Raw genomic sequence first — 72,089 nt, 5'->3', positions numbered from 1 at the left:
ATTTTCAATGAGTTCAGTCGTAGCAACTTTATTTTCAATGATATCCAGCCTACGCATCACATGTTCCAAAGTTAAGGTAGTTCCATTAACCATGAGTGGGGGTGAGCCAACTAAATTTATTAAATCACCGTAAGAATCAACGGTATGGCTACCCAAGAAATTTGCGCCTACGATGGTGTCAAGAACATACCTATTCCAAGGGGAAATACCCACATAAAAGCTGCGAAGTAGGACGGTAGTAGATTGCTTACGAGTAGATCTATTATGAGCATTGCAAATCCTATACCAAGCATCCTTTAAGTTTTCTCCATTAATTTGTTTGAAATTAAGAACTTCGCTCTCGGGGGTATCGTTCGAAGCGATAGGTCTAGCCATAAGGATAGGTAGACTATCCCACACAAGCAAACAAAAAGCAAGTGAAAGAAAAGGGCGAACGAAAAAGGCAAATATTTTTGTAAATTTTTGTTTTTCAGAAGTGGGGGAGAGGAAAACAAGAGGCAAAGAAGTAAATGCAAGAGATGAGTTTGTGACAGTTACTTGGATAAGCTTCACTTAGAATAATCACCGGTGCCAGAAATTGACACGTTGAAGGAAGACTATTCTTGACTTGATACTCCACGGCAACGGCGCTAGAAATTCTTCTTGCTACCTCTTGAGCTTGTGTTGGTTTTTCCCTTGAAGAGGAAAGGGTGATGCATCACAGTAGCAGTAAGTATTTCCCTCAGTTTGAGAACCAAGGTATCAATCCAGTAGGATTATGAAGGCAAGTCACCAATGTACCTACGCAAAAACAAACAAACTTGCACCCAATGCTATAAAGGGGTTGTCAATCCCTTCACGACTAATTGCAAGGTGAGATCTGAAGGTGGAAAGTGCAACAAAGTAAAAGTGTAGAGCTGAAAATATGATGTGAAGAAGACCCTAATACGTCCATTTTGCATCATGCTTTCATGTTGATATTTATCGCTTTATGGACTGTTATTATACTTTGTGGTACTATACTTATGCCTTTTCTCTCTTATTTTGCAAGGTTTATTTGAAGAGGGAGAATACCGGTAGCTGGAATTCTGGACTGGAAAAGGAGCAAGTCTGAGTCCTCTATTCTGCGCAACTCCAAATTCCCTGAAAATCAACATGGAATTTTTTGGGAATATATAAAAAATATTAGGCGAAAGAAGTGCCAGAGGGGAGCTGCCAGGGGCCCACAAGCCTGGTGGCCGCGGCCTGCCCCCCTGGCCGCGGCTACAGGGCTTGTGGGCAACCTGGTGGCCCACTAGCCCCCCTCTTCTTCTATATGAAGGCGCTGCCGCCACGAGGCGGAACTTGAGCAGAACCAATCTAGAGCTCCTCCAGGACGATCCTGTGGGGGAAACTTCCCTCCCGGAAAGGGAAATCGTCGCCATCGTCATCACCAACACTCCTCTCATCAGAGAGGACTCGTCTCCATCAACATCTTCATCAGCACAATCTCATCTCCAAACCCTAGTTCATCACTTGTAATCAATCTCCGTCTCGCGACTCCGGTTGGTACTTGTAAGGTTGCTAGTAGAGTTGATTACTCTTTGTAGTTGATGCTAGTTGGATTACTTGGTGGAAGAGTTTATGTTCAGGTCATTGATGCTACTCATTACACCACTGATCATGATTATGATTATGCTTTGTGAGTAGTTACTTTTGTTCCTGAGGACATGGGATAAGTCATGCTAATAATAGTCATGTGAATCTGGTATTCGTTTGGTATTTTGATATGTTGTATGTTGTTTTTCCTCTAGTGGTGTTATGTGAACGTAGACTACATAACACTTCACCATTATTTGGGCCTAGAGGAAGGCATTGGGAAGTAGTAAGTAGATGATGGGTTGCTCGAGTGACAGAAGCATAAACCCTAGTTTATGCGTTGCTTCGTAAGGGGCTGATTTGGATCCACTAGTTTAATGCTATGGTTAGACGATGTCTTAATTCTTTTTTCATAGTTGCGGATGCTTGCGAGAGGGGTTAATCATAAGTGGGATGCTTGTCCAAGTAATGGCAGTACCCAAGCGCCGGTCCACCCACATATCAAACTATCAAAGTAACAAACGTGAATCATATGAACATGATAAAACTAGCATGACAGAAATTCCCGTGTGTCCTCGGGAGCGTTTTTCCTCCTATAAGACTTTGTTCAGGCTTGTCCCTTGCTACAAAAAGGGATTGGGCCAATTTGCTGCACCTTTGCTACTACTTGTTACTTTTTACTTTTCACCTGCTACGTTTCACCTCACTACACCATCACTTGTTACCGCTACTTACAGTGGTTGCAGTTATTACCTTGCTGAAAACCGTTTATCAGAGCCATCTGCTCCTCGTTGGGTTCGACACTCTTACTTATCGAAAGGACTATGATTGATCCCCTATACTTGTGGGTCATCAGGACTCTTTTCTGGCGCCATTGCCGGGGAGGAGGCCGCCTTTGGTAAGTGGAATTTGCTAAGGAAACATTTATATATTGTGCTGAAATTTATTGTCACTTGTCACTATGGAAATTGTTCCTTTGAGGAATGTGTTCGGGGTATCTTCACCACGAACGGAAGCACGAGGAGTTGCTCCTCAACCTAAGGTACCTACTGAAAATATCTTTTATGAAATTCCTTCGGGTATGCTTGAGAAACTGCTGGCTAATCCTTTTACAGGAGATGGATCATCACATCCAGACTTGCATCTAATCTATGTAGATGAAGTTTGTGGTTTATTTAAGCTTGTAGGTTTGCCCGAGGATGAGGTAAAGAAGAAAGTCTTTCCTTTATCTTTGAAGGATAAGGTGTTGAAATGGTATACTCTATGTGATGATACTGGATCATGGGACTACAATCGGTTGAGATTGGAATTTCATCAAAAGTTTTATCCTATGCATTTAGTACATCATGATCGGAATTATATTTATAACTTTTGGCCTCGTGACAGGGAAAGCATACCTCAAGCTTGGGGGAGGCTTAAATCAATGTTATATTCATGCCCCAATCATGAGCTCTCGAGAGAAATTATCACTCAAAACTTTTATGCTCGGCTTTCACATGAAGATCGTACCATGCTTGACACTTCTTCTACCGGTTCTTTTATGAAGAAGGATATTGACCACAAGTGGAATTTATTGGAAAGAATCAAACGTAACTCTGAAGATTGGGAGCTTGAAGAAGGTAAGGAGTCAGGTATGAATTTCCAGTTTGATTGCGTTAAATCTTTTGTTGAAACAAACACTTCTAGAGATTTTAGCGCTAAGTATGGACTTGACTCTGAGATAGTAGCTTCTCTATGTGAATCTTTTGCTGCTCATATTGATCTTCCCAAAGAGAAGTGGTTTAAGTATCATCCTCCTGTAGAAGTCAACATAGTTAAACCCAATCTAGTTGAAGAGAAAGTCATTGCCTATAATGATCCTATTGTTCCTTGTGCCTACACTGAGAAACCACCTTACCCTGCTAGGAAAAAGGATTATTCTAAAGCTCCAACTGTGATATGTAGGGGTTACATTAGACCACTTGCACCCCGTGAGGAAATTAGAGTTGAACCTAGTGTTGCTATTATCAAAGATCTCTTAACTGAAGACATAGACGGGCATGTTATCAAATTTTGTGAGGACTCCGCTAGAATTGCTAAACCTCACGCGAAAGACAAATACGGACCTCTAGTGGGCCTGCCCGTTGTTTCTGTCAAGATAGGAGATCACTGTTATCATGGTTTATGTGATATGGGTGCTAGTGTTAGTGCAATACCCCGGTCCCTATATGATGAAATCAAAGATGAGATTGCACCTGCTGAGTTAGAACCCATTGATGTCACTATTACGCTAGCTAATAGAGACATTATCTGCCCTGTGCGAATTGTGAGAGATGTAGAAGTCTTGTGTGGTAAGATGAAGTATCCCACTGATTTCCTCGTCCTTGCTACTGCACAAGATAGCTTTTGTCCCATCATATTTGGTAGACCCTTTCTCAACACTGTCAATGCTCATATTGATTGCATTAAACAGACTGTCGTTGTTAGTTTTGAGGGTGTGTCTCATGAATTTAACTTCTCCAAGTTTGGAAGACAACCCCATGAAAAAGAGTCATCTGGTAGGGATGAAATCATTGCTCTTGCCTCTGTTGCCGTGCCTCCTACGGATCCTTTAGAGCAATATCTGCTTGAGCATAAAAATGATATGCATATGGATGAAAGAGATGAGATAGATAAATTTGTTTTAGAACAACATCCTATTCTTAAGAATAATCTGCATGTTGAACTGCTTGGGGATCCTCCCCCACCAAAGGGTGATCCTGTGTTCGAGCTAAAACAGTTACCAGATACACTTAAGTATGCCTATCTTGATGAGAAGGAGATGTATCCTGTTATTATTAGTGCTCACCTCTCGAATCACGAAGAGAAGAAGTTATTAAAATTTTGAGGAAGCACCGTGCTGGTATTGGATATACTCTTGATGATCTTAAGGGTATTAGTCCGACTCTATGTCAGCACAAGATTAAAACCGATCCTGATTCTAAGCCAGTTGCTGATCATCAACGGAGATTAAATCCTAGGATGAAAGAGGTCATGAGAAAAGAAATATTAAAGCTTCTGGAAGCAGGAATCATTTATCCTGTTGCTCATAGCGATTGGGTAAGTCCACTGCATTGCGTACCCAAGAAGGGAGGTATCACCGTCGTTTCTAATGATAAGAATGAACTAATCCCACAGAGGATTATTACTGGCTATAGGATGGTGATAGACTTCCGGAAACTGAACCAGGCAACCAGGAAAGACCATTATCCTTTGTCGTTTATCGACCAAATGCTAGAAAGGCTATCTAAACACACACACTTCTGCTTTCTAGACGGTTATTCAGGTTTCTTGCAAATACCTGTTGCACAATGTGATCAGGAGAAAACCACTTTCACTTGCCCTTTCGGCACCTTTGCTTATAGACGTATGCCTTTTGGCTTATGCAATGCACCTGCCACCTTTCAAAGATGTATGATGGCTATATTCTCTGACTTTTGTGAAAAGATTGTTGAGGTTTTCATGGATGATATCTTCGTTTACGGTTCTTCCTTTGACGATTTCCTCAACAACCTTGATCGAGTCTTACATAGATGCAAAGATACCAACCTCGTCTTGAACTGGGAGAAGTGCCACTTCATGGTTAATGAAGGCATCGTCTTAGGACACAAAATCTCTGAGAAAGGCATTGAAGTTGATAAGGCTAAGGTTGATGCAATTGAGAAAATGCCTTGCCCCACTGATATCAGAGGTATATGAAGTTTCCTAGGTCATGTTGGTTTCTATAGAAGGTTCATTAAAGACTTGTCTAAGATTTCTAGGCCTCTTACCAACCTCTTCCAAAAGGATGTTCCTTTTGTTTTTGATGAGGATTGTGAGGAAGCTTTCGAAATACTTAAGAGGGCCTTGATAACTGCACCTATTGTTCAACCACCTGATTGGAACTTGCCCTTTCAAATCATGTGCGACGCTAGTGATTATGCTGTTGGTGTTGTTCTAGGACAAAGAGTTGACAAGAAGTTGAATGTTATTCACTACGCTAGTAAAACTCTAGACAGTGCCCAAAGAAACTATGCCACTACGGAGAAGGAATTTTTAGCAGTCGTGTTTGCATGTGAAAAGTTCAGATCTTATATAGTTGACTCCAAAGTCATTATTCACTCTGATCATGCTGCTATTAAGTACCTTATGGAGAAGAAGGACGCTAAGCCTAGGCTAATCAGATGGGTTCTCCTGCTACAGGAATTTGATTTGCACGTTGTTGACCGAAAGGGTGCTGATAACCATGTCGCAGATAACTTGTCTAGGCTAGAGAATGTCCTTGATGACCCACGACCTATTGATGACAGCTTTCCCGATGAACAATTGAATGTCATCCGCACTTCACATAGTGCACCGTGGTATGCCGATTAAGCAAACTATATCGTAGCCAAATACATACCACCCAGTTTCACCTACCAGCAAAAGAAGAAATTCTTCTTTGATTTGAGACACTACTTTTGGTATGATCCTCACCTTTATAAGGAAGGAGTAGATGGTGTTATTAGACGTTGTGTGCCCGAACATGAACAAGGACAGATCCTGCAGAAGTGTCATTCTCAAGCCTATGGAGGACACCATGCTGGAGATAGAACTGCTCATAAGTTATTGCAATCAGCTTTCTATTGGCCCACTCTCTTCAAGGATGCCCGTAAGTTTGTCTTGTCTTGTGACGAATCTCAAAGAATAGGGAACATCAGTAAACGTCAGGAAATGCCTATGAACTATTAACTTGTCATTGAACCATTTGATGTCTGGGGCTTTGATTATATGGGACCCTTCCCGAGTTCCAATAGGTATACTCACATCTTAGTTGCTGTTGATTACGTCACTAAGTGGGTAGAAGCTATCCCCACTAGAAATGTTGATCACCACACCTCTATTAAGATGCTTAAAGAAGTCATTTTCCCAAGATTTGGAGTCCCTAGATATCTGATGACTGATGGCGGTTCACACTTCATTCATGGTGTTTTCCGCAAGATGCTCGCTAAGTATGATGTCAACCATAGAGTTGCATCTCCTTATCATCCTCAGTCTAGTGGTCAAGTGGAGTTGAGTAATATGGAGATCAAATTGATCTTACAAAAGACTGTCAATAGATCTCGAAAGAATTGGTCTAGCAAACTTGACGATGCACTATGGGCTTATAGGACTGCTTATAAGAATCCCATGGGCATGTCGCCGTATAAAATGGTTTACGGTAAGGCCTGTCATTTACCTCTTGAGCTAGAACACAAAGCTTATTGGGCAATCAAAGAGCTCAACTTCGATTTCAAACTTGCCGGTGAGAAGCCGTTGTTTGATATCAGCTCATTAGATGAATGGAGGACCCAAGCATATGAGAATGCCAAGTTTTTCAAGGAAAAGGTTAAGAGATGGCACGATAAAAGAATACAAAAACATGATTTCAATGTAGGTGATTATGTCCTGCTATACAATTCTCGCTTAAGATTCTTCGCAGGCAAGCTTCTCTCTAAATGGGAAGGTCCCTACGTTGTCGAGGAAGTATATCGTTCCGGTGCCATCAAAATCAATAACACTGAAGGTAATTTTCCTAGAGTGGTAAATAGGCAAAGAATCAAGCATTATATCTCTGGTACTCCCATAAATGTTGAGACCAATATCATCAATATCATAACTCCAGAGGAGTACATAAGGGATGTTTATCAGCCTGTTTCAGACTCTCAAAACGAAGAGGTATGTGTTTCGGTAAGTAACTGGACTCCAAAACTTTTCCAGTAGGAAATTTTCTCCGTTTTGGAATTTATGGAAAAATAGAAAAATAAAAAGCAGTCCCGAGAGCACACGAGGCGGCCACAAGCTTGGTAGCCGCGGCCTCCCCCTGGCCGCGGCTACAGGGCTTGTGGGCACCTCGTGTGCCTCCCGGACTCCGTTTTCTTGCGGAGCACTCCTTCTGGTCCAGAAAAAATCATTATATATACGCCCCAGGGTTTTGATCTCCGTATCGCGCAGTTTTCCTCTGTTTTTGTTTCGAGTATGTTGTCTGCCGCAGATTTAGGGCAAAGATGTCTCAGGAATCTGTTGGGGAGAATAATCTCCCTCAAGTTCATGAAGAAGTGGATACTGGTCGGAAAAGAGTAGAAGTCACGGAAGCCAGGGACAAAGCTAAGGAGAAAACCCAAGCTAGGGAGGAAGTTCAACCTATGTTCAACATTGAAGACGTTGAAGGAGTGGATTTTTGCCAACCCTTCCTCCACGTGTTGTCTCCTTCCTTGATTGAACTCTTGAGTTTTTGTGAAACAACTCATGCTCACAATATTTCCCTTTCTCGTGAAGTTGTTTTGCTGGAGAATCATGTCGCGGATCTCCAAGGTATAAATCAAAGATTGATAGCTCTCTTGGAATCAAAGGCAAAGACTCCACCACCATCACCACCAAAGGAAGACAACTAAGCATTGGTATGGGCAACTCCCTTGGCTTGTGCCAAGCTTGGGGGAGTTGCCCTGGTATCATATCACTTTTATATCTTTTGCTTTTACCTTTGTTTAGTTCTTTCCTTTTCAGTTTTTATTTCTCCTCTTAGTGGAATAAGTCTTTAGATTTGAGTCTTTTGCCTTGTGTCTCCCCCGATGTATTTGAGCTTGTGAGCTATATAATAAAGACTATCTTAGTCAAGGGCTTTGTTTTGTGTCGTGATCAAAAGTATGAAAAGAACGATAGCATGAAATATCATGAGATGATCTTATGGAAAGTGATAGCTTCACATATAACAAGTATGATGATTGAAACTTGTTGACAATAGACCAACATAGACCCCAGTCATTGTTGAAATTAATAAGAAGTAATAAGGAAAGAGAGATTCACATATAAATATATCATCTTAGACACTTTCTATAATTGTGAGCACTCACCAAACTATTACATGCTTAGAAGTAGATGTTGGACAAGGAAGACAACATAATGAATTGTGTTTGCTTGGTTCCAAACAATGTTATATGTCTAGAGATCCCTTAGCATGTGACGATTTCTTCCACCTCATATTAGCCAAAACTTCTGTACTAAGTAGAAATACTACTTGTGCATCCATAAACCTTCAACCCAGTTTTTCCATGAGAGTCCACCATACCTACCTATGGATTGCGTAAGATCCTTCAAGTAAGTTGTCATCGGTGCAAGCAATAAGAAGTTGCTACCTAAAGTATGTATGATTTATTAGTGTGTGGAAAATAAGCTTTGTACGAACCTGTGATGAGGAAGACATAAAAGGGACAGACTGCATAATAAAGTTCTTTATCACAGGGGGCAATATAAAGTGACGTTCCTTTATACTAAGAGGGCGTATATCCAAACCTTAAAAGTGCATGACAACCTCTGCTTCCCTCTACGAAGGGCATATCTTGTACCTTTACCTTTTGTCCTTGTGGAAGTCATGGTGATCAACACCAATTCCCTATTCCGTCTTCATCTTGGTGAACGTCATATGCTAGGGAAAGATCTATATTCATATATCAACATGGATATGAGTACTTATGCTTTATTATTGTTGACTTTACCCTTGAGGTAAATGGTTGGGAGGCAAAATTATAAGCCCCTATCTTTCTCTGTGTCCAACTGAAACTTTGATGCCATGAGTACCACGTGAGTTGTAACAATTGTGGAAAACAAAAGAGATGATTGAGTACGTGGATTTGCTTTACAAGCTCTTATTTGACTCTTTCTGATGCTATGATAAATTGCAATTGCTTCAATGACTATGGACTGTTGTTGGCTACTTCTCGGTAAGGTTTTTGATTCATACTTTGCTTTGTGAAGGAATTTTTACTTTCCCATAAGAATCTTTATGATGTATTGTTGTTCTATGTGTGATCATGATGCCCTCATGTTCGTATTATGTTTTATCGAAACCTTCATCCCTAAACATGTGGACATGTTTATGGATCTTGGTTTCCGCTTGAGGACAAGCGATGTTTAAGCTTGGGGGAGTTGATACGTCCATTTTGCATCATGCTTTCATGTTGATATTTATCGCTTTATGGACTGTTATTATACTTTGTGGTACTATACTTATGCATTTTCTCTCTTATTTTGCAAGGTTTATTTGAAGAGGGAGAATACCGGCAACTGGAATTCTCGACTGGAAAAGGAGCAAGTATGAGTCCTCTATTCTTCACAACTCCAAATGCCCTGAAAATCAACGTGGAATTTTTTGGGAATATATAAAAAATATTGGGCGAAAGAAGTGCCAGAGGGGAGCTGCCAGGGGCCCACAAGCCTGGTGGCCGCGGCCTGCCCCCATGGCCGCGGCTACAGGGCTTGTAGGCACCCTGGTGGCCCACTGGCCCCCCCTCTTCTGCTATATGAAGGGTTTCTTCCGGGGAAAAATCAGGGCAGAGCTTTTTCGAGGAGGCGCCGCTGCCACGAGGCGGAACTTGAGAAGAACCAATCTAGAGCTCCGGCAGGACGATCCTGCCGGGGAAACTTCCCTCACGGAGGGGGAAATCATCACCATCGTCATCACCAACACTCCTCTCAACGGAGGGGACTCGTCTCCATCAACATCTTCATCAGCACCATCTCATCTCCAAACCCTAGTTCATCACTTGTAACCAATCTCCGTCTCGCGACTTCGATTGGTACTTGTAAGGTTGCTAGTAGTGTTGATTACTCTTTGTAGTTGATGCTAGTTGGATTACTTGGTGGAAGAGTTGATGTTCAGATCCTTGATGCTACTCATTACACCTCTGATCATGATTATGATTATGCTTTGTGAGTAGTTACTTTTGTTCCTGAGGACATGGGATAAGTCATGCTAATAATAGTCATGTGAATCTGGTATTCGTTCGGTATTTTGATATGTTGTATGTTGTTTTTCCTCTAGTGGTGTTATGTGAACGTCGACTACATAACACTTCACCATTATTTGGGCCTAGAGGAAGGCATTGGGAAGTAGTAAGTAGATAATGGGTTGCTAGAGTGAGAGAAGCTTAAACCCTAGTTTATGCGTTGCTTCATAAGGGGCTGATTTGGATCCACTAGTTTAATGCTATGGTCAGACGTTGTCTTAATTCTTCTTTCGTAGTTGCGGATTCTTGCGAGAGGGGTTAATCATAAGTGGGATGCTTGTCCAAGTAAGGGCAGTACCCAAGCGCCGGTCCACCCACATATCAAACTATCAAAGTAACGAACGTGAATCATATAAACATGATAAAACTAGCATGATAGAAATTCCCGTGTGTCCTCGGGAGCGTTTTTCCTCCTATAAGACTTTTTTCAGGCTTGTCCCTTGCTAAAAAAGGGATTGGGCCAATTTGCTGCACCGTTGCTACTACTTGTTTCTTGTTACTTTTCACCTGCTACGTTTCACCTCACTACACCATCACTTGTTACCGCTACTTTCAGTGCTTGCAGTTATTACCTTGCTGAAAACCGTTTATCAGAGCCTTCTGCTCCTCGTTGGGTTCGACACTCTTACATATCAAAAGGACTACGATTGATCCCCTATACTTGTGGGTCATCAGACCCGGGGTCCATAGTGTTCACTAGAGGCTTCTCTCATGATAGCAAATAGTATGGTGTGTGAACGAATTACTGTCGAGCAATTGATAGAACCGCGCAAAGTCATGATGATATCTAAGGCAATGATCATACATATAGGCATCACCTCCGAGAGAAGTAGATCGATACTTTCTGCATCTACTACTATTACTCCACACATCGACCGCTATCCAGCATGCATCTAGTGTACTGAGTTCATAACAAACAGAGTAACGCCTTAAGCAAGATGACATGATGTAGAGGGATAAATTCATGCAATAGATATAAACCCCATCTTTTTACCCTTGATGGAAACAACACGATGCGTGCCTCGCTACCCCTTCTATCACTGGGTGAGGACACCGCACGGTATGAACCCAAAACCAAGCACTTCTCCCATTGCAAGAATTATAGATCAAGTTGGCCAAACGAAACCCACAACTCGAAGAGAATTACAAGGATACGAAATCATGCATATAAGAGATCAGAGGAAACTCAAATAATAATCATAGATAATCTGATCATAAATCCACAATTCATCGGATCTCGACAAACACACCGCAAAAGAGCATTACATCGGATAGATCTCCATGAAGATCATGGAGAACTTTGTATTGAAGATCCAAGAGAGAGAAGAAGCCATCTAGCTACTAGTTATGGACCCGAAGGTCTGTGGTGAACTACTCACGCATCATCGTAGAGGCAATGGTGTTGATGAATAAGCCCTCAGTGTCTGAATCCCCCTTCGGCAAGGCACCAGAACGGTCCCCAGATGGGATCTTGCGGAGACAGAAGCTTGCGGCGGCGGAAAAGTATTTTCGTGGCTCTCTCCCGTGGTTTCAGATTTTTAGGGAATTTATAGGCGGAAGAGGTAGGGGAAAGGAGCCACGGGGGGCCCACAAGCCTGGTAGGCGCCCCCCCAGGCCACGGCTAGGGGGCTTGTGGCCTCCCCCGGGAGCCTTTGCCTTGGTTCTCAAGTTCCCTGCCTATCTTCTGTTCCGGAAAAAATCATTCCGAAGATTTTATTCCATTTGGACTCTGTTTGATATTCTTCTCTGAAAAGGGTAAAAAAACGGAAAAAACAGGAACTGGCACTTGGCACTGAGTTAATAGGTTAGTCCCAAAAAAGATATAAAATGCATACAAGACATCCAAAGTTGACAAGATAATAGCATGGAACCATTAAAAATTATAGATACGTTGGAGACGTATCAGAGACCCACAGGCTATCACGGTATGCCTAATGGGTGGGCGTGCCATATTGGCTTGTGGCCCACAAGTGCTTCCCCCTCATGTGTTTTCAGCACCAAAAATTCTTAAATATTCAACAAAAATTGATGTTAAAAATTTATGGCAATCTAAGCCTTTTTATTTTTCGGGTCATTTTTATTGCCCGGGAAACTCACAAAATAGGATAATCATGTTAAAATAAAGTGAGTTGTGCTTACTACATTCATCAACCACATGTCTTTCAAAAAGGATCCATTAATAAGGTTGATCAAGTCTTATTAATAACCATTTTCGATTGACATGAAACCAGAAATTTTTTGTAAAAAGACTAAGTTTCCTCAATGGGTATATACATATGCTCGACAATAAGAGTATAATATATCTCCTTGGTAGTAGAAAGAGGAATTTTAAAACCTCCAATGGTAATTGTGGCAGCTGGCTCAGTGACATTAATATTATTAACCAAAGTTTGCTTCTTCGGAAAATGCACGGTATGTTGTTTTCCATTGAAACTAAAGTGTCTTTGCTTTTGTTGTAATCAATAATAGCCCTTGGAGTGTTCAAAAATGGGTCTACTAAGGATGATCAACATGTTGTTGTCCTCACGCATATCAAGAATAACAAAGTGCATTCAGATAGTAAAGTTGGCAACCACAACTGGCACATCCTCACAAATTCCAATAGGTAAAGCAGTGGACTTATTAGCCATTTGCCATGATATCTCAGTAGGTGTAAGCTTAATAAAACCAAGTCATTTATATAGAGAGAAAGGTGTAAAACTAACACCTTTTTCCTAAGTCACACAAATCAGTTTTAACATAATTTCTTTTAATGGAACATGTATTGTGGATATACCCGGATCTTCCAACTTTTTAGGCACTCCACCATCATAAGAATAATTAGAAAGCATAGTAGCAATTTCAGTTTCAGGTATCTTTCTTTTGTTGGTAATAATATCCTTCATATACTTTGCATATGGAGGCATTTTCAAAATATCAGTCAAACGAGTGCGCAAAAATATAGGTCTAATCATTTCAGCAAAGCTTTCAAAATCTTCCTCGTCCTTACTTTTAGAAGGCTTACGATGGAATGGCAATTGTTTTTGGACCTGTGACTCCCTTTCCTTACCATGTTTTCTAGCAACAAAGTCTTTCTTCTCGTACCGTTTATTTTTTGATGTGGGTTATATCAAGATCCTCAGCAGGTTGTATTTCCACATCATTTTTTTTCTTTATTAGTATCTGAAAGTGTGTTATATCGACAAGAGAGGGGTGAATAGGCGGTTTTTTGGAATTTCATCACTGACGAAATTCCTTCTGAGGAAATAGCGCAGGATCAGAAGTGCAAAGACTACTACAGCAGATTACTAGGTGAAGATTATGAGAATTTGTTTGCACAGTATGCAGGTACAAAGATCGCAGGTGAAGATTAACTCAAGTGAAGAATTTGAGGTTGAGGGAATTCAGAGAAATCTTCAGACAAATGTTTCAAACAGCACCGGTGAAAAATTCAACATGTAATTTTGAGGAGATGAAAGAGTTGAAGAAATAGAACCCGTATCACGATGAAGACAGTTGTTGATGACCCAGTTCCAATTGTTGTGACAGTTGTACGTCTGGTTTGGAGCGGCTTGGTATTGAAGCCAAAAGACACACAGTCCCGGGACACACAATCCCTACCATATTCTCCTTGAGCTAAGGACACACGGTCCTCGCTCAACACTCAAACCCTCATAAACTCGGTCACCCGACGATCCACAATTAACTGCTGGATGCTCTATACCATGACGCCTAACCGTGTGGAGGATGCACAATCCTCAAACGTAAAAGGCTTCAGTTCCACACAGGAACAAATTCTTCAGTGATGCTCAATCACTTGTTTTTTGGTTTGGGGTTTGGTGTATGGGGTATTTCCTCACTTGATGATTTTCTCTCGAAGGCTCTGAGTAATTTGGGTTGCTCTAAATGGCAAGTGTAAGTTTCTCTCGGAGCAGCCAACCAGCTAGTGGTTGTGGGGGTGGCTATTTATAGCCTGGGAGCATCCCGGCATGATTTTACATAAATGCCCTTAAATAATGTGAACATTGTGTGGATAAGATCAGTGATGTGGTGCGTGTTGCAGCAACGGTCGAAATTTTCAACTGTGAAAGTCCTCATGTCTCTCATATTCCTCACTTTGAGGCTTTGGTAGGTTTAGGCTTGGATTGAGCATCATGAGGAAATTCATTCTGTAGTATTACTTCGACCCCCTTTAACAGTACAGTGTTCCTATGACTCAAGAGTAAAGAAAATGAAACAGAAATAGTAAATCTTCACGCTTCAAAGTCTTCAGGCAGTTTTTCTTGAGGACACACCGAATTCCTCATCTTCAATATCTTCATGAGAAATATCAATTCATCGCAATTTCTTCGCGATCAAAGTCTTCAAGGTAAGACCAAATTCTTCAGCCCAAGACATTCATTTTTAGGGGTCGATATTCGTCGTATAACTCAAACTCCTCAGCGACTTATAGAGCATGTGTACACTTACAAACACATTAGTCTCTTAACCTATAAGTCTTCAAACCACCAAAATCACTAAGGGCACTAGATGCACTTACAATCTCCCCCGTTTTGGTGGTTGATGACAATTAGGTTAAGTTTTCAACGGGGATAAAAATAGGAAATGTAAGTACTGAGTTTGAGGAATTTGAAATCAAGATACCGAGAGACTCCCCCTAAAGATGTGCATATTTTGATGAATTTGCTTTGCACAACAGATGCACATTGATGATTTATATCATGGATATCTCCCCCTGTATCTTGTAAATCATGCATACATTTGACATATAATATGAGGAATTTGTAAATGCATGATGAAAAATGGTGTCTGACGAATTTCAGCATGCCTGCATTAATAGACTTTGAGGAATAAGCATGCGAAGAAAAACGTTCAAAAGAGTCAGAGCACCATCGGGCTTAAGTTGCAACTCATTACATCAAACACTTCAGAAGAGCCAAGAGTTTGTAACTTAATAAAGTTTATAAGCCCCAAAATAGGTCCCGCTTGAAGACTAACTCTCAGATTTCTCCCCCTTTGTCATCAAGTGACAAAAAGAGACAAAACTCAGGACTAACGCCCTTGAAGAAATTCACTTCTTGGTTGATGAAGAGGCATAAGGATTCTTGGAGACAGGCTTCTTCCTTGGACCAGTCACAGTGTCTTCTGGTTCTTCATCTGATTCAGTAGTGCGAAATGAAGAAAATGAACTGTCCTCCAAGTCAGGAACTGGAATCGGCTTGAATTTCTTCTTTGGAGGCCACGACCATTCAAAGTCTTGAGTAAACTCGAATTCCTCAAGTTCCTCTTGAGTCTTCAGATGAGCCAAGGTGGCCCAAGTGCGATCAAACACCTCATGAAAATAATAGTGATTTTTCTTCACTGCAGTCTAAGTTTCGTTGAGGGTTTTCACAATGGCACCAAACTGGCATTTCACCACTTGTGATTGCGATCGACCTTTTGATGAAGACTGAGGAGTAGCTCTCTGTTATTCATCACTCTAGGGGCAGTTGGGCTTGGAGGATCTTGACTAGCACTGTCATCATATGAAGAATAGGAAACTGCCTTGCAAAATTGGCCATCAAGGGGCCGATTTCCTTCATCAGTTACATACTTACCTTTGCCTTCAACAGGTTCAAATGATTTCTTGATGACTTTGATAGGCGGTAGATATCCGAGGTGATTCTGAAAGTCAACATGATAGTTGATGCCTGGCCTGTTTATGATGAATCTCATGATCCAAGGCGCATAAATTTTCAACTCAAATGGTGACAAAGCATTGTCAGCCAAAGTCCTCAAGAAGAAATCATGAAGATTCATAAGTATTCCATGAATGATATTGAACAGGATATTCTTCATGATGCCTACAACATCTTATTCATTATCATGCCCTTTGATAGGAGCAATGGCATAAGACAGGATTTTGTACACTGTTCTGGTTTCATACTTCAAGTCTTGTACCAGAAATCGAGTCCTTGGGAGTTGGTCCTTGGCCAAAGGCTTCATGAGGACTTCCATCAACTTGTCGGACAGTTCTCGTTCATCATACATCAGAACTGCATCCTCTGAGGGAATTGAAATTGGGAGAGCTCGAAGCAATTTAATTGCAGGAGCTTTGTAGTGCGTGTGTTGAGTCATCCAATCCAATACCCAAGTGTTGACATCCTTTGGGTCGCCTGAGATATGCAGTGTGGCGTAAAATTGAAGAATGATGTATGTGTTCCAATCTCCGATGTCAGTACAGAAAGGCAGTAACCCAACTTCGTGAAGAACGTTGAGGACTGGAGCAAAGCAAGGTATTTCCTCCATATCACAGTGAGGAATATGGGTATGTTGAAATATCTTGTTTCTCCCACAGAGCACAGAAGCATAGTAGTTGAGTTGATTTCTTGTCCAGAACTTCCTGTGTCTAATGCAAAGCTTGTCATATGGATTTTCCCGAGTGAAGTACATGCGTTCTTCATAGAATGCCTCTTTTTGAAACTCTGGCCTTTTGGAGAAAGGTTGATTTTGATGAGATTGAAGATTGTGTTGTTGTTCTTGAGGAGTAGCCACCACCATTGTTGTTTCTGTGTTCACCACAACAATAGAGGTTTCAGTGTTGGGTGCAGGAGCATTTTCTTCAATTTGAGCATTTTCCTCAGTTTGAGGATTCTCTTCAGCTTGAGGAATTTGCTTGTTGGAGGAGGCAATTGCGGTATTTGATGTTGCATTGTCTTCAGCTGATGTAGCTGATTCTTGAGCAGATTCCTCACGAATGCTTCTTCCATCAGAAACGGTGAGAATCTCGGTTGCAGCAGGAGTTGGAGGGATTTTAGTTGACCTTGGTGAGCGTGGATGAGTTTCTTCCCAGAAATCATCATGGATTACACGTGTGTTGCATCCAATGTCATCATCACCCACTTGTTGTTCAGTGGTCTTTGGAGGAGTGGTGGATTGAGGAATATCATCTATTTGTATGTCCTCATCCATTACTTCATCCTCTTCAGGGTCATTCATTTCTTCATCTTCTTTAGGAATGACATAGTCAACTCCAAAGGGAACGATCATGTATGATGGTGCTACATTCAGAGGAGTAGCATCCACCAGGGCTGATGAACATTGTGACTGAGTGATCTTTAGACGTTTGGCCTCTCAGGATTCTGAGGCCATTGAAGCTTTTCTCTTTTTGGCTTCTTTCTCATCCGCTTTGGTTTTCTTCATGTTTGATGCAGACAGAGTCACTTTCTTCACCTTTGAGGGTTGCGGTGAAGGGACAATTTCATCAGACACTGGTTTAGTGTCAGGCCTCGTAGTTTATTGAGCTGGAATATTTTGAGGAATTTCCTCTGTAGCTGGTTCATCAATTTCATCTTCCTCAGGTAGATGAACAGTATAGCTTGGCTGAGGTGGTGTTTGCTTCTTTGGAGGGGCAGTTCTCTTCTTGTATTCATCAACAACAGTTGTTGCAGCCTTGATGAACTTCACTTTGACGCCTTGACGATCAGAGTGAAGACTTGTATACCTGTCTGTAAGGGTTTTGAGTTCAGCCTGAGTTGATACAAGTGCTTCAGGCGTCAGGTTGAGGAGATTCTGCTTGAGGAATTTCTCCTCTTTGATTTCGGCAGCCCTTGCTTGCTTGGCTTGCTGCTCTTTCCACTTTGCTTCATTGATAAAAGTAGCGACCATATGGCTGACACCATGGGGAAGCTTTAAGTCATCAACCGGTGTGTTTGGATCTTCATACCAGAGGTCGATGAAATCCATCAATACCTTTGGATCCATAGCTAGAGGAATGGAACTGCTGGAGGCTTGTGCAGCACGTTCTTGTTTGTTTATGATGATTGCTTGGAGTGTTTCATCATCAAATTCTTCACTTCCTTCTGATGCAGAAGGAACGTTGATGACTTTGCTAGGACTTGGCATGATGCCTCTACCAGCAATCATTTTAGTCTTCAACGGAGTGGGTGAAGACTTTGTAGCAGAGCCAGTGGCAGATGGCACTTAGGAACTTGATTGTGCAGGTTGAAACTTACTGAGTTGCTTCTGTTATGGGGGTGAAGACTGTGGTGCTGTTGAAGATTTAGCAGCAGGTGCAGCATTCTAAGGTAATTGCTCTTTTGGCGCTGTAGTTGAAGCTTTGGGTTTCTTCAGCAAAGTCTTCTTCTGAGGAATTGTTGTACCAGAGGCCTCAACAGCTAAAGCAGTGGCAGCAGCAGCAGAATCCTCATTGAATTTCTTCACAACTGCTTCTGCCTTCTTCTGTAACTTAGACAAATATTGGTCTTTCTCATCTGGATAATCCTCAATAGTTTCTACACTTGAGGAATGAGCGACTTTTTGACCACCCTATGGAGGCCTTTTGCAAGGTGGTTTGAGGGGGAATTTCTTCACATAATTTGGAGTCACATATCTGTACTCCTTCCACTCCTTAGCCCACCTGTGCTCAATCTATTGAAGCCTTATCTTGCGCTTCGCCATGGTCTCTTTACCATGTATTTCCTCATCACGAGTATAATAATCAGCATATATGTCTTCAGGTATTTCAAATGGTGTATTATGTTCCAGCTTCTTTCCTCCTTTCTGCTTCCGATCATCCTCCATTTTCTTCAACTAAGGCTTTTGCTGAGGAATCTGAACTCTTGATGATTTCGAAGACACAGGTAAAGTTTCTTCGAGGAATGATGCAAATGAGTTAAGTTGATGAGAACCTAGAGATTCATCAGCTGACATTTTTGTACGTGTGAACAGAATATAGGTGCGAAAAATTTGGGGAGGTCATATGGGTTCTCAAATTTGAAGAAATTGAAAAAAAATAAAAGTTGAGGAATTTGACCAATGAGTTGAGGAATTTGACTAAGCATTCTGATCTTGGGTTCCGGAGTTGTGCAGATTCAAGAATTTACACAATTGAGGAATCTCATGAAGAATTTTAGTAGCTTAGTGAAATTCATCACGTGTTTGAGGAATGAGTGTGCATGGCTGACAGACTTCCTGAGGAAAAACAGATTTCGCGAGTCTAAAGTGAATTAAAAGAAAGGCAGTAAAATAGGATTTTATTTACCGTGTGCGAAGAACATGAAGAATAGGAGCAGTAAAAGAGAGAAGTTCCTCGGTTCAGATCTTCAGCGCCCTAACTTGGCAACTCAAATCAGCTACGACGGCGGCGGAAGATGATTTTCCGCAGTCGGCATGAGTCCTGCGACGGCGAGGGCGAAGCAGCGAAGCTTTTCCTCACCGGCGACGAGGATGCTAGCGGTGGCGCTAGGGTTGAGCTCGAGCGGAGAAGACGAGAGGACGAAGTGTTTTGACTGAGGAGGTAAGGGCCTATTTATAGCTCAAGTGAAAAACTATTCGGCCGAAACTTTCGGACCAAACTGCCCTTGCCCCTTCGTCTCCGCATGACACGTGGTGCCCACGACTGAAGCGGTGGAGTTCCTGGTTATCCGATCGTGAGAAGTGGGTCCGGTAACTGTGTAACGTTATAAAAACATTTTTTGAATTTTTGAGGATTTTGTTGCAAATTCCTCACCTCACAAGGACTCACTGAGGATTTTGAACAAGTTTCAAATAGAACGCATATGAAGAATTGAGAATAGACTAGGTTGAGCTTAGCATAGAGGGGAGTCGGGTCCGATCACATTCACTAGATGAAATATCAAATTGAAGACTGAGCTATAAGTGAATGTTGTTGAGGACTTTGAAAGCTCATTCTATATATCAAATGAAAATCATCAAACATTTTGAAGATTTTGAAGATTTTGAAAATTTGAGAATTTTGTGACAAAGTGTCAGATTGATGAATTTCAAATTTGAAGAAAAACCAGCTTGAATAATTTCAAAGTTAGGTGGTGGTGTGACCCATCGTATAAGAATGATGACTTCAGGCGCCGCGTACAATTGTCGTAGGGCCCTGAAAACCAAATTCTTCATTAATTTCTTCACACTAAGAGTGATGTTCTTCATTGATTAAAGAAAATCGATTCTTCGTGTGTTGCACATCTAAGTCATCAATTTTGCATAAGTGTTAGGATGTGTGCATGTTTTCACAAAACATTTGAAGACTCTAGGATATTTAGCTCACACCGCAAACTTGCAAAACCTTTTATCATCCAAGGGCTTAGTGACAATATCTGCTAGTTGATCGTCAGTCTTCACATGGTCGATGATGATATTGCCCTTAAGGACATGGTCTCGAAGAAAATGATGACGAATCTGGATGTGCTTAGTCTTCGAGTGGTGTATTGGGTTGTAGGCGATCTTGATTGCACTCTCATTGTCGCAGTAGAGGGGCACATTCTTCACGTTGATGTCGTATTCTCTGAGAGTTTGCTTCATCCACAGCAATTGAGCACAACAGGATCCAGCAGCAATGTACTCAGCTTCGGCAGTGGAGAGAGAAACACAGTTCTGCTTCTTTGAGGACCAGCAAACTAATGATCTTCCGAGGAAATGGCATGTGCCTGATGTTGACTTGCGATCCACACATTCACCAGCATAGTCAGAATCAGAATATCCAACGAGGTGAAGATTTGAGCCCTTGGGGTACCACAATTCTAGTGTTGGTGTGTGAGCTAAGTATCGAAGAATATGTTTCATAGCCTTATGGTGTGATTCCTTCAGTTTTGCTTGAAAATGAGCACACATGCAAACACTAAGCATTATATCTGGCCTAGATGCACATAGATACAATAAAGAGCCAATCATCGAGCGATATACTTGTTGATCGAAATCTTTACCATTTTCGTCAGTGCAGAGGTGGACGTTGCTAGGCATAGGAATCTTGACGCCTTTGCATTCATGCATGTTGAATTTCCTCAGAACATCCTTGAGGTACTTCTCCTGTGATATGAAGATGCCATTGCGTTGTTGACGAATTTGAAGGCCTAAGAAGAATTTCAGCTGTCCCATCATAGACATCTGATATTCTTGACTCGTCATGTAAGCAAATTCATCACTGTAATGTTTGTCAGTACAACCAAAGATAATGTCGTCGACATATATTTGGCACACAAATAGTTCATTGTCATAATATTTTGAGAAAGAGTTGGATCGAGTGAACCAGGTTTGAAGCCTTTCTTCATGAGAAATTCCTTCAATGTGTCATACCACGCCCGAGGGGCTTGCTTGAGTCCATAGAGTGCCTTTTTGAGTCTGAAGACTTTGTCAGGATGCTTTGGATCTTCAAAACCTGGGGGCTGAGCAATTTATACTTATTCCTCAAGCTTACCATTGAGGAATGCACTTTTCACATCCATTTTATATAGAGTAATATTATGATGATAATCATAAGCAAGTAGTATTCGAATAGCTTCAAGTCTAGTAACAGGTGCAAAAGTTTCATCAAAATCAATTCCTTCAACCTGTGTGTAGCCTTGGGCTACAAGTCGTGCCTTATTCCTCACCACTTGACCATCCTTATCTTGCTTGTTTCGGAAAATCCACTTGGTGCCGATAATATTGTGCTTGCGAGGATCTGGTCGTTTGACGAGTTCCCACACGTCATTTAGCTTGAATTGACGAAGTTCATCTTGCATGGCTTGAATCCACTCAGGTTCCATGAAGTCTTTAGCAACTTTTGAGGGTTATGTGATAGACACAAAAGAGGAATGCCCACAAAATTTAACTAAATGTGAAGCTTTTGAGCGAGTGAGAGGACCTGGCGCATTTATGTCATCGAGGATTTTGTCAAGTTCCACTTCATTTGCAATTCTTGGATGGGCTGGTTGAAGATTTTGTCTGGGCTAAGGAATTTGATCTGGAGCAATTTCCTTAGGTGCACCTTCTTGAATTTCATCAGTGTTGGGGATGATTTCTTCAACAATTTCCTCAGTAGGAACGACGTCTTTAGTAGCTTTGAACTTGATACACTACTGGAGATAATTTGTCTGGCACAGGAGGCATTGCTCTCTTTGCGAGCCATTAATTTCATCGAACCGCACATCTACAGTTTCAACAACCTTGTTGTGGTAGGTGTTGAAGAATTTGTAGGTGTGCGAGTCCTTTCCATAACCAAGCATAAAACCCTCATGTGCTTTAGGTGCAAATTTTGAGCTATGGTCAGGATCTCTAATCCAGCATTTTTGCACCGAAGACTTTGAAATAACTTACATTGGGTTTCTTGTCAGTGAGGAGTTCATATGAGGTTTTCTTGAGGAGTTTGTGAAGATATACCTTGTTGATGATGTGGCAAGAAGTGTTGATTGCTTCAGGCCAGAAACGACAAGGAGTCTGATATTCTTCAAGCATGGTACGTGCCATTTCAACCAGAGACATGTTCTTACGTTCAACGACGCCATTCTGTTGAGGAGTATAAGGAGCAGATAATTCGTGAGTAATACCAAGTTCATCAAGATAATAACCAAGACCAATGTTTTTGAATTTTGTCCCATTGTCACTTCTGATGTGTTTGATCTTGACGTCGAAGTTCGTCGAGGCCATTGAGGAAAATTGTTTGAAGACTTCCTACACTTCAGTTTTATACAAAATGATATGTACCCAAGTATATCGAGAATAGGCATCAACGATGACAAAGCCATATAAAGATGTTGCATTGGTTAGAGTAGCATAATGAGTAGGTCCAAATAGACCCATGTGAAGCAATTCAAATGGACGAGTAGTAGTCATGATAGTCTTCGAGGGGTTTTTGGATCTGGTCATTTTTCCAGACTCACAAGCACCGCAGAGGTGGTCCTTGAGGAATTTGACTGATTTGATGCCAATGACATGCTTCTTCTTCGCCAGCGTGTGCAAATTCCTCATGCCTGCATGACCAAGTCTTCGATGCCATAGCCAGCCTTCTGAGGTTTTTGCTAGTAAGCATGTGGCTGGCTGAGGACCTGTGGAAAAATCAATAATGTACAAATCTCCTATCCTAAAGCCTTCGAATACTTTGGATCTCTCAGATTCCATGATGACTACGCATCTGTATTTTCCAAAGATAACAACCATATCAAGATCACAAAGCATTGATACTGACATGAGGTTAAACCCAAGGGATTCGACAAACATGACTTTGTCCATGTGCCTGTCCTTGGAAATAGCCACTTTGCCAAGTTCCAATACCTTGTTTTTACCTTTGTCAGCATAAATGGTTTGCTTCAGTGGTGATGGAGTCAGTGGCATATTCATCAGCAAGCTTTTATCACCAGTCATGTGGTTTGTGCAACCACTATCAAGAACCCACTCAATATTCTTTGGGTTTGTCATCCTGCAGATGAATTAGTACAACTTACCATCTCATATGCTTCAGACTTGAAGAATGTGATTTCAGTTTCATCAGATAGGAGTTTCATCATAAACAATAAACTTGAGGACATGTGAAATGTTATCATTTCATCAATTTTAGCTTGCGTCCAATCAAGCATTTTCCTCAGGTCTCCAGCAAATTTTTAGATGATCAATTTCATCTGGAGACCTGACCTGCAGAAGTGATTAGTTTAATTTCTACACCACCCACATCTGAAGGGGTGGAAAAGAGTTCATCATCCTGCGAGCACCATATGAGAAAGGGAGCATTGAAGCTAATGCACTTCATTTCACAGTAGGGGAATTAGAGTACTCAAATGAATAGGCAGATAAGTTCTTTGAGGATTTATGAACATAATGATTTGAGGAATAATGCTCATATTCATATCCCTTGTAATTTCCCCGAGCTTGAGAAGCATTAGCATGAGTACGAGTATAGTGTTGACCATTTGAGGATTTTGATCCTCTTGAAGACTTTGGTCCACCTGAGGAATTTGATCTCGGGTTCGGGTTCTTCACAGATGGTGTCATGAGGACATTCACCTGAAAGTCTTCCAAGCAACTTTTGGGGACCCAGATTTTCCTCAGGGGTGGTCCATTCCTGCACCTAGTTCCAACATATCGAGCAAATATTTCACCCGATTGATTTTTGAACAATTTATAGTTGGAGTCAAATGACTCATCTGAGGAATAGGATAATTCACATGCAAAGCCTGTTAGAGAGGATGGATCGACGGGAGGACCTTTAGCAGCAACCCATGAGGTTTTGGGATACTGCTCAGGTTTCCAGTATGATACATCAGCATTCAATTTCCTCTTGAAGGCAATTCCTTCTTTCCTCGGGTTCCTGTTCAAAATATGCTTTTTGAGCACATCGCAAAGGGTTTGATGCCCTTTGATACTTTTTTATATGCGTGTCACATACAATTCCTTCAGCCCTGCATTTTCGTCAGTAGCATTTGTGGTTTCCTCAAGTGAAGAATTTGATATCACAGGAGCAGTTGAAGAATTTGTAGCGATAGAAGCATTCGATAATTCTGGTGAAGAATTAGAAATTTCACGTTCAATGCATTTGAGACATGGTGGAGTAAATTCAACCTGAGCAGCACTGATATGTTGAGCAAGCAATGAATCATTTTCCATTCGAAGATCATCATGAGACATCTTTTCAACTTCTCAAGATCAAGTTTCCTTTGAATATATTCATAGGAAAGTTTCTCATGATCAGCCAAGAGTGTACCATAACAATCTTGAAGACTATCAAATCTAGACTAAAGACTTTTCACATCTTTAGTGAGGAGATGAGTACGATTCATTTCACCATTCAATAGATCATCGCTTCTGTCTAGCAGCTTTTGAAGCTTTTCAATGGCACTTTGTTGTTTAGTTGCAATGTTGGCAAGTTTACTTTAACTGGGTTTTTTATAATCATCAGGTTCATAGTCACTTGAGTCAGAGGAGGAAGTATCATTCAGTACATTTGAACCTATTGCCATGAAGCAATAGGTTGGAGCGAAGTCATCAGCGTATTCATGAGTGTATATAGCGTTGTCATTTTCTTCAAGGTTGAAGATTGACTTTGTTGACGAATGTGGTAGCCAGTGCAAGACTTGCCACACCAGACTCTGAATCTTCTTCAGAACCTTCATGTTCATCACATTCCTCAGATTCTTCCTCTTGATCCATTTCCTTGCCAATGAGTACCCCGAGCCTTTTAGAAACTGGTATTCTTGTGCGATGATGACTTTGAGGATGAGGATTTTGAAGATTTCTTCTTTTTCTTCGAGTCATCAGAACTTTCATCCTTGTATTTCTTCTTCTTTGATTCTTTCACCCAGCGAGGACAGTCAGCTATGTAGTGACCAGATTTCTTACATTTGTGACAGGTTCTTTTCTTGTATTCCTCAAATGAAGATTCTGATTTCCCCACATCTCTTCTTGAAGATTTACCAAACTGACCTCGCTTTGTAAACTTTTGGAATTTCCTCACGAGCATTGCAAGCTCCTGTCCAAGTTCTTCAGGATCACCAATGCTGCAATCTGAGTCTTCTTCTTCAGATGAGGAAATTGCTTTAGCCTTCAGCGCACGAGGTCTTGAGTAGCTTGGTCCATACAGATCTCTCTTTTCTTCCTGTTGGAATTCATGAGTATTGAGTCTTTCAAGTATATCAGCAGGATCAAGCATCTTATAGTCTCCTCTTTCTTGAATCATCAGAACCAGTGTATCAACAGATTGGTTAAGAGATCTTAGCAGTTTCTTGACAACTTCATGGTCAGTGATGTCTCGAGCTCCCAGTGCTTGCAGTTCATTTGAGATGTCAGTGAGGCGATCAAAGGTATCTTGGCAGCTTTCATTGTCAAGCCTCTTGAAGCGATTGAAGAGATTGCGAAGAACATCAACACGAGAGTCACGCTGAGTTGAGATTCCTTCATTGACTTTGGACAACCTATCACAGATAAGCTTAGTTGTGCCAAAGCACTCACTGTGCCATACTGACCTTTACTCAGATGGCCATAGATGATATTCTTTGCTTGAGAATCAAGTTGCTTGTATTTCTTCACATTAGCGGCAGAGATAGTAGCAGTGATGGAGGGAACACCATGTTCCACAATGTACGAGAGATCATTGTCAATAGCCTAAAAATGCATCTGCATCTTAGTCTTCCAGTAGGGAAAGTCCTTTCCTTCGAAGGTAGGACATCCTGTAGTAACCTTGATCATACCTGCAGTCGACATAACTAAAAATCCAGGTGGTTAAATCAAAATCACACAGAACAAAGGAGTACCTTGCTCTGATACCAATTGAAAGTGCGTTATATCGACTAGAGGGGGGTGAATAGGCGGTTTTTTGGAATTTCATCGCTGAGGAAATTCCTTGTGAGGAAATTCCTCAATTATGAATTAAGTGCAGCGGAAATAGCGCGGGATCAAAAGTGCAAAGACTATTGCAGCAGATTACTAGGTGAAGATTATGAGAATCGGTTTGCACAACACGCATGTACAAAGAACACACGTGAAGATTAACTCAAGTGAAGAATTTGAGGTTGAGGGAATTTAGAGAAAGTCTTAAGACAAATTCTTCAAACAACACCGATGAAAGTCTTCAACATGTAATTTTGAGGAAATGAAAGAGTTGAAGAAATAGAACCCATATCACGATGAAGACAAATGTTGATGACCCAGTTCCAACTGATGTGACAGTTGTACATCTGGTTTGGAGCAGCTTGGTATTGAAACCAAAAGACACGCAGTCCCGGGACACACAGTCCCTACCGTATTCTCCTTGAGCTAAGGACACACAATCCTCGCCCAACACTTGTGGTAAGTCTTCAGGGCAGACTTCCAAACCCTCACAAACTCGGTCACCCGGCGATCCACAATTGACTGCTGGATGCTCTAGACCATGATGCCTAACCGTCTCGAGGATGCACAGTCCTCAAAGGTAAAAGACTTTAGTTCCACACAGGAACAAATTCTTCAGTGATGCTCAATCACTTGGTTTTTGGTTTGGGGTTTGGTGTTTGGGGTATTTCCTCACTTGATGATTTTCTCTCAAAGGCTCTGAGGAATTTGGGTTGCTCTAAATGACAAGTGTCAGTTTCTCTCGGAGCAGCCAACCACCTAGTGGTTGTGGGGGCGGATATTTATAGCTTGGGAGCATCCCAACATGATTTGACATAAATGACCTTAAATAATGTGACCGTTGGGTGGATAAGATTAGTGATGTGCCACGTGGCGTGGCAACGGTCGGAACTTTCAACTGTGAAAGTCCTCATGTCTCTCATATTCCTCACTTTGAGGCTTTGGTAGGTTTAGGCTTGGGTTGAGCATCATGAGGAAATTCATTCCATAGTATTACTTCGACCCCCTTTAATAGTACGGTGTTCCTATGACTCAAGAGTAAAGAAAATAAAACAAAAAGAGTAAATCTTCACGCTTCAAAGTCTTCAGGCACTTTTTCTTTAGGACACACCGAATTCCTCATCTTCAATATCTTCATGAGGAATATCAATTTCATCGCAATTTCTTCGCGATCAAAGTCTTCAAGGTAAGACCAAATTATTTAGCCGAAGACATTCATTTTTAGGGGTCGATATTCATCGTATTACTCAAACTCCTCAGCGACTTATAGAGCATGTGTACACTTACACACACATTAGTCTCTTAACCTATAAGTCTTCAAACCACCAAAATCACTAAGGGCACTAGATGCACTTACAGTATCTGGTTGATCATCTACATGCACATCATCATTATCATTATTGTTTTTGTTGTCACTAGGTGAATGTTCACTACCAAATTATGTCTCAACATTAGAAATAGAAACATCATTATGATTCTCAACAGGCTTTTCTATAATAGGTTCACTAGAAGCATGCAAAGTCCTATCATTTTCCTTTTCTTGTTCTTCTTAGATGGACTAGGTGCATGATACGTCTCTGTCGTATATATAATTTTTAATTGTTTCATGCCAATATTCTACAACTTTCATATACTTTTGGCAACGTTTTATATTATTTTTGGGACAAACTTACTTATCTAATGCCCAGTGCTAATTCTTGTTTTTTGTGTGTTTTTGTTTCAAAAAATTCCATGTCAAATGAAGTCCAAACACAATAAAAATTTACGGATATTTTTTGTAATATATGTGAATTTTTGGAAGAAGAGTCATTGCAACACGGTGCCTGAGGGAGGCATGAGCCAACCGGGCGCGATGAGGGTGTGGTCGCGCCATGTTAGCTCATGCCTCCCCCTTAAATCGGCTGGGGGCCTACTTTTGCCGCAAGAAATATAATTTTTGGATTAAAAATCCCCTCAAAAGTTCAGCCCCATCGTAGTTACGGATCTCCTGGTATTTAAGAAACGGTGAAGGGCCAGAAAACAGAGGCAAAACAAGAGAGAAACAAAGAGAGAACCAATCTCGGAGGGGTTGCTGCCCTCCTGGAGCCATGGAGGCCATGAACCAGAAGAGAAACTATCCTCCCTTCTATGAGGGACACCAAGGACGAAGAAGGAGGGGTTCTCTCTCTCCTCTCCCGGTGGCATTGGAGCGTTGCCGGGGCAACCATCATGATGGTGATCTACGCCAACAACTTCGCCATCGTCACCACATACTCTCTCCTCCTCTATGCAATGGTGTAAAACCTATTTTCCTCGCTGTAATCTCTACTTAAACATGGTCCTTAATGCTATATATCATTATCCAATGATGTGTGGCTATCCTATGATGTTTGACTAGATCTCTTTTATCCTACGGGTTAATTATGTATGATGTTGTTGATATGAGTTGTATGTTGATATGGTGTTGTCCTAAGGTGCCCTCCGTGTCACACACTGATACTTGTGATCCGTGTTGGGTTCTAGGTAAAGAGGAATGGGGTATCGCAGCACAATGTGGATACATATTTCCCTCGGTTATTAAGCCAAGGTTTATTGAACCAATAGGAATATCAACCACAACCGTCTTCAGCGGCTACACATAAAAGAGCATACAACTTGCACCCAACACAGGCAAGATGGTTGCCAATCCTCTTGTCTTGTTATTTGCAAGCAAGTGGGGGTGTGGATAATTGTAGATATCAAGTTAAAATTAAAACAAGTAAATGTCAGCAAGGTATTGAAGCTTTTATCAATATGTTGTGAATAGACCTGGGGGCCATAGCTTTCCCTAAAGGCATCTCTCATGAAAAATAGCATACGGTGGGTAAACAAATTGCTTTTGGCAATTGACAGAAAAGTGGATAGTTATGCGACATTCACGGTAATGATCATGTGTATACAGGCATCATGTCCATAAACAAATAGGCCAACTCCTGCCTGCACCTATTACTATTACTCCACTCATTGACCGCTATCCATCATGCATCTAGAGTATTAAGTAAAATAGAGTAATGCATGGAGAACAATGACATGATGTAGAAAAAGTAAACTCAAGCAATATGAATAAACCCCACCGTTTTATCCTTAGTAGCAGAAACACAAAGATGCAACTTGTCCCCTTCTATCACTGGGATATAGAAATTCGTGAGGTTGAACCTACCACAATGCACCTCTCTCACCGAAGAAATATCGATCTAGTTGGCGAAACTATTTCAATAGATCGGAGAGAATTACGAAGCTATCAAAATCATGCACATAAGAATCATCTAAGTATTCAGAGGAGACTTAAATATTTATCATGAATAATCTGAACATAAACCCACAATTCATCGGATCCCAACAAATGCACCGCATAAAAGGAATTACATCATATGGATCAAAGCGAAGATGTGATGATCATTGTATTGAAGATCAAAGCGAGAGAAAGAGAGATTGCCATCTAGGTACTGACTATGGACCCGTAGGTCTATGGTGAACTACTCACACATCATTGTGAGGGCAGCAAGGTTGATGAATAGGCCCTTTGTAAACAATCCCCCCTCCGGTAGGGTGTCAGAATAGAGCTTCAGATGACCTCCCGTCGAAACAGAGACTTGCGGCGGCGTAAAAAGTGTTTCGAGACTCCCTTTGATGCTTTTAGGGTAGATGAGAATTTATAAGCCAAAGAACAGAGTCAGGAGGGCCACAAGGGAGGCACAAGCCATCAATATGCCTCCTAGGCCATGCCCTATTGGCTTGTGGTCCCCTCGTGAGGCCTCCAGCCTTCTTTCGATGCTCGTTGGTCTTCTTTGGTCCACAAAAAATCACCAAAAAGTTTTAGGGCAATTGAACTTTGTTTGGTATGGAAAACCTTGGATACATATCAATAAGTTAGTGCTCAAAAATAATATAAATTGGTAAAAAAATTACCAAAAAGTATTCTAGAATGATAATATATCCGCATGGAGCAATCGAAAAATATAAATAAGTTGGAGACATATCAAGCATCCCCAAGCTTAATCCCTGCTCGTCCTCGAGTAGGTAAATGATAAAAACAGAATTTTTGATGTGACATGCTATCCACGATGTAACCCTATGCATGTATGCTCATTCAGAAATGATGAATTAATAAATATTAACGCAACAATACTTATTGGTATAAGCAGCAAATCATTAATCTTTCAATGTATACGATCCTCAAAGATTGTTTTACCCCCATTTGTCTTTACTATATTAGCAAGGCATGACTCTATGTTCACCACATTAATACAAATGTCAAGCACCACGGTGTCCAAGTCACACAATTGGGTCGTACTTTTTCAATATGCATCAACTTTTTATTCTTCACACAATACATGAGCATGAACCATTGGACATAGCATAAAGGTGGAATAGAATATGGTGGTAGGTTTCAAAGGGGCATAAGTGGAGAAGATAGTCCCACATCAACTAGGCGTGCCAACGAGCTATGCAGATGCCGGTAGATATATATCGATACAAGGAGTAGGGATTGTCATGCAAATGATGCACAAGAGCTATAAGTGTATGAAAGCTCTACTTAAGCTAAGTGTTGGTGTGTATCCAACTTTCTTGCTCATGAAGACCTTACATGGGGAACGTGGTCACCTACACATCCGAGGAGTCTCCCTGGCTGAGCTTTTGCGCGCGCTGCTCCATGATGTGGCGGCCGCCGCTGGGCATGGCCATGGCGTCGATGATAACTAGGGGCAGGTTGCAGGAGCTGGTGGACTGGGTGGAGGTGAACAAAATGACGTACAAGGATGGCGGGAAGTGGGCGGATGCGGTGAACCTCGGCCTGGGCAGCACGGCGATGGTGATCTCCGGGGTGCTCCCGTTCGCCATGGTTGGGAACCTTTTTTTTGCAAAATAACATGTTGTTGGGTTCTACCGTAGGTGCATCGCATGAAAATTAAAATTTTCCTACGCACAAAACATCCAAGAACATGCTACGGAGATGGATCACAAATCGTTACCACTAGACGCACAGTGTCGAGTAGCAGAAGTAGAGTTGGGGCAGCACATCCGCGTGGTCCGTCTCCTCCTCATCCGATCTCCCTTGAACATTTGGTCGACGGATCCTCTCCCTTGAATAGTCGGTCGCTGGATCACACGCACAGGTTCGCCAGAGCAGCACAATTGCACCACCTCTAATGGTATCCGTGCGTGCAGGAGGAACACCATGTGCAGACTGCTAGGACTGGATCACACAGTCGGCGGCGGCGAGTGGAGGTGGCTAGTTGCAACACATGCAAAGCCATAATGACGGTGGTGAAGCGATCAACTTAATAAGTGTGCTACACCTCCACTATTTATAGGCATCCGGCGCGGGCTCAGCTCTTGGGCCTTGCACGGATCCTAAAGCCCGTGTGTTCCTTCCCTTAAGCGGCGACCCCTTAGGTTCTTGTTCACTTGGTCGTGAGTCAGATCACATCCGGCTCGGCTAGTTGGTAGCGGCCTCTAGCAAACCGTGCCGACTCCAAGTGTCCTATGAGGCTGGTTAGGCGAACTTGTACTTCATACTTTTGTTCCCTTTACAACACAATATATGTTGTCGTGCACAAGGCGACATGCTCATCCTTGTTGCAGCACGACCACTTTCTCGTTCTGTTGAATCCGACCAACACTTCAGATTATCTTATAATCCTCATCGCATGGCCATGCTTATCCAGGTCAGATCACCCTAGGGACCAAGAGTATATCTCTCCTGATTGGAGGGACAAATCCCACCTTGCACGACCATGTCTTGCAGCATGGGTTTGGACAAGGCCGAAACCTACCTTTGTAACTATCCCATCACGGACTAGCATTTGGTCGACCCAAAACAAGTCTGTCACCATCCTGAATACATGCGCTAGCTTAGGTCTTAGTACATAGAGCGTATGTTGTACTAGAGACTCATAAATGACCTATCAATGCATCTCATAGTTGGGTTTGTCCAACCTAGAACTTATCTCGACTCGGATCCGACTACGTCGAATCCGACCATATCTTTCTGAGTCCATATTATCTGGCTAGAATCCAATGCTACATGGTTAGTGAGACTGAACCATCTGTCGTGTCATATGCTAATTTGAATGGTTGCACATCCACACAACCCTTTCGATTAGGGACCATTTAGGATAGTCATCATACAATGCATAGTCTCACAAACAAGTCACGTAGTTGTTGATACACATCATTGACAATGTCCAAGGACTATCTTTATTCATAAACACATAGAAAATATCATCATACATGATTGCCTCTAGGGCATATCTCCAACAATCTCCCACTTGCACTAGAGTCAATCAAATAGACATCGAATGCACATAGCTCGAACGTGCCCCTCATGCTTGGGTTGTGGAAGCGGCTTAGTCACCAAATCTGCAACATTTCCATCCGTGTGAATCTTACATAAATTAGAATCACCATTCTATACGAGCTTTCGTATCAAGTGATATTTTTGGTCTATGTGCCTGGTCTTGTGGTGTTGTATCGGATCCTTGGCATGTGCGATGGCACTTGAATTATCACAATAAAGGTCCAACAGTTTTGACTAGCCTGGGAACACACCAAGATCTTCAAGGAACTTACGAGTCCAAATACCTTCCTTTGCCTCTTCACAAGCCGCAATGTATTCGTCCTCTATTGTGGAGTCGGCCATCGTATCTTTCTTGGAACTCGTCAAGCTCACTGCTCCTCCATTCATGACATACACGGATCCAATTTGCGATCAACAATCCTCCCTGTCAGTTTGGAAACTAGCATCAGCGTAACCCTTTACGCTGAGCTCCTCCTCACCTCCATAAACTAGGGACATCTCTTTAGTCCTTTTGAGGTACTTCACGATAGTTTTCACCACTGACCAGTGACTCGCCTGGGTCGGCCTGGTACCTGCTTGTCAAGCTTATTGCATAGGCAACATCACGCCGAGCACATAGCATGGCATACATGATGGATCCTATTGTTGAAGCATACAGAATCCTAATCATGTGGTTTTGCTCATCAGAAGTCGAAGGACTCTTAGTCTTGCTTAACCTTATACCATGTGAGATGGGCAAGAACCCTTTCTTGGCCTCACTCATGTTGAACCACTTCAACACTTTGTCTATGTACATGCTCTGGCTTAAGCCGAGCAACCTCCTCGATCTATCTCTATAGATGCCTAAAATGTACGCTGCCTCTCCAAGGTCTTTCATCGAAAACTTGCCATTCAATGATTCCTTGACTGAGTTCAGCATTGAAACATCATTTCCGATCAGCAATATGTCATCCACATTCAAGATCAAAAATACTATCGATCTCCCACTAGATTTCTTGTATAAACAATAGTCCTCTTCGTTCTTAATGAAACCAAGGTCAATGATGACTTTATCAAAATGAATGTTCCAACTCTGAGCTGCTTGCCTCAATCCATAAATGGATCTCTTGAGCTTGCATATTTTACCAGTGTTAGTTGGATCGACAAAACCTTCGTGATGTATCGTGTATACGTCCTCTTTTAAATTTCCATGAAGGAAAGCCGTTTTGACATCCATCTGCCATATCTCATAATCGAAATATGCAGCTATAGCTAGTATGATCCTTACCAACTTTAGCATTGCTAGTGGCGAGTAGGTCTCATCATAGTCAATTACTTGAATTTGTCCATAACCGTTAGTGACAAGCCGAGCTTTATGGATCTAACCATTTCCATCCACATCGGTGTTCTTCTTAAAGATCCATTTGCAACCAATGGTTACTATGCTAGGTGGCGGATCAACCAAGTCCCAGACTTGATTGCCATCCCATGGACTTTAACTTGGATCTCATGGCCTCCAGCCATGCCTCGGAATCTGGGCTCGCCATCGCTTCCGCATACGTGGACGGCTCGTCGCTTTCTAGCAACAACACATCACACACTTTGCACAATCTATCCGACCTTCTGGCTCTAGTGTCGACTCCAGTACTCGTTCCCTGACTGACTCCGATATGATCTCATCATCGGCCGAGTCACTCTTGAATTTCTTCGAGTCGCACCATTCTCCCACTGGCTTCCCTACTGAGAAAATATTTCTGTAGGAAAACCCTATTCCGAGCAACAAACACTTTGTTCTCTTCTCGGTTGTAGAAGTTGTATCCCAAGGTTTCCCTCGGATATCCCACGAATATGCATTTATCCGACTTGGGTGTAAGCTTGTCCTACATGATTCGCTTGACAAATGCTTCATAAACCCAAATATTTCGAAAAGACAAATTAGGACTCTTCCGAGTCCATGTCTCATGTGGTGTCTTGTCTACGGATTTTTATGGTACCCTCTTAAGTGTGAAAGTTGCAGTTTCTAGAGCGTATCCCCAGAATGACAAGGGTAAATCCGATTTGCTCATCATCGATCGGACCATGTCCAACAAGGTTCGGTTTCTCCATTCTGACACGTTGTTTCTCTGCGGCGTACCCGGAGGTGTGAGCTGAGGTACTATACCTTGGATTTTTAGATAATCATCACCTCCACGATCTGATCGTAGAAGCTTTATCGTCTTGCCGACCTGATTTTCAACCTCGTTCTGAAACTCTTTGAACTTTTCAAAAAATTCAGACTTGTGCCTCACCAAATAGATATATCCATATCTACTCAAGTCGTCAGTAAAAGTCATGAAGTACTAATAGCCACCTCTATACGTTGTGCTCATTGGACCACACACATCACTGTGTATAAGCTCCAACAACTTGGACGCCCTTTCGCAACTCTTCTCAAAAGGAGACTTAGTCATCTTGCCTAGCAAGCATGATTTGCATGCCTCGAACAACCCGAAGCCGTACGAAGTTAGGAGTCCATCATCATGGAGCTTTTTCATGCATTTCAAACTAATGTGTCCAAGCCGATAATGCCAGAAGTATGTCGAATTTATCGCATTAGGCTTATGCCTCTTACCATTCATGTTATAGATTGGTCCCATTTCTAGATTCAAAATAAATAGCCCATCTACAATGGGTGCATAGCCATGGAACATTCCATTCAAATAAAATGAACAACCACTGTCCTTTAAATTGAATTCATAACCGTGACTCATCAAGCATGAGGCATAAATAATGTTCCGACTAAGTGAAGGAATGTAATAACAATTATTCAATTCCAAAATAAATCCACAAGGAAGTTGGAGTTGCATCGTGCTGACCTCCAATGCAGCAACTCTTGCTTTGTTGTCGACCCTCATGTCAATCTCCCCTTGTGTCACACGCCTAGTTCTTACTAGCCCCTGCATCGAGTTGCAAATATGAACAACCAATCCAATATCAAATACCCAAGAGCTACTAGGTATGTCAGCAAGGTAAATGTATATAACATATGTAACAAGTGTACCTTTGCCTGAAGAAGCATCTCCAGCCTTCTTGCCATGCTCAGCAAGCCACTTGCTACAGTTCCTCTTCCAGTGACCAGCTTCCTTGCAATGAAAGCAAACAGTCTTTGAGTTCGGTCAGGGCTTCGGCTCAGCGGCATAGACAACCTTCGCCATGCCCTTCGCCTTACCCTTTTTCTTGGACCAACTCTTCTTGAACTTCGCCGAGTTCTGCACCATCAACACTTGATGCTTGCCTTTCTTAATATCATGTTCTACCACCTTGAGCATCCCATGCAGTTCAGTGAGCTTCTTATCCATGTCGTGCATATGATAGTTCGAGATGAACGTCACATAGCTAGCTGAAAGAGAACCCAGAACTGCATCTGTCGCCAGCTCATCCAAGAGCGGGAAGCCCAACCGATCCAAAGCTTGCATGTATCTGATCAACTTGATCACATGCGGGTACCAACCACCTCCTTGCCGATGGCCAGGCACTCATCATGCTACTCAACAGCCTCGCGGAGATGGTCCGCACCGGCAGGGAACTTTCGTGCGGGCCGCTGCTTGACCGATCGTCCTTGCTAGTCCCGTGGTTGCCGCTGCAGTTCAGCTCATCGCGGGATGCCGAGTTCGCGAGGTTCATGCCAGAGACCAGTTTGGGTATAGTTGGTTATGGGTTTAAACAGTTTGGTTATAAACGGTTATAAACTATGGGTCCAAACCGGTTTCTAGGCATTGGTTACGTGCAATAACCAACGATGACCGAGAACGAATATCTTTAATCCGCATGCATGTTGTAATGCACTGTATAATTATGTATTATGGGAAAATACCACATGAAAATCAGAAGTGTTTGTTTGTGCTTTTGACTAAGTAATTTTGTTTTAATACACTTGTTGGTGAACTATTCAAACCTGGGCATTTGTTTTGCCTTTTGTTGTGTGTTGACTGTATCTCAAGGATAATTTTGTTCTCAAACTGTTGTGGATGCATTTGTGCCTTTTCTATCTCATTTGCTTCTTAACTTGTCAATTTGTGCAACTATATGCACACTAAAGCAAACTCATAGTTATGTATTGGTTTTAAACCCACGGTTATGTGTTGGGTTTAAGTTGGTTTGGATAAAAAAAATAATGGATTTAGTTTTGATTAGACTAAAAATGACATCAAATGAGTATGATTTAAGTATGATTTTAAAAGATAAATGTATGAATATGGTTTAAGTATGAAATCATTCTCAAACTGAAATTCTCCACCCAGCGGCTCAGACGGTCACTCTCCCTCGCGCTCACATCAAAAGAGCGAGAGAACGCCCCGACGATTCAGAGAACACGCCGCCACCGCGGACCACGCACCACTCGACAGCCGAGAATGCTCCTCCTCCTCGCTTTCCTCGCCGCCGCCGGCGCCGCCGCCTTCTTCCTCTTCAAGTTCGTCACCGCCGATGGTAAGCAACGCCGCACCCCCATTCTTTCCCCCCTTCCGCCCCCGACCGAACCTAGGCCTATTCCCTTCAAGTATCCACCTTTCCCCCCTCTATTCCTCGCTACTGGCTGGGGGCTAATCGCTCTCGTTCTTGGCTGGGCGCAGGGGATTTCACCCTCTTGTCGTGCGGCCGGCCGCGGCGGGACAAAGTGGACGGCAAGGTTGGTGTTGTTTGCTGGTCCCTTGCCTATCACCTCGTTGGATTCGTTGTCTGAATTCCGTGTGCTTGCGTTTTCCTTTCTTTGGTGCCCTTCAGGTTGTGTGGATAACGGGAGCGAGCCGTGGGATTGGTGAGTTTACTTCTCTGTCTCTTGAATTGAGCGAATTTCATTCTCCACAAGGAAAATAAAGGAATTTGGTCATGGTAAATTGGGTGTCATATGATTTCTTATGTGTCAACCCTTTTGTTGTGGTTATGATTTATGAGCGTGGAGCTGTTGAACTTGATCTTTGCTTTAAGCGCATGTCCTGATTGCTAAACTTTAGGTGTATTGCTTAGGTTAGGCCGTTAGGGTGACGGTCACAAAATGAAGAATTGCGCCCTATGATGAGGTCACACTATGATACATATGTCTCTTTTAGTATTAATGCTGTGTAGATTGCATATCTAGTTGTAGACAGAGGAAGAATTGAACTTACTTTTTCTGCTAGTTTATTAAGGAGGATAGTGATTTTCACCGTTAAAACATTGGTTAGAAGATAACATTTTATCTCCCTAACCTGGCCGTGTTTCCAGTTTTATATGCCATGCTCATGCTTGTTTCGACATTATATTTGAAAAATCTTGTAATACAACTATCTTGCTTTGAGAACTTTGGTGCACATATCTATAGATCTGTAATGACAGTGGTCAATGGTCATAGAGGAGGTGTCTCTGTGATAACTGATATTGTAAATATGCTAATCAGTGACTGGTAATATGGAAAGGGAACTATAGATTTTGTGATAACCTGCTATGCCGCTTAATTTAAGCAGAGTTGCACTCCTGAAAGCTGATTGTATAATTTATTAATCCAGATGGAGGTATTACACGTGGTTCATTAGTGAAAATATTTTGAAGGTTTAATGGCTGCCTTATGTTTGTTGCAGTGTAATGTGAATGGTTAATTCATGTAAATCACGTAGGAGTAATTGGATATATGTTATTTTAGCCAATACATGTCGTTCTTTTGCTAAATTTCATGATACTTTTGCTCAATTTAGCATATTATTCCACGATAGCGGGCTATAAATGATTCCTTATCATGCCAGGGGAGGTTCTTTCGATGCAGTTTGCGAGTTTAGGAGCAAAGCTCATACTATCTGCACGTAACAAGGAGGAGCTTGAGAGAGTGAAACATAACATCATGAGTAAGTTTGAAAAACTCATGTTGTCTTCTAGTAGTAGGGTAGTGGAAATCTGAGTTCTGGACCAAGTTCTAATTTCATGTTTTTTCTGTTCTCTTTATTCTTCGAAGGCAAGCATCCAGATAGCAAAGTTGAAGTGTTACCCATGGATTTATCATCTGATGAAAAATCTCTGAAAGAAGTTGTACATTCAGCGGAATCTCTCTTTTCCAGTGCTGGCATTGACTATATGATGCACAATGCAGCCTTTGAGCGTCCAGTAAATATTATCATACATTTTCTATCGGCCTAAATCCCTTTTAGTCTAGCTGCACAACCACCACCAGTTTTTTGCTTGCTGAATAAATCAATAAAATTGCAGAAAAGGGGAGCCCTGGAAGAAACCGAGGAAGGTCTTAAGGTATGTGAACCATATTTTACTTTGTTCTTTATATCGCTATTGACAACGTAACTTCCTGCTAATGATTTCTTGTTACGCAGGCTACTTTTAAGGTCAATGTCTTTGGAACAATTACTTTGACTCGCCTTCTTGCACCCTTCATGTTGGATAGAGGGATGGGTCATTTTGTTGTGGTATGTCCGAACAAGTCTTTCCTGTAATGGAACTTATCGTCAACATGATTTCTATTAGGTTATTATTAGTTTAGCTAACTCGCTATTCACAGATGAGTAGTGCAGCTGGAAAGGTGCCCACACCTGGTCAGGCTCTTTACTCTGCTTCCAAACATGCTCTCAATGGGTACTTTGCTTCTCTGCGTTCTGAGGTATTAAATATCATACCTTTAGCTCATTAAGCTTACAGCATAATACATTCTGGGTATGCTAAATATATATACATGTGAATTATTCACTTCTGTTATCTACAAGTATTCATAAACAATCTTTCTTCTGTTATCAAGAGCATTGACTGTATTTTCGGTTCAATGGAATTTCGTGGTTAGATGGTTCTCTGTAGATATTTGGTTGTTTCCCTGTATGTTTTGTTTGTTTCTTCATGACTATGTTGCTCAAGCTATATATGTTTATGCGATGTATCTAATATCTTCCATGCTGCAGTTATGTACGAAAGGCATTAAGGTCACTGTTGTCTGTCCTGGACCTATTGAAACACCAGAATCTTCTGGTGCAACTTCTTCATCACAAAGGCATTCGTCCGAGGTTATGCTTTGTTTATTAGACTTCTCTTTATTTTTTTCCAAAAGAACGGAAGTAGTTTGCTAGACAAAGTCACAAGACCTCACCTCAGCTAGGCATAGTTTGCAGTGCTTATTTCCAAATCTTATGTGAAAATGAAGCTATGTAAAATTCTTTATCCACGCATTTCATCCACATGTGTTAGAACAAGCCCAATAACTGCAACTGCTGAATTGAATGAGGTTATCATAATCCAGCAGTGTTCTAAAACACATGTTGTTTGTGTCTAGACTTGCTTTAATGTTCTTTTTTTTTTGGTGTATGTGAGTTATCACATTCTGCTCACGTCCCAACATCTTGTATCCAACTAATTGCTTAACTGTTGAAATTCGGTTCTCAGTCCCCTTTTCTAATCGTTTTTTAATATCTACTCATTCTTGTTAACCTATGCAGAAACGTGTTTCAGTGGAAAGATGTGCTGAACTGACAATAGTTGCCGCAACTCATGGACTAAAAGAAGCATGGATATCATATCAGGTATATTTCAGTCTGAACATTACTGCTTGGACCATTTAAGAAGCCTGAAGTCTTAATTTAGTATGCTATATCATATATTATGCTAGAAACTTACCACCATATGTGACTCATTTACACAATATAAGCTTTCCTAATCAGTGGCAGAGCTATGCTACTAAATCTGGGCGGGCCACCACAAAGAAACTTGCTATGTTTGCACTCAAGGCCAGTATATGCTCTAAATCGCTCACTGTATTTGCCATCGACTGGGCGGGCCGTGGCCCTTTTGATAACACATAGCTCCGCCAGTGTTCCTAATGGTTCCTTGAAACTTTGTTCCCACGTTTTTTGTAAGCAATAACAGCAATTAGCTAGTGCATGTACTAGCATAAAAGCTTCTATAATATAATAATGTGCTAAGTACAATCACTATGTTGTACTCCTTCCGTAAACTAATATAAGAGCATTTAGAACACTACTTTAGTAATCGAAACGCTCTTATATTAGTTTACAGAGGGAGTAGTAACCTACGGGTTTGTAGCTTGTATCACTATGTTATACTATTGGTTCAAGTATCTATGACATTGAAGTTTCTATTTTATGTCTGGCACTCTGCATATAGTGTATTTTTCATTCTATATTTATGTTGCATATTCAATCTGAATTTTAGTGACTTTGTTTGCAGCCTGTGCTGGCTGTTATGTACGTGGTGCAATACATGCCAACAATTGGATGCTGGCTTATGGATAAGGTAATCTTTTCTAATTTGGTGGTTTTCTTTTCCTTACTACCGGTGAATTGTCTTTGCATCCCCCAGTTAGAACAAACTTATCACAGGTAGAAATCGTGTGGACAAACTTGATCGGTGTATTTAGCTTTAAAGCACTTGCATGATGTCACACTTCTATGACTTAAAAATAGAAAAGGTTTTTTTTTTCATGCCGCAACTACAGTCGGCCCATTTGGAACAATGATAGGAAAAATGCTAAAACGTGGAAAGTGCATGAACTGGAGCGGCATGGCTCAGAGTCTCACATATCCTGTACGGATTGAAAACACGTGAATAGAGAAGAGAAGCCAGTTGGAATATAGGATAGGTATAACATGGAAACTTGTGGAGGGAAGAATCACTTGAAAGGAAACATGGAGGGCTATTGCCTTGGATTTCGAAGTGGAAATTTTCCGTGTGTTTCTGACAGTAGTTGATTCCCTCCAAAATTGTAAGAAATATTTTTGGGAGCTGTTCCTTTGTTCTGTATTATTTGAGTTCATTTTTTCCTTTGTTCGAAATGGGGCCTTAGATTTCACCGCTCAACCTTATAATGGGCAAGGCTAAGAGTGTCTGACCATAAACTCTGGAAGCCCTTTTTTTGAGAATTTTTCTTTGAGGAACAGAAAGCTCCTTTTTCATCCATGAGATGCAGCAAGGCGTTTTTTCATGATGTGCAGTGGTTTTTGCACATGTTGCACCCAGTCAACATATATATACCTTTTAAAAGGAATTTTAGATTCTGGCAAGTGGCAACTTTAGAAATACTCTGAGATAAAAGGAAAAATTACTACAAATATATATTTTTTGGAAACTGGAAATTTGAAGAAAACAATTTACAAATACAGGCTGTACAATGAATGAAACAATAAGGCTAACTCACAATGTGTAGTGGTTTTTCCACTCACTTAACAAATATTTTGGTTTTCTTACAATTGTTTATTTGTGAGTTTTACTGTATTGTCTTGTTTGTTCAGAATACTAATGATTTTTTCTTCAAGTTTCTGTTGTTGTTACCATTTCTTAAAATCCTCTAACTCTTTAGTAAATTTTCTGGAATATTTCGTACTCAAATATAAGATGTTCTAAAAAAAACTTAGTCTGGTGTATATAGACATGCCTTAATGTGTTTGTTCACTCATTTTAGTCCTTATGTAGTCCATATTAAAATATCCAAAACATCTTATATTTGTGAACGGAGGGAGTACTTTATAAAATTAAATTCCGCGCACTTCTCTTTATTTAAGTTTGTAATAATATGTTAGGCTTTTGTACATTTTCTCTTCTCTGTTTTTGAGTTTTTCTCTAAATTATTGGTGTTACGCCATTTTGTCCTTCTAAATTTCCTGTGTTATTCCAGGTTTATTTGTTGAATATACTAACTGGGTTGTGCTTTGCGTTGCTTTCATGGTAACTCAAGAGTTGAGAAATAAATAAGTAGGTTCAGTGGTATGGTTAAAACTTGTTGGTCAAACTGATGCGTCTAGGGGACTGAAATCTGAGAAGTAAAAAACATGGTCCTATCCTGCAACTTGGATCATGTTAAAAAATTATTGAAACAATTTTTGAACAGCTATTTTGTTCTATCAACTACTCCTACTTCCTTGTATTGTCACCATAATCTGATGGTTATTTTGTTTTTTACCCAGGTTGGTGCGAAGCGAGTTGATGCCGCTGCAAAGAAAGGCAACGCCTACAGCTGGAATCTCCTCTTCGGTGGCAAAAAGTCGGCTTGACGATGAAGTTGCTCATTACACCTATAGTTGGAATCTACAAGATGCGAGAGGACGTTGGAGATGTACATCAAAATAACTGTTTATGTCCGTTTAATCCTATAGGTGTACTTCCTCTGTACCTAAATAACTGACCAGTTCTCTCCAACTACAATTATCTAGGTAAGGGAGTACAAGTCTATATAGATTATGAACCTTGTTACCCTTTTTCATCTTTATGTGCGACATGACCAATGGGAAGGCAAGCACGCCTTGTACCGTCACCTAGTCAGTGAGTTTCAAGTATTTTAGAACTCAAATACAAATCAGCCTTTTGATCTTCGCATTCCCATGAAAGTGCTGCATAAATCTTGTTAATGTACTGCCGTTTGCATGCTTTCATGTCCCGATTGTTGTGCCGACAGAAATAAGAGGTCAATGTGTAAACGAACCTTGATTCTTCAATTAAAATGCAGTTCTTGTTAGTTATACAAGGAAGTTCAGGCCTCAGGTTGCTCATGAACACCTTACAAGCTACAATACAACACAGAAATATGTCCGATGCTTCTAGAACTGATGTGCACAAGAATTACAATGTTCGCCACGGCGCAGATGCACACAACGACATTGCCTATGCATGACAACAGCACCACAACCAGGTTTTGGAAAAAGAATTGGAAGTACTGGAGCATCTTATAAATTACAACTTACACCTTCAGGCCTTTCAAATGACATTTCCTTGGACCTTGAACAAGACATACAACATAGCTTCAGCCTTCAGGCCGTCCGCCATTCTACAGAACATTTGAACTAGTGTACATCACTCAAATCGCACTCTAGTGTTTCCAACCGTTGAGAAAGCCATCTGGAGTGTAAGGCTCCAAGAATCCAATGAACTGCAAATCATATGTCAAGGAGCCAAGGAACAGTCAAATACCTGATTAACAAGAAACATGGCAAAGCTGGAGCACACATGATAAGACCTAGAAATCTTCTACTTCTCATGGTCTTCTATCGAGTACTTCATTTCTCATCTTGTGATCCAAATTTGTATGTAACATCACAATGCCTACTCTACACCATAAATTGATTATAAAAATCAAATGTGTCATGTGCCTTTGTCCAAACTTTTACATGGTTTTCAAATTCAAGTAAAATTTGGAACCATTTTGATTTTAATATCCGGGCTCGCCCTGCAGGGTCCAGGCACTAACCCTGTAACAGGTGTCTTGCCCTTCTCGGGTCCAATCTCGAAGAGCCATTTGGGCAAGTCTTTACCTCAGCGGGCTAGTTTTCTTATTATCTGATTTGTAATGCATAAGACAGGGAAGGCAAACAATGAGTGATTTATTTATAAAAGAAAGGATTGGCACTTGGCCAACAATGTTGCTCGAGTGATAAAAACAATAGTAGAAAAATTATCATGTGGGTTAAGGTGCATCACTTTTTACATTAGAGCCCAGCAGAATAAACGAAGGAATAAGAAACTAATAGATGTACCTTCAAACCATCATGAGACCATCTGGCACCATAACCTTCATGCACACGAATTTCAAAAACCGGCCTATTGGGCTGTGTCAGATGAATATTTATCCAACAGCCCTCACGTAACAAACGGTCAATGACTTCGGACGAAAGTTGATTCTTCTTAGGATCTGTAGATAAATAGTTTAACTAAATATACCATAATGCAAGTCTTCAACTTGATGATTGTTAAGCAGGGACACATATTTACCACTTCCATGGAGGCAGCCCCACCACCCATCACTACTCCTGTGAACATGTTTGGCCAATGCCCTTGCAGCATCAGTTAAAGAACAACTTTTAACCTCCAGTACAATGCAACACCATCAATCTTAGTTACAAGCGAAATTTCACAAGGTGAAAGCTTGGTAATATTCAAGAACAGCAAAGGCTTTTTGCGTTTTCAAGAAAAAAAATATTCAAGAACAGCAAAGTGTTTGGATGGGACAGCATGGCAATAGAACCGAGTAATTGCTAAAGCTGAACTTACAGTTGGTTTGTGTAGTTTCATACAAGATGATATCAACACGGATTTTGGAGGAGGTAGTCCATCTGGAACTGTTCCTGATGTGTTTGCCAGACCAAGGAGTCTACCTAATCCATCGTAACCCAATCCCTAAAAAATAACAAGAGGTAAGTTCACGAAGCACAGAACCAGCTACATAACTAGTACAAGTGCATGTATATGATTATTCAACTTAAAGCAACTAATGAATCTAAAACGGTACTTCCTCAGTCCACAAATAAAGGCCCCCCTTGAAATCTGCTCTATGTATTATTCAACTTAAAGCAATTCATGATTTTCAGTCATATGTATTATATTTTATTAGTCAAAGTTGAGCTCAAACTTTAATGTGGCCTTTTATATGTTGATGGAGGGAGTATTTATGAATTATGATAACCAGAACATGAATCAATACAAATATTACTGGTTAAAAGATGGCCCATTAAGATTTAACTAACATTCAGTAAAACTCCGAGCTACAAAGCTTGCAATTGACATGCAAAGGCCAAAGGGGCAAGCGAGCTAGCTGTTTTGAGTGCATAAGTATTGACATTTAATGTTGTTCAATGTGTATTTACAAAGTACATACACTTAGATATATCATCTTGTATACCCCATAAAAGATACGTCGCTAGAGATATGATTACAAATGTTCTGGTAACATTACAAACAGAAGAAATGTGAAATGGAATGGGGTAAGTGTGCCACTCACAGAAAGAAGCTCGGTCATGGTTATGTAAGGTTGGATTTGCGGCTTTGAGACAGATATTGCCAAGACTCCATAAGAGTTCTCTTTTTCCTCTGTGTAGAAATTTCTATAAACTTTGACACCTGTATATGCAGATAATTTAATCGATTGTCCAGGGGTCCTTTACAGCTGCATATAGAATCTCTTAGATAAAAAAGATAATAATACTAGTGACAAAGAACATTATGTGACATCAACATAGGTATGGACTTGAGATGCTTCAGAAATGAGTACCCATCCGCGTACCATAAGAGCTCAGTCGTGTTTTTTTGGGTACAATAATGTCTGAAGATTAAAGAGGTAACATGCGTAGCATGCACCTTTCAAGCTGAATTAAATTATTATCTAAGGTGCCTGCCAAACCAAGAACAATCAGCGCATCATGGATTCACAGCAAGCTGTCGAGGGGCCAGCAAGCTTTATAAGAAATATGTACAAGGTAGTACAGCTCTATATAAAAGTTACACTTTTACTGATAGTATTGCCAACTACGGCCTATGCATGTTGCTATTCCGGACTATATTGCAAATTTTGAACTTGACAAACTGGTTCATATTTATGCTCAAACTCCAGTCAAGGACCTACATGTTCTGTTATGTACCAGTCATTAATTTAGAAGAAAAAAATTATTGTAAGAAAGCCAGGGCATGACAAGTGCCAAAAGAAGCTATGCACCATAATAAGTATTTTTAAAAGGATTAACTCATGGGTGACCAAAGGTGCAGACTTCATGAGAATTAATCCAGTTATGGAATCCGAAATGATAAAATCATAAGAAACAAAGTACCTTCTTCGATTGATGAAATATCAGGAAGAACATTTGAGATCGTCTCTGCTTGCAACATCTCAGAGAACGAACTGTACTTTCTAACTGCCTGAAAAATAAATAAGCAGTGGGATTTACTCCCTCCGTCCCAAAATAAGTGACTCAAAGGTGACTCTACTTTGTACTAAAGGGGCGGAGGGAGTACAACTCTAGAATAAAAAGTATATATGCAAGGTTAAGAAGGATTATTTGCCCAATTATGTATTATGAGTCCTAAAATATAAGCACATATTTTAAATAGAATCAATTGTGGATTTTTTCTATTCAGCGCTTTATGCAAATTGACAGAAAATCCATAAAGATACTACAGCAATCAAATAGGTTTTATGCACCAACCAGTAGAACCAAAAGTCCTAACTGATGGAGAAGGTTGGGCGATCCATATATACTTCAACAAGTACAAGTTTTTTTCCCTTAAAGATGGAACATTACTAATTTGAAGATAGCAGTACAAAGATATAAATTTTATATTCAGAAAAGCTAGTTACTGTTAGGAAGTATTAGTATTAGTCTAGGAGTCCTCATTAGTCTATTAGTATTAGTCTAGGAGTCCTTATTAGTCTATGTTTACTTTCCTTGCACCTCAAGTCTTGTGTAATATATATATATGCCCCTTAGGCCTTCAATAAACATAAGTTGCTTTCCTAACATGGTATTAGAGCTTAGGTTATTTTTTTCGGGCGCCGCAACTCGCCCTCCCGATCAAATCTCGCGCGCTCCACGCTGCCTCGTTCTGCTGCTCGATCTGAGCAGGGACGGCTCGTCCTGGGCTCTTCTCCGCCTCCAGCCGCCGCCGCCTCATTCCGCTGGATCTCGTGCCCCCAGCCGGCGGTGTGTTGCTCCAGATCGAGCCGGTCCTCCGGCTGTTTCCCCATCAAGCTGCTGCAGGACGCCGCTGCTTGGATTGGGACGGACTCCTGCGCTGCTGACGCGCGCATCCTCCGGCCTCCGCAGCCGTACGGCCGCTGTCCGACTCCGCCACAGTCTGGCCGCCGTCCGTCCGCTGTCCGCGTCCGGCACCGTCCGACCGCCGTTCGTCAGCTGCCGCTGCGATCTATGCCTGACCATCCGTCAGTGCATGGCCATTGAGATCCGTTCGGGGCTGCATCGTCCGTTGACCTGGGCATAAACTGCTTTGGTTAGCCTTGGTGCTGGCCTGCAACGGCTGCTGTGCACACACGTGACGTGGTGCTGTACTATTTCTGGTGGTTCATCATCGGTTGATAGTGTTCAAAAAAAAAAAATGTTCCTCTCGGGTCTGCATGTCCCTTGCTGCCTGGTGGCTCCTGCTGCTCCTGTCTCGCATCTGGGTTGTTCCTCGACGCTTGATGCTCGTTCGTTTGTATCGCCGTCTCTTTCGGCGTCTTCTGCAGGTTGTGGTGGTATCTTTACCGCTACTCCTCTTGTGAGCTTCACATATGATGACTGTCGCTCTTTCTCGACACCTCTCGCGACTTTCATCGGTTGTACTGGTGCACATGACTCCATCATATTGTGTGCTTTTTAGTTTATTTTTTCCGCTGCGTCCACCAAATCCGCTGATATTTTGTGTTTTCTCATGCCATGCGAGTCCACCATACCTTAGTCCGTCAGCCTTTTTTTTTCTCCGGTCCTGATCCTTTCTATACAACTTTTGTGGCCTATTTGCCCTTGTTGTTTTCTATAGGATTTCCTGGACTTCTTTAGCATTGTCGATCTACGTCCATCGTGCCTTATCCGCCGAGCTTCTTTCGCCGACGGTTGTCGTGGACTATGATTTTCTGCACAATGCTTTATTCTCTTGATGTGACATCTTCTTTTGACAACCTATCTTCTCTTGATACTTATCTTGTATCTTCAAGTGATGCGGTGTCTACCTCTGATGTGCCATCTCTTCGTTATCTCCTTCGGCGACTCGACAAGTTTTGAAGACTCTTCATGCTACGACGACACTCTCAAGACGCGGATTTGGATTATCATTTTTTTTTCTTCAGTATTACACTTCTTCAAATGCAATGCTATTGCATACGCTTTGCATTTGAGGGGGGGTGTTAGGAAGTATTAGTATTAGTCTAGGAGTCCTCATTAGTCTATTAGTATTAGTCTAGGAGTCCTTATTAGTCTATGTTTACTTTCCTTGCACCTCAAGTCTTGTGTAATATATATATGCCCCTTGGGCCTTCAATAAACATATGTTGCTTTCCTAATAGCAAATAAAATTACCTCAACCTCAAGCAAGAGGCATTTATTGAAGAGCAACAAAGAACCTTGTGTAATCCTGCGACAAATGACAAAAAAACATGATTATGTGAATGCACATTGAGTATGAAAAACAAGCAGAAGTGCTCACAGAGGTGGCGTTTGGTTTGCGGGCGAGTTAGGTTGGTTGAGGATATCCTCAACCACGTGGTTAGGGATAGCCACATTTTCTTGTTTGGTTGGCTGGAGCTGAGTAGGCTGGATAGCCATTTTTTGTTGTTTGGTAGGAAGGATAATAACTGATGAGGCGGAGGGAAAAAATCGCCCTTGCCACCGCGCCGCCCTCACCCCCGCGGGCGACACGGACGGCGGTGCCAGATCCACCGCCTCGCGCGGCCCCGTCTCCTTCCCCCGCCTTCGCTGTCGGTCGGTTCTGCTAGGGGCTTGCGGTGGCTGGTGGCGGGGCAACTTCTCCCTCCCCTTGGTGTGGCTGGTGCGGGGCAGACGGCCTGGGCTGGAGGCGTCGGGCTGGCGCAGGGCCCGGCGGCGTGACGGCGGCATGCGGACGGTAGGGCGGCGGCTCGAGGAGAGAAGCCCGCCGCCGCCGGCTGCCGCACGGGCTTTGCCCGGCGGAGAAGCCCGACGACGACGAGAGGGGAGGAGTGTGAGAAGAAAATAAAATGTTTCGTTTCCTCGGGAGGTCACCGAGAGTGGGTGGCTGCCACCATCCGCGAGAATTTCACGACTCCCCTTAGCCAGCTTTTGAAGGAATATTCCAAGGTACCCCAGCCTTCTTCACCATCAAACCAAACGAGTGACATCCCTCCTAAAACTGGCTATCCCTGTCCACTGGTTGGTTATCCCTCAAACCAAACACCACCAGAATCAATAAGCTTGGGAGATAACTTTTTACTGAATCAAGAATATAAGGCTTCCAAGTAGTAGGCCTACACCTTATTGTATAATCCTTTTAGCGAATTTCAGAGTGCCAATTGGAGTGGATGCATTTAAGAATTTAATACATGCTACTTGAGTCCACAAATTATGAAATAGAGCAATTGTGTTCTATCCTCAAACTGAGAACTGAGAATGAGAATATGGAAGACCCTGAAATAGAGCAACCTGGACGCGGCGTGTCCACCACCACGCCGCGGCGTGCCGACCCCGACCATGGCGCCGACGAGGATCATGGCCAAGCTCCTGCCCGCGGCCCTAGGCGCACGCGCCGCCGCAGACGCAAGCACAGACGCACGGTCGCTCCTGCCACCGGCCGTTCAGACGGCATGGCAGTGGACGAGCTGGGCTGGCGTGCAGCAAGGGAGGCACGGGCGGACGGACTAGCCACGTCGCCGGCGTGGCCTGCCAGTGCCGGCGCGACGGCGCAACCACCCTCGATCCCGACGAGGGCTGGCATGCTGCCCTGGCCCGGCCAGCACGGGACCCACAACCCGCGTCACCATGCCAGAAGAAGAAAAGGCAGAGGAAAGCTAAAGCAGGACTTGACAGATGGCCAGACACACAACGCTGATGTGGTCGTGGAGGTCATCCAGACAGGCGCGGTCGGGGCACGTGTCAGCCCCGCACAGGCTGGAATTGGCCCGGAGCCGTCTGGGATTTTGAATCTGGCGGTTGGCCACGATCCCAAGGATGATTCAACGGGGCCACATCCTGGTTCGCCTGACGCTTCGGGTTGTCGGGGTCAGGACTTGGCCGGCGATGTGCCGGACTCGCTACGGGAGCCAGCCGTGTCAGCGGCCCTGCCGGGACAAAGTGGTGATACATCCCCACCCAATCCCAACGTGGGGCGGGACGCCGCTAACCGGTCGACGGACCCGCCCCCCACGCACGACGCTTTGGATGGGGAGGCGACACCCCTTGGCGCCAATTCTCCCGCCCAAACGCCCGAGCCCCCACCTGCTTCTGCCACGACAACTCCCGGCCCTTGCACACGAGGCCCAGTCACGATTCTGCAAACACATGCAGCCCATCCCTCTCCGCCGAAATCAACGAAAAACCCATCAACAGCCCAAGCCGTGAATGCCCAAAGCCCATGCGGCCCAACGTCCAGCCGCTTTGCTTCGCCGCCTATTACACTGCGACGATCCCGTGGGCGTACCACGTCCCAATCCTGGACGCTCGGAGAGTTCCTGGCCACTGCGACAAAACAGTTGAGCGCCGCTCTGCCAGCACCGGGGAAGAAGCCACGCCGGCCTCTCAACTTCGCCCCCCGCAGCGGGCGATCTACGACCGCCACCTACGCTACGCCCCCCCCCCACAGCCCAGCGACACGCCCAAGTTCAGGTTCTACGCACGCTCGGGATAATCGGGCTTGATCAGAAGATCACCGTTGCAGAGATGAGGCCTACGACGACATGTTTGTTGCGCCCCTCCCCCTGACGGTCATCAAGGGCATCGCTGCACTGGTTGATCGCGAGATCCTAGTCTGCATGGCGTCCCCGGCGACCGCCGCGGCACACGTCGACGTCGTGCGCGAGGACTAGCTTAGTCTAGATTTTGCTGCCGGTCGATCCCGTCTTCATGGATCACGGCATAAAAATAGTTGTATGAAACGTGTGTGGCCTTAAAGCGCGTAGCCGCCATCATGCCATCCGGTCATTGCTGGAAACCACCGGGGCCTCCATTGTATGCTTGCAAGAAACGAAAATGGAGTTGATCTACTCGGCTGTCGTCCTCAACGCACTCGGCCCGGAGTTCGACGACTATGCGTACGTACCGGCCCATGGCACGCGAGGCGGCATCTTGCTGGCGTGGAGGAGCAGGGCCGTGTCTATCACGGACCCAATGCTCACCACAAATGCGCCCACCGCGAAGGTTTCCACGGCCACCGGGAAGCCGACAGCTACGGCTCAAGGCGACAGCGACGAGGCTCACGAGTTGCAGCTCCAAATCCACGGGCAACATCAAGGCCAAGCTTGTGATCTCACGCAAACTCATCTCGCGCTTCGACAAGGCCCAGGAATCGCGAAACCTGCCGCCCCCGGGGAATTGGCTGCGCAAGCAGCTCAAGGTATCTTACCTTGGGCTCGCGTCCTTGGAGCGCATGATTGCCCGCCAACGCTCCCGCATAGCCAACCTCAAGGACGGAGACGCCAACACGGGCTTCTTCCACCGACAATGCTCGTTTCGTCAGCAAAAGAATCATATCTTCAACCTAACCGTGGACGACAGGGTGCTCACGGACCATACCGAGATGGCGCAAGCGGCCTTCTCGCACTACGACGCCCTGCTGGGCACTGCCGCCGACCGGGCGCACTCCCTCGACCCGTCACACCTCATTGAGCCGCCCGACCTTGCCGACCTTGACGAACCGTTCAGTGTTGAGGAGATCTGGTGGGCTGTCAAGCACCTCCCCACGCACAAGGCATCTGGACCAGACGGGTTCACAGCCGAATTCCTTCGCGCGTGCTGGGGCATTGTCAGACAGGACTTCATCGATGTGTTCCAACAGCTGTTTGATTACATGGAAGGGGATTCTACAAGCTCAACCAAGCGTTGCTGACTTTGCTTCCAAAGCATGCTGCTACCAATGGCATGCGAGACTACAGGCCGATTTGCCTCATTCACATTGTGGCAAAAATCTTCACCAAAATGCTCTCGTTTCGCCTTGACGCCAAGTTGGACCACCTGGTCAGCCGCAACCAAAATGCCTTCATCGTAGGACGGAGCTTGCACGACAACTACATCCTCGTCAAGTAGTCGCTCAAGATGCTCCATCAACTAGGAGATCCAAGGGTCATGCTTAAGCTCGACCTCACACGTGCCTTTGATTCCCTATCTTGGCCATTCCTCTTCGAGGTTTTGCGTCAATACGGATTTGGGAACCGCTTCCTGGAGTGGATCGCCATCCTCTTATCATCCTCCAGCACGCGAATCATGATGAACGACGAGCCGGGACCGCCCATTTGGCATCGACAGGGACTCCACCAGGGTTGATAGCTCTACCATTGAGCTAGACGACTCCTTTGATGATACCAGCATGTGCTTTGTGCGACGTATCCAGGAGTGTGAGGTTAAGGAGGCGTTAAAAAGGATGAAAGTAGGCAAGGCGATGGGTCCTGATGGTATCCCCATCGAGGTGTGGAGAGGCCTTGGAGACATAGCGATAGTATGGCTAACTAAGCTTTTCAACCTCATTTTTCGGTCAAACAAGATGCCCGAAGAATGGAGGCGGAGTATTTTAGTACCAATCTTTAAGAACAAGGGGGATGTTCAAAGTTGTACTAATTACCGCGGAATCAAGCTGAGCCATACTATGAAGCTATGGGAGAGAGTCATTGAACACCGCTTAAGAAGGTTAACAAGCGTGACCAAAAACCAATTTGGTTTCATGCCTGGGAGGTCTACCATGGAAGCCATCTTCTTGGTATGACAGCTGATGGAGAGATACAGGGAGCAAAAGAAGGACCTTCATATGGTGTTCATTGATTTGGAGAAGGCCTATGATAAGATACCTCGGAATGTCATGTGGTGGGCCTTGGAGAAACACAAAGTCCCAATAAAGTACATTACCCTCATCAAGGATATGTATGATAATGTTGTGACAAGTGTTCGAACAAGTGATGGCGACACCGATGACTTTCCGATTAGAATAGGGCTACACCAAGGGTCAGCTTTGAGCCCTTATATTTTTGATTTGGTGATGGATGAGGTCACAAGGGATATACAAGGAGATATCCCATGGTGTATGCTCTTTGCGGATGATGTGGTGCTAGTCGATGATAGCCTAACGGGGGTTAATAGAAAGTTAGAGTTATGGAGGCGGACTCTAGAATCGAAAGGTTTTAGGCTTAGTAGAACTAAAATTGAATACATGAGGTGCAGTTTTAGTGCTACTAGGCACGAGGATGGAGAGGTTAGCCTTGGTGGGCAGGTGGTACCAGAGAGAGACACGTTTCGATATTTGGGGTCCATGTTGCAGAAGGATGGCGATATCGATGAAGACGTGGGCCACCGAATCAAGGCTGGGTGGATGAAGTGGCGCCAAGCTTCTGGCGTACTCTGTGACAAGAGAGTGCCACAAAAGCTAAAAGGCAGGTTTTATAGGAAAGCTATCCGACCTGCGATGTTGTATGGCGCGGAGTGTTGGCCAACCAAGAGACGACATATCCAACAGTTAGGTGTAGCAGAGATGCGCATGTTGAGATGGATATGTGGCCACACAAGGAAGGATCGGATACGGAATGACGATATACGAGAGAGACTTGGGGTAGCACCGATTGAAGAGAAGCTGGTCCAGCATCATCTCAGATGGTTTGGACATATTCAACGGAGGCCATCGGAAGCGCCGGTGCATAGCGGACAGATAAAGCGTGCTGAGAATGTTAAGAGGGGTCGTGGTAGACCAAACTTGACATGGGAGGAGTCCGTTAAGAGAGACCTGAAGGTTTGGAATATCGATAAAGACTTAGCCATGGACAGGGGTGCGTGGAAGTTAGCTATCCACGTTCCAGAGCCATGACTTGGTTTCGAGATCTTATGGGTTTCAACTCTAGCCTACCCCAACTTGTTTGGGACTGAAAGGCTTGGTTGTTGTTGTTGTTGTTGTTGTTGTAGGGACTCCACCAGGGTGACTCCATGTCCCCATAGCTGTCCGTGCTTGCCGTCGACACGCTTGGTCGGCTCCTCCGACGCGCCCACGGCTCGGGCATGCTACAGCCGCTGCATCCACGACGACACATCCCAGCGATCTCGCTATACGCCGACAATGTCATGATCTTCTGCCAACCACGACTGGCGATGTCACAACGGTCAAAGAGATCCTCGCCTTGTTTGGCAGGGCCTCCGGCCTCCGGGTGAACTTTGCCACGAGCTCCGCCACCATCTTGCACGGCGACCAGACGGCCACGGAGACGATTGCGCACCTCGGCTGCCAGGTGGTGACACTGCCTGTCACCTACCTCGGCATCCCCCTGTCTACGCTTCGCCCATCGGCCGCCCAACTGCAGCCCATGGTCGACTCTGTTGCCGCGCGGCTCCCAACTTGGAAGGCCTGGCTGATGTCAACAACCGAGCGCCTGGCCCTGGTAAAATATGTCCGAAGCGCCATCCTGGTGCACTAGCTGCTTGCGTTGGCACCCCCCAAAAAGACCCTCAAGCAGCTTGAGAAGATTCAACACAGATTCCTTTGGGTCGGGCGCGCTGCTGCCAACGGTGGGCACTGCCACGTGAACTGGAACCGCGTCTGCCGCACCATCGAGCTTCGGGGCCTGGGCGTACGCGATCTCGAAAGCGCCAGACTCGCACTACAGCTTCGCTGGTTATGGTTCTCAAGAACAGATCCCGAGCGTGAGCGTGCATGGCAAGGACTTGACCTCCAGTTCTCGCATGTGGAGCATGAGCTGTTCTGGGCATCCTCCTACACGGTCTTCGGGAACAGCACGACTGCCCTGCTGGGAGGACCGGTGGATCAACGGTCGGTCCGTCTGCGAGCTCATGCCTCACCTATATGACTGCATACCCAAGTGCCGACGCACAACCAGATCTGTAGCGGATGGACACAACGGCAACTCCTGGGCACGCGACATCCACGACACATTAGGCCTGCACGAGATCGGTCAGTACCTGCAGCTCTGGCAGATGATGCAACACATCAAGTTCTCGGCTGCCCCGGACCAGTTGATATGGAAGTGGATAGCGAGCGGCATCTACTCGACGAAGTCATGCTACTTGGCCGCATTCCATGGATCTACGGCTTGCTACTCCTGGAAGCTCATATGGAAAAGCTGGGCGCCGCCGAGGGTCAAATTCTTCCATTGGTTGGCCAACCAGGATCGTTGTTGGACTGCCGAGAGGTTGGCCCGCCATGGACTGCAGCACCATCTTCGCTGCCTCCTATGCGATCAAGAGCCGGAAACCATATGACACCTGCTGCTAGAATGCCCATTTGCCCACGAGGCATGACATGAGACCCTGGCCTGGCTTCGCATCCCAGCACCTATACCCAGTCGTGAGCCCTCTCTCATGGACTGGTCGATGCATGCCAAGGAGAACACGCCGCGGATCCTCCACAAAGCCCTGAAATCAGCCGCGCTGCTCGTGCCCTGGATGGTTTGGAAGCACAAAAACAACTGCGTCTTCGACAATGCAACACCATCCATGTATATGCTTCTAGATAGGATCAAGGACGAGGCCCGCTCTTGGGAGGCCGTCGGGGCACCTGGCCTCCGCCTTGTGATTCCACAAACCTGGGATGTCCACTGATGGTAATGTAATTCTTGTCCTAGGATGATTGTACCCGAACTCCTTTTCAATGCAAAGAAACGCAAATGCTTTTTGCGTTTTCTCGAAAAGAAAATATACGCCAACACCTAAACATAACAATATGATGAGCTACAGAACTAGAATTGTTGCCATTTTCATAATGTAACTCCGATAAATGTTCCGAGTTGGCAGACATTAAGGTTGTGATGCTTTTCCACCATATATCTCAACTTAGAATTTCAGTCTTCAAAATTTTAAAACCAGCTGTGCGTACCGGTTGTAATTACCAGCTGCTAACCTCCCTTCAACGTTCTTGGATCCAGCTACAGAAGTACATGGTTCAAGTTAGAAAATGTGGTTGGCAAAAAAAGTAAAAAAAATGCAGGTTACAAATTCTCGAAATACTCAATTAGTGCCTTTCAGCTTTATAATAGGCCATTAAAACTGATTAAGTGGAGAAGGGGTTAAAAATGATTTAAGTGGGGAAGGGGTTCGGACATCATTCAATTGAAATTAGTCATTTCAAGAATTAAATGCAGATCCTTGATTGTGTATATTGCACACCAGAGAAAAATAACAGACATATTAAACAAAAGAATAATATTGATATACATATAACTACAAGGAAAGGAAATATGAACATCAATTAGATGTTAAATGAACCACAAGAAAAAGCTTCCGGAGATACCACTGAGTTGAGTGAAGTATGGTTCTTGAACATGTAGCACAAACTCCACTGCATCATAAATCTAGTGAATACAGATGACAACAATAAGCTATAGTCAAACAAATTGCCGAAAAGGATAACACTCACTAGTGTGTTTTAAAATTTCAAATCATTCGGCAAAAAAATGTACACATGTACATGTGATAGTACACTGTATACTACTCCCTCCGTCCCAAAATAAGTGTCTCAACTTTGTACTAGCTCTAGTACAAAGTTGTACTAACCTTGAGACACTTATTTTGAGACGGAGGGAGTACTAACTTGCAAGAAAACACACATTATTTCCAATTGTTATTTGCACACAAGAAACAAGAAAGATCGTCAAGAAAGCAATTATTTGTACGCCCAGTTTGTTTTTGTATAGCTCAGAGAAACACATAGATTCTCTTAAATCCGCCTGACCACATAATATATCAAATCTGTACATGCATTGTTCACAGATTTTTTAATGCCAAAAAAAAATATTGGCCCCGGTATAGTAGTTCTCTAGAGCCAATTGTAGTTCCCACGGCAAGGTATCCATATTACAGCAAATAGGGAATTTTTCAATATTTTCTTCTCATTAAATTTAGTACTCCTCTGCTCCCAAAGAGACAAAGATGGTATATGCAAGTATCATTATGCCGCTCATGCTCATCCTTTATGATCAAAATTCATATCATAAAATCCTAGAAGTCTGAACACTGCCGCACATGCAGTACTACTCCAGAAGATGATTAACACTGCTTAACTGATTGACACTGCCGCAAACAAGTGGGAGTACAATTTTATACCCGGAAATTGATTGATACTGCTTAACTGATTGACAATAGCTTCAAACATGATTCTGACTTCCTATCTAGAAGATGATTGTTGCCCTGAAAATCTTTTCCTTTTCCTCCAGTTTCATCACCTATTCAGCTAGATTTCAAGCAAATCCCATGAGAGAGAAAGCAAATCGGAGAAAGTTACCCGCTTTAACTCGGCGCCCTTCTCGCGCAGGATCGCCTCCCACTCCCCTTCCCTCTTACGCGAATCATTCTCCTCCGCAGGAGTTCCTACAGCCCCCGCTACCACCGGGGCCCTCGGGATCCGCCCCTCCTCGGCGCACCCCGCAAGCTCCGCGGCCAGCTTATCGCACAGATCGTCTTCGAGGAGACGGGAGCAATAGGAGCGGGACAGAGGGAGGGCCGGGTCCGGGGCGGCGACGTGGGATGAGAGGACTAAGCGGAGTAGTTCACCCACGGCGGACGAGAGGGAGACGGCGCCAACTCCCGGCGACGCCGGCTGCGGCGGCGAGGAGAGGTGGTCGGTGGTCGCCATCTGTTGTGCTGAATTGCCGGACTCGTGCACACAGTAGTGACTAGTGAGACATGGAAGGGGGATTATACCATGTAAGATAAATAAATTAAAAATTGGCATACCAGATTACAAGTGTTTGGCAATAGAACCCCAAAAAATTTGCCAATCTTTTTAAAAGCTGTCAACTTTTGATAAGTTTTTGCATTGCCAAATATTGGCTAGCCCAATTTTTGATAATGAACCAAACCAAACTAAATAGGCTATTTTCGATCCCTAAACGGCTATCGGCGTGCCCGACCGGACGCGTCTGTTTTAAGCCTTTATTTATGCATGCATTTAATCAATCCTTTTATATTCTTTTCAAGTTGTCCGGTCAAATACATGTATGGATTAAGAGAGAAAGAGAAAAGAATAAAAAAATAAAAAGAGAGAAAATGTGGTCTCCGGTGGACCGCATCCTACGTGCAGGACTGCTCCGAACATCTCTTTATACTCCTTATATTTATTGTAGATATAAGGATCTGAGTACAATCTGATCATATCAGACAAAATAAGGGTCCAATTATGTGGCTTTTTTCCTCTCTCTTTTATCTAAAAAATAAGGGTCCGGTTAACCCAACCTGGTTATGGCTAGCTACAACTATAAACTTCAACGATGTGTAGCTTCGGCCTAAAAGGACTGTCCACTGTTTTTATTAAGAATGCATGTTCTTTTTAAAATGGAAATATTGTTTATAATATTTTATAGAAAAATACACTCTCGTGTAATCATATAACCTTTTGCTGATTTAAGAAAAATATCAGAGGGAGTAGTATACTCCCTCTGTATCTAAATAATTATAGTTTGAAAAAACTAATCATACATTAGTAGAGCTATATAAAGTTTGAGAACTGTGAATAATTTTTCTTATGGGGGGCTTAGACCAAGATTTTGGTTTTTGTTAGACCAAGAATTTGGTTTTTGTTAGACCAAGATTAGGTTCATGTGTCTTGTTTTTTTCTTTCATCCTACTGGCATGTGAAGGCTTAATGGATATCCACGATTTCTTATGTATTGCTTTTTCCTGTTTGAAACATTTGCATATACACAATTGCATAACAATGTTGTCAAGCTCGGAGATATTATGTTATCTTTTTAGTTTTGTCATATCAGTCTTTACGTGACTCGTATTTTAATTTTTATGATATGAATGAGACACGTATTACCATGTAAAAAAAATATGGACGTGTTTGATTGCCTACATCGATTTTGGGTGCATTACATGTACTTTTCATATGGGCCCGACTGAGGAAAAAAAGCCTCTAAACTACCATTTGTACATAGTTTGGTTGTCCGCATATAGGTTAGCTACATCAGGGAACTAATTTCGACCCGCCGTTTGGTAGCATTAGGCGCACATAAGACACGTTGTTTGGTTGCAACCTGCATAAGGTGCTCTCACGACTTCTCATTAGTCATGACCTTGCCCCTTTCTATCTTATTAGTTTCACTCCTAACTACGAAGCAAATTATGGCTCATCCTAGCTACTATCAAATGGCAGTACACATTATTAAGCGTCATATTGTTGAATGGGAAAAGTTCATGATCGATGCTAACTAGATGAAAGTCCATGATATTCCTCTTCTGCTACTGTTGCTAGTTCTTCCTCTTCCTTTTCTGATGTTGTTGCTTCTTCCTTTTCTTATGTTGCTGCTCTTGCTCTTCTTCTTCGTTAGATCCTTGTCTGACCTCTATTATCCCACGTTGCATGTGTCCAGTCCATCCTTTTGTTCTTCTAGGTTGAAAGGACATGGATGTCGCCTAGAGGAGGATGAATAGCGCTTTAAAATAATTACGGTTTAGGCTTGAACAAATGTGAAACAAAACTAGCATTTAATTAGTCAAGCACAAAACTTAAAATAACTACGATCACTTATGTGCACCAACAACTTGTGGTAAGCTAGATAAACAACTAAGTGATAGCAAAATATATAACATGAAACAATATGGCTATCACAAAGTAAAGTGCATAAGTAAAGGGCTCGGGTAAGAGATAACCGAGGCGCGTGGAGATGACGATGTATCCCGAAGTCCACACCCTTGCGGATGCTAATCTCCGTTTGGAGTGGTGTGGAGGCACAATGCTCCGCAAGAAGCCATTAGGGCCACCGTAATATCCTCACACCCTCGCACAATGCAAGATGTCGTGATTCCACTAAGGGACCCTTCAGGGTGGTCATCAAACCCGTACAAATGGAAACCCTTGGTGGCGGTCACCGAACCCGTACACTTCGGTAACCCTTGAGGGCAATCATCGAAACCCATACAAATTGCTCGAGGCAATCTCCACAACCTAATTGAAGACCCTTACACTTGCCCGAAGCTTTACACCACACTGATTGAGCTCTGAGGCACCACCAACCGTCAAAGGTGTCAAAGCACCAAAGAGGCACAAGTTATAGGATGCCCAAACACCCAAGAGTAATAAGCTTCTCAAACTTCACTTCCACGTATCATCGTGGAGAACTCAAACATATGCAGCTAATGCAATGTCAAGAACACATGAAGTGGTCAAGTCCCTCACTCCTTGTGGTAAGTTTCTTTTTCATATTAGCCAAATCACGCATGTAATGTTCGTTTCGTTACTAACCAATATGACTGACTCTTCAAAACCAAATGCGTAGTCTATGTGCGAGAAGAACGGTCAGACCCCTCCGTCGATGCCAGACATTTCTGTGGTTGGAATAGTGAGTTCCGTTTGAATGGTCATTAGTTACTAGTATTAACATTTGAGTGTCATCATGCTAACGAGACATTACAAATGATCTTTGTTGTAGAATAACTCCTGAGCCGCATTGCACAACCCTTCTCCAAGGCAACCTTCTCCAGGTGAAACTACCCCGAGCAACCCCGGTGATTCACATCACTCATGACGACGACAGTAAGTTTTGTCTAGTGTTCTTCTTAGAAAATGCATACTTAGCTTCATACATGCTAGTTTGCCCTATTATGCCACATATCTTATTTTCCCCAAGAAAGACATGCTTAGCTAATTATCCTCCAAAATGACATAATTAGCTTATTTAGTTCATCTATGACATAATTAGCATAGTTAGGTCAAAATGGCATAATAACCATGGTTAGCTCATAAATGTCATATACTTAGCTTATGTCCCTCCTCCTCCTCATCTTCATCATCATCATTATCTTCTTCTTCTTCTCCTTCTTCTTCTCCTTCTTTTCCTTCTCCTCCTTCTTCTCCTTCTCCTCCTTCTCCTCCTCCTTCTTCTTCTTCTTCTTCTTCTTCTTATTATTATTATTATTATTATTATTATTATTATTATTATTATTCTCCTCCTCCTCCTCCTTCTCCTCCTCCTCCTTCTTCTCCTCCTCCTTATTCTTCTCCTCCTCCTCCTTCTTCTTCTCCTCCTTCTCCTCCTCCTCCTCCTCCTCCTTCTACTTCTTCTTCTTCTTCTTCTTCTTCTTCTTCTTCTTCTTCTTCTTCTTCTTCTTCTTCTTCTTCTTCTTCTTCTCCTACTCCTCCTCCTCCTCCTCCTCCTCCTCCCCCTCATTCTTCTTCTTCTCCTCCTCCCCTTTCTTCTTCTCCTCCTCCTCCTCCTTCTTCTTCTCCTCCTTCTCCTCCTCCTCCTCGTCGTCGTCGTCCTCCTCCTTCTCCTCCTCCTCCTCCTTTCCTTCTTCTTCTTCTCCTCCTCCTCCTCCTCCTCCTTCTTCTTCTTCTTCTTCTTCTTCTTCTTCTTCTTTTCTTCTTCTTATTCTCCTTCTTCTTCTTCTTCTTCTTCTCCTCTTTCTTGTTATTATTCTTGTTCTTCTTCTTTTTCTTCTTCTTCTTCTTCTTAGATAATTATCCTCCAAAATGACATAATTAGCTTATGTAGTTCATTTATGACATAATTAGCTTAGTTAGGTTAGAAATGGCATAAGAACCTTGGTTAGCTCATAAATGGCATATACTTAGCCCATCTTCCTCCAAAATGACATAATTAGCTTAGTTAGGTCAGAAATGGCATAAGAACCTTAGTTAGCTCATAAATGTCATATACTTAGATTATCTTCCTCCAAAATGTCATAATTAGTTTGGTTAGTTCAGAAATGGCATAATAACCTTGGTTAGCTCATAAATGTCATGTACTTAGCTTGTTTTCCTATAAAATGACATAATTAGCTTAGTTAGGTCAAAATGGCATAATAACCTTGGTAAACTACTAAATGTCATATAGTTAGCTTATTTTCCTCCAAAATGACATAAAAGCTAAAATGGCATGCAAATAAAAAAAAGAATAGAAGAGGAAAGAAGAGAAAAAAAGAATATAAGAAGACAGATGAGTTTCTTATTTCTTTCTTCTTATCATTTTCCTTCTCTTTCTTCTTCTTCTTATTCTAGTCTTCTTGTTCTTCTTCTAGTCCTCTTCTTCTTATTCTAGTCTTCTTCATCTTGTTCATCATCATCATCATCATCATCATCATCATCATCATCTTCTTCTTCTTCTCCTTCTTCATCATCATCATCATCATCATCATCTCCTTCTTCTTCTTCTTCTTCTTCTTGTTCTTCTTCTTCTACTACTACTACTTCTTCTTCATCATCATCATCTTCTTCTTCTTCTTCTTTTGCTTCTTTTTCTCCTTCTCATTCTTCTTCTTCTCCTCCTTCTCCTCCATTGTTAGGTCAGAAATGGCATAAGAACCTTGGTTAACTCATAAATGTCATATACTTAGCTTATCTTCCTCCAAAATGACATAATTAGCTTAGTTAGGCCAAAAATGGCATAATAACCTTGGTTAGCTGGTAAATGTAATATACTTGTTTCCCTGTAAAATAACATAATTAGCTTAGTTAGGTCAAAAATGGCATAATATCCTTGGTTTGATCATAAATGTCATATACTTAGCTTATTTTCCTCGAGAATGACATGATAAGCTATAAAATGGCATAAAAAAATAAAGAATAAAAGAGGAAAGAGGAGAAAAAGAATGATATAAGAAGAAGAATGAGCTTCTTCTTTCTTTCGTCTTATTATTTTCCTTCTCTTTCTTCTTCTTCTTCTTCTAGTCTTCTTCTTCTCCTCCTTCTAACTTTCTTATTCTCATTTTGCAGATTTGATTCACTTCAAGAAGCTGGCATTGATGGGCTGCTACTGTTTTCTTTTTGTTTTGTTTTGTATGGATGAACACTGTGATGCTAGCCTATTTGTTGTCTTACTCAATATTTTCACGATGATGTTGGATACACGGCCTATGCTTCTTCTATGATGTTTGAAACTACATATGATGTTTGAAATTATATATATCATAGAAGTATTATGAAAATACAGGGAAATAACTAAAAACAAACAAAAAAGTGGCAATACATGCATTTTGTCGTTTGCCAACGGACGACATAGGGCTTTGTCGTTGGCCAGCTAATGGCAAAGGTGCCACATGGCAGCTACCTGTGCAACGTGGGAGCAACAGGTCTGACTCATATGATCACTTTGCCATCATCTAGAGCAAGCCAGACGACAAAGGGGCTCCCACGCAAACAACAAAGGACACAGTAGGCGCCGGCTCGCGGAGCTAGTGGTGACATGAGTTGGCAGACGGCAAAGGCTCCATTAGCTACCTAACGGAGCAGATTCCTGTCCGCTGTCGTCTAGCACCTTTGTCGTCTGTGGGCCTAGGTAGACCGACGACAAAAATCTTTGCCATCCGCTACCAGCTGGTAGACGGCAAAACAAAGTCTTCATTGTGACTTTCAGTGCCGGAAATTTTGCCGTCGGCCAATGGATGACAAAGATCTTTGGTGTCCATGGAGTGGACCTTTGTCATCCACTATGGCAGACGACAAAGAAGCATATTCCTGTAGTGTACTACTCCGGGAGTGCTATAAAGACACCCAAGCAAAACAAATGGATACAATTAAACTTGAACTGCCATAACTTTCGCATATGAATTCTGAATTAAGAAAACTCAAGCTATTGGATAGAGGACGAGCAAAGCTATCCAAGAGTTATATTAAGAAGTGGCAGTAGAAAAGTGCCAATTATATAGAGATGTTAAACCTCTATGGATGAATGGTCGGCAAAAAATCCAACATCGAAAACATCGTGGAAGATGCATATGGACTCCGTTAAGGAAGATTTCACTGGGATAAGGAGGATGACCTTCCCAAATATGATCCAGCAAAATCTCAAACACCGAAAAACACAAATACGATGCATGCGAAATCCGTTTTCGATAAACTTGAGCTTATCTCAATGAAGACCACATGCTCCAAAACTGACAAGGAGAAAAGCCAAACAAGAACCAAGAAAGATGGTGATGCCAAGAATGCAATGTTATGATCTCTCTACGGACGACATCAAGCTACTCACCCGAGAGCCCCCCTTGATAGTATGACAATCGATCCTATAAACCGGTCTCCGAACTAAAAAACTGAGACCAGTAAAATAGAAAACCTATCAAGGAGAAACCTTTGCCTTACACATAGTCCACTTGAGCTAAATGATGACGATCTTGTCCTCCTCAAGATGGAGCACATTTCTTGATTGCGCCGGCTCAAAAAACACTAGTAGATTGCTCCCCCATACTCCACTATGGGTGAGCCTCTCTTCGGCACATCTTAACATGTCCATTATCACCATAATGGACAACAAGCTTTAAGCATGTGATATCTTCGTGATGCTTCACTTGAGTTTGCACACCGCAACCTTGATGATGATCACCACTTGATGTCATAAACTATGGATGATCTCATAAACTCCTTAAAGCCAACAAATGGACTTTAAGAAATGCATATGGACAAATCCTTTGAATGTAACTCAAGGCAATCATTAGTCCATAGAGAATGTCATCAATTACCAAAACCACACATGGGGGAACCATGCTCTTTCACAGGCTTCGTTGTCAAATGCCTTGCTACTTTAAACTGTGTTGGGATTTTCCCCGAAGAGGAGGGGGGATGCAGCAAAGTAGAGATAAGTATTTACCTCAGTGAGAACCAAGTTTATTGAACTAATAGGAGAATTAAGGAAACCCTCGTCGTCAACACCTGCACACACAGAACCAAACACTTGCACCCAATGCGGGCAAGAGAATTGTCAAGCCCCTTGAACTCGTTACTTACAAGGATTAAATATTGATATATAGATGATATAAATATAAAAGTAAATAATAGGAAACAAATGGCAACAATATTTTTGTAGTTTTTTAATATAATTTGAGTAGACTTGGGGGCCATAGTTTTCGCTAGAGGCTTCTCTCTTGAAGATAACATACGACGGATAAACAAATTACTATTGGGCAATTGACAGAATAGCAGATAGTTATGACTTCTTATTCAAGGCAATCATCATGTATGTAGTCATCACGTTTGTAAGCAAGGATACTGACTCCTTCCTGCATCTACTGCTATGACTCCACTCATCGACTGCTATCGAACATGCATCTAGAGTATTGAGTATGAGATAGAGTAATGTTTGGGGCAAGATGACATGATGTAGACAAAGTAACTCCAGCAATATGAATAAACCCCATCGTTTTATCCTTAATGGCAGAAATACAATGTGTCATGTCCTTTTCCGTCATTGGGATTGAGCACCGCAAGATTGAACCCATCAGAACGCCCACTGAAGATAAATCAATCTAGTTGGCCAAACCAAACCGATAAATTAGGGAGAAATACAAAGCTATAATAATCATGCATAAAAGAATTCGGAGAAGACTCAATAAATATTCATGAATAATCTGATCATAAACTCACAATTTTTCGGATCGCAACAGACACACCCAAAGAAGATTACATCAAAAAGACACACCCAAAGAAGATTACATCGAAAATATCACTCTGGGAATCGCGGTGAACTTTGTATTGAAGATCAAAGACAGAGAAGAAGCCATCTAGGTACTTGTTATGGACCTATAGGTCTATGGTGGAGTACTCACACAAGATCCTAGAGGCAACAAGGTTGATGTAGATGGCCTTCGTGATTGATTCCCCCACTGACAGGATACTAGAAAAGGTCTCCAGATGGGCTCCCGTCAGAACAGAGACTTGCGGTGGCGGAAAAAGTGCTTCGAGTGGCTCTTTGGTTTTACCAATATTTGAGAATTTATAGTGGTGGAATTAGGTTAGATGGAGCCACGAGGGGACCACAAGATAATAGGGTGCGCCTACCCCCATGGGCGCGCCGTGTTGCCTTGTCGTCTCCTTGTGTGTCGTTTGGTATCCATCCTAAGCTTCTAGGTCTTATTTTGGTCCAAAAACATGAAAAAGTTTCATAGCGTTTGGACTCCGTTTGGTACTGGTTTTCTGGAAAGCCAAAAACATACAAAAAACAACAGCTGGCACTAGGTGCTGGGTTAATGGGTTAATTCCCAAAAATGATATAAAACAACATATAAAGCATCCAAGATTGATAATATAATAGCATGGAACAATTAAAAGTTATAGATACGTTGGATACATAGCCTCCACACAATGGTCACCGATGTCAACATCGTCAGGCGCCACATCTTCCTCCTCAGGCACCAATTCATCACAACCCCATTGCAGGATCTAGTTATGCAAAATGAAACAAGGAAGAACAAGCTTAACATGAGCGGGGAAAGTGTGGAATGACCTCTGATCGAGGATCTTAAACATGTTCTTCACAACTCCAAATGTTAGAAATATGCCCTAGAGGCAATAATAAAATGGTTATTATCATATCTCCCTATTAATGATAAACATTTATTATCCGTGCTAGAATTGTATCGCCCAGAAACTTAAATACATGTGTGGATATATAAACAACACCGTGTCCCTAGTAAGCCTCTACCATACTAGCTCATTGATCAAAGGGGGATAAGGTTTCCTAACCGTAGACATGAGTTATCATTTGATAATAGGATCGCATCATTAGGTTAATGATGTGATGGACAAGACCCAACTATAAGCTTGGAAAATGATCATATCGCTTAGTTCATTGCTACAACTTTCTTCATGTCAAATATTTGTTCCTTAGACCATGATATGATGCAACTCCCTGGCAGGCACCGGAGGAATACTTAGTGTGTATCCAAATGCGACTTCCTAACTTGGTGATCATAAAGGTGCTCTACAGGTATCTCCGATTGTGTCTGTTAGGTTGGCATGGAACAAGACTGGGATTTGTCACTCCATGTGACAGAGAGATATCTCTAGGCCCTCTTGGTAATAGAACATCACAACAAGCTTGAAAGCATGTGACTAATGAGTTTAGTCATGGGGTGTTGTATTACAGAATGAGTAAATAGACTTGTCGGTAATGAGATTGAACTGGGTATGGATATACCTATGATCTATATCAATGTGAGGAGTAGGGATTGCCATGCAATGAATGCACTAGAGCTATAAGTCTATGAAAGCTCAATGGAAACTAAGTAGGTGTGCATCCAACTTACTTTCTCATGAGGACCTTGGGCAATTGAGGAAGCCCATCATCGGAATATACAAGGCAAGTTCTATAATGAAAAATTCCCACTATCATATGAAAGTGACAACTCAAGAGACTCTCTATATGAAGAACACGGTACTCCCTCTAAGCACAAGTGTGGAAAAAGAAGATAGTAGCACCGCCCCTTCTCTCTTTTATCTCATTTTATTGAAAAAAATTTCTCTTTCTTTTTCCCTTTTTCTTTATTTCTTTTTCCTTTTTTTTTCCTTTTTCCTTTTTTGTTGGGAGTCTCATCCCAATTTGTGGTGGAATCATAGTCTCCATCATCCTTTCCCACACTTATATTTACTTACAACTTGATATGAAGAACTATTATACAAGATGACTCTATGTGAATGCCTCTTGCAGTATACCATGATGTGCAATGATCTAGCATGACATGTAGGTAATGATTAATAGTGTGATAGAGGCGAGGATGTCCCAATCTCTCGATGACATTGTGGCTATCGATTTGGTGGAGACGACTTTGATGATCCGACTACAAACGTGAACGATGTTGCTCCTTAGCAATTTCTACACCAACTCCAAGAGGTTATTGACCACACTGGAGCACAATCAACTAGACCATGAAGGTCTCTTCGAAGAACAAGCAAGAATATGATAAAAGCAATCTGAATATTACAAATATATATGAAGTATTGATAAGGGTGGGGGTATGAAAGCGGTCTTGGACTGGTCGTTGGACACAAACGAGGTACACAAAGTTGCAATGGCTAACTTTTAACTAAACAAATCCCAACCAAAAAGCTACTAGGTTGATCTACTTATATAGGAGCAAGGGGTGGCAACCAATAAGGTGGGAGGACGTCCCAAGGCAGCCTAAAACTAACCCTCGGTTGTACAAGGCTTATGGGCCCAAGTGGAGGTGATGCAACACCTTTGGACTTGTAGTTTGACTTGGATTCTCGAGCAACATCAGATTGTTTCGTCGATATCTCCACACTCCGAACGAACTTTAAGATGATTCCAATTGGGCTGGAATGTACATAAAATCTATTTTTCAGCAAAAACAAATCACCCAATTCGGAGTCCGTATGAAAAAGTTGTTGACGTTTTGAGACACATATGTTTGTGCAGTCCGAATCTGAGTTCAGAACGTAAGAGACTTGGACTTTATCTTCTCTTGAACTAAAATTGACGTGAGAAAACTTCTTGAACAACACATAATCATTTCCTTTGATGTGAGAGGACTTCTTGAACAACACCTAATCATTTCCTCTTCCTTTATCTTCACACGTGGTGCGTGCAAGCATTCGATAATTCTGTATTTAGGCATGGAGTAAAAATAGGTGAAGTATTTTTGTTCCGGATAACATAAATAAATTATTGCATATTATAAGAAATCACCTCAAAAATATGCAAATATGAAATATTTTTGGTCATATCCAAGGTAGCCATGTCGTCATCATCCTCCCCTTCTTGAAAATAAAGTTGTCCTCGGCGTTGCTTAATCTGAAATATGGCCAATAAAAGAGACAAAGCGTACATGTTGTAAATGTATATGTCATCCATTTTTTACTTCCCTTGTTTTTGCACATATGACACAGGTATACATGAGTAACTTTCGTATGTTATGAAATGTAAAGCCAAAATATTATCACAAGAAGTAGAAAGCATGAAAATATTGCAACTCAGTTTGCACATATAAGTGAAGTCCTTATTCATATGAAAAGATTGACAATATTCATCATTAAACCATCCTAACATTGGTGAATATACTTTCATTGTTTCAAATTTACATGCTACAACATGCTTAAATAAACAAACATGCAGCAAGTCATTTGACATAAAATTATCACCAAGATTATAGGTTATATCAAAATAGTTAAAACATTGCCACAATTATTTAGAAAATATTTGACGCAAATTTGATTTATTCTTTGATTCACATGGTTCTTTCTCATCAACATTTAATTCAATGGGTTAACTCAAACATTGTTGATATTGTATGTTTGATCACATGGCAAAGTCAAATCATGAATATAGTCCTCTAAAATAGGTGGCGTGACCAAAGTAATGGGTAGCTCATCACAGGGTACATTGCAATTGACAAGGCATTTATCATACTCATGTGGAGGTGGAAGATAAGTACTTTTTTCATTAGCTCTTATGATCAACTTAGATGATGTAGGCACTCTTGATGGTAATGTGTCACATTACCGTCTCCAATGTTGTTCGGCTTCCCAGTCTGGCTGCTCCAGCTGGCTCCCCGTCCGGCTCCTCGACTGCCCCCTCCCCCCCCCCCCCGTCCGGCTCCTCCAGCTGCCAGCTAGAGAAGTCAACCACAACATGAAGACACTATAGCCTAGCTCTCAAGCTACGACCAGCTTGAGATGTAAGCTACCCACTATAGCTTACATCTTAAGCCACCCACTGAAGCTTACATCTTAAGCCACCCACTCATGCCTATATAAAGGGCACCATGACCACTCACTCAACACATGCTCTCTCACGGGCTCACTCTCTCCCATTCTCTCTCTCACACACACATGAGGCATGAGGGAAGAGCTCTCACAACTCCCTCTTCCTCCCTAATACAGCTCCAGTAGAAACTTTGTAATGCAACCAGATACACTGCATATATATCATCGAACATGCATGATTAGGGGTTTTCTCTCCGCGAGAGCCTCGAACCTGGGTAAAACACCGTGTGCTACTACCCTATCCCATCCTGGATCCTCCATGGAAGCCTTGCTCTCACCTCGATTAGCCACCCCCTCGCATATGTTGTTAGAAAACAACAACAGTTGGCGCCCACCATGGGGCAAGCTGCTGTTGGAACCACGTTTCAGACGGGACCCTCCTCGTCATCACCACCGCGACAGTGTTGCAGTCTCTCCGATGATGCTCGGGGGATCGACATCAACACGCCCCCGAGGCAAATGCATGCGACACCGCGTCCTGACTGCCGGCCTCTTCATCACCACCGCGACGTCGCCACCGTCTCTTCGACGACACTCGAGGGCTCGACATCGACTCAGCCCCCAGGCGACCACGTCGTCGGTCTCGCTCGCTTTACCCGGGATCCTCTACCTTCTTCCACCGGAGCTCTCCACCAACCCACCGACGCCGCTGGCTACCGTCCTGCTCACACCGGCGTTGGCCGCCGCTGCCACCTATCGACCTGTCGCCGTCCTGGTCATTCTTCAGCTCCGGCCCGACCTCCACGCACGTGTGCGGGGTCATATCCAACCCAGATAATCCCCATACACAGGTCAGATACAAAACATACACTACCCACGCACAACCTCTACACGCGCCCCGATTCGGCTGCGAACCCGTCCGCGCGCGCGGTCCTGCTCCTCCCCACTCACTCCATGTGGCGTGCCGCGGGCCGCCCCACTCGTCGTCCCGCGCCTACACCAACCTGACTCCTTTCGCTCCGCGGCTAGCTCATGCATGCGCATGCACCAACTGGACCGCACATTGATAACCCACAAGTATAGGGGATCGCAACAGTTTTCGAGGGTAGAGTATTCAACCCAAATTTATTGATTCGACTCAAGGGGAAGCCAAAGAATATTCTCAAGTATTAGCAGCAGAGTTGTCAATTCAACCACACTTGAAAGATTTAGTATCTGCAGCAAAGTATCAGTAGCAAAGTAGGGTGATAGCAGCAGTAGCAACAGTAACCAGTAGCAGCAGTGACAGCAGTAGCAACAGAGTAACAGTAGCAACAGTGACAGCAGCAGCAGCAAAGTAACGTAGCAAGGACCAGTAGTAAGAGACTCATAGGGATTGGATCGGTGATGGATGATTATACCGGATGCTATTCATCATGCAACAATTATAACACGGAGAGATATGTAACTAGCTCCAATTCGTCAATCTAATGTAGGCATGTATTCCGTATGTAGTCATACGTGCTTAGGGAAAAGAACTTGCATGACATCTATTGTCCATCCCTCCCGTGGCTTCGGGGTCCTAATGGAAACTACGGGATATTAAGGTCCCGGCTATTGTTGGTGAATACATGAACTCCTCATACTATGGTCATCTCCGGGAGTGGTTCCGGCTATTGTCACTCCGGGGTTGCCGGGTCATAACACATAGTAGGTGACTACAACTTGTAAGATAGGATCAAGAACACACATATATTGGCGACAACATAATAGGTTCAGATCTGAAATCATGGCACTCGGGCCCTAGTGACAAGCATTAAGCATGGCAAAGTAGTAGCGACATCAATCTCAGAACATAGTGGATACTAGGGATCAATCCCCGTGAAAACTAACTCGATTACATGATAGATCTCATCCAACCCATCACCGTCCAGCAAGCCTACGATGAGATTACTCACAAACGGTGAAGAGCATCATGGAATTGGCGATGAAGGAAGGTTGATGATGACGATGGCGATGATCTCCCCTCTCCGGAGCCCAAAACAGACTCCAGATCTGCCCTCCAGATGAAGAACAGGAGGTGGCGGCGCCTCCGTATCGTAAAACGCGATGAACAGGTGGTGGGCTTGTGGGCTCCACGCTTGATGACCCACAAGTATAGGGGATCAATCATAGTCCTTTCGATAAGTAAGAGTGTCGAACCCAATGAGGAGCAGAAGGATCTGACAAGTGGTTTTCAGCAAGGAAATATCTGCAAGCACTGAAATTGTCGGTAACAAGTAATTGTGTGGTGAGATGAGTTGTAGCAAGCAACAAGTAACAAAAGTAGCAACGGTGCAGAAAAGTGGCCCAATCCCTTTTGTAGCAAGGGACAAGCCTGGACAAAGTCTTATAGGAGGAAAAACGCTCCCGAGCACACACGGGAATTTCTGTCATGCTAGTTTCATCATGTTCATATGATTCGCGTTTGTTACTTTGATAGTTTGATATGTGGGTGGACCGGCGCTTGGGTACTGCCCTTACTTGGACAAGCATCCCACTTGTGATTAACCCCTCTCGCAAGCATCCGCAACTACGAAAGAAGAATTAAGACA

At 42.8% G+C, this 72,089-nt stretch overlaps 2 protein-coding genes across 5 annotated transcripts; one reads left to right on the top strand and one right to left on the bottom strand.

Moving 5' to 3' along the window:
• The first annotated feature begins 36,988 nt into the window (after positions 1-36,988).
• Positions 36,989-43,032, top strand: LOC123447812 (dehydrogenase/reductase SDR family member 7). Its single transcript, XM_045124494.1, has 12 exons — positions 36,989-37,170; positions 37,314-37,369; positions 37,465-37,498; positions 38,460-38,558; positions 38,666-38,814; positions 38,917-38,955; positions 39,036-39,128; positions 39,221-39,319; positions 39,612-39,713; positions 40,143-40,226; positions 40,891-40,956; positions 42,624-43,032. Exons 1-12 carry the CDS (start codon positions 37,095-37,097, stop codon positions 42,708-42,710), a joined length of 984 nt encoding a protein of 327 aa, XP_044980429.1. The 5' UTR covers positions 36,989-37,094; the 3' UTR covers positions 42,711-43,032.
• A 207-nt stretch (positions 43,033-43,239) lies between these two features.
• Positions 43,240-57,769, bottom strand: LOC123447810. Of its 4 annotated transcripts, XR_006631541.1 has the most exons (11): positions 57,367-57,767; positions 56,377-56,437; positions 55,963-56,011; positions 48,492-48,546; positions 46,251-46,338; positions 45,428-45,546; positions 44,701-44,826; positions 44,422-44,515; positions 44,187-44,341; positions 43,901-43,989; positions 43,406-43,582 (listed from the first exon to the last, which is right to left on the bottom strand). XR_006631541.1 is itself a non-coding variant. In XM_045124491.1 (10 exons), the coding sequence occupies exons 1-10, from the start codon at positions 57,715-57,717 to the stop codon at positions 43,523-43,525; spliced, it is 1,158 nt and encodes a 385-aa protein (XP_044980426.1). In that variant the 5' UTR covers positions 57,718-57,764; the 3' UTR covers positions 43,240-43,522. The 4 variants fall into 4 exon arrangements, 3 of the variants coding, with proteins under 3 accessions (XP_044980426.1, XP_044980427.1, XP_044980428.1); XM_045124491.1 differs by lacking the exon at positions 43,901-43,989 and having other exon boundaries at positions 43,240-43,582; positions 57,367-57,764; XM_045124492.1 differs by lacking the exons at positions 43,406-43,582; positions 43,901-43,989 and having other exon boundaries at positions 44,280-44,341; positions 44,422-44,483; positions 57,367-57,769.
• Between the last annotated feature and the right edge of the window lie 14,320 nt (positions 57,770-72,089).

The sequence above is a fragment of the Hordeum vulgare genome, chromosome 4H (assembly GCF_904849725.1).
Source record: "Hordeum vulgare subsp. vulgare chromosome 4H, MorexV3_pseudomolecules_assembly, whole genome shotgun sequence".
NCBI classification, from domain to species: domain Eukaryota; kingdom Viridiplantae; phylum Streptophyta; class Magnoliopsida; order Poales; family Poaceae; genus Hordeum; species Hordeum vulgare.
Note: the sequence above shows the minus strand (reverse complement) of the source record. Positions and strands in the feature narration are given on the sequence as shown.

What these genes read in the sequence shown, in the direction of transcription:
- LOC123447812 (XM_045124494.1), top strand. Translation starts at nt 37,095, where the DNA reads ATGCTCCTCCTCCTCGCTTTCCTCGCCGCCGCCGGCGCCGCCGCCTTC. An exon ending in GGGACAAAGTGGACGGCAAG is followed by an intron (nt 37,370 to 37,464) that starts GTTGGTGTTGTT and finishes GGTGCCCTTCAG; the next exon opens with GTTGTGTGGATAACGGGAGC. An exon ending in GGGAGCGAGCCGTGGGATTG is followed by an intron (nt 37,499 to 38,459) that starts GTGAGTTTACTT and finishes TTATCATGCCAG; the next exon opens with GGGAGGTTCTTTCGATGCAG.
- LOC123447810 (XM_045124491.1), bottom strand. Translation starts at nt 57,717, where the DNA reads ATGGCGACCACCGACCACCTCTCCTCGCCGCCGCAGCCGGCGTCGCCG. An exon ending in AGGGCGCCGAGTTAAAGCGG is followed by an intron (nt 56,438 to 57,366) that starts GTAACTTTCTCC and finishes TGTATTCACTAG; the next exon opens with ATTTATGATGCAGTGGAGTT. An exon ending in TGAAACTACACAAACCAACT is followed by an intron (nt 44,516 to 44,700) that starts GTAAGTTCAGCT and finishes ATTGTACTGGAG; the next exon opens with GTTAAAAGTTGTTCTTTAAC.